Below are 72,089 nucleotides of genomic sequence, written 5' to 3' on the forward strand. Positions count from 1 at the left end.
TACAGCTGGAGTCTAAACTTGAGACAGAGTGTTCTCAGAATCAGGGTCGTAACATAATATTCCAACCTCACTTTAAAAAAAAAAAAAAAAAAAAAAAAAAGGAAACATTCAAGATGGATCCAGCTGAACTTGCAAATCATTTAGTTACACTCTCCCAAAGAGTGGATAACCTGACTGCTAACATGAATGAATTGCGTGTTCAGAATGATACCTTACGCAATCTCAATCATGCACAAGCTAGAGACAGACCTGAAGCTAAGGTCTGCCCACCAGAACTTTTTTCTGGTGAAAGGAAGAATTATAAACAATTCATTAGTTCATGTCGTTTGATGTACGAATTACGTCCGCGCACTTATTACTCTGATAGAATAAAGATCCTCACTTTAGTTACCTATCTCAGAGGTGAACCCAGAGTGTGGGCTGATACATACATAGAAGAACATGGAGATCTTTTGGGAGCTTTTGATACTTTCATTAATGAGATGTCTCTCTTATATGAAGAGCCTAACAAACAGCTAACAGCTGAAAATTCAATCAGAACCCTCAAACAGGGTAAGAGGCCTGTGGAGGACTTTATTTCAGAATTTAAATGCTGGAGCAGGGAGACCCAATGGTCAGAGATTGCTCTTAGAAATCAATTTCGTTTGGGTTTATCAGAGGCTATGAAGGATGAGCTTGCTCGCGTTGTGCTCCCTGATACTCTAGAAGACCTCATGCACCTATCAGTGACTATCGATCGCCGTCTGCGTGAGAGAAAGGCAGAACGTGCAAATACATACCCAGTCACTTCCTTCAGGAGATTCAGATCGCCTTCAAAAGAGTCTCCAATGGAACTTGGAACTATAAGAGGACCTTTGACTCCAGCAGAAAAGCAACGCCGTAGAGCCAATAATCTATGTCTTTATTGTTCAGCTCCAGACCACATTGTGTCTACCTGTCCTCTACTTAAGAAAAACTCTGAAGGTAAATTTTCCCACATTAATAAATTAGACTCATCCCTTTCCACGTCTAATCGATATATCTTTATCCTTCTTACTCTACAGTGGGATCAAGAAGAGATTTCCATTGAAGCAATGGTCGACAGCGGAGCCTGCGGCAACTTTATAGATTCAAGTATTGTAGAATCAAATAAAATTCCCTGTGTGTTTAAGCAAAATCCAGTGTCACTCACTTTTATTGATGGGTCCAGTTCAACTCATGGTCCTGTTATATCTCAGACATCTCCCCTAAAGGTTACATGTGCCACTGGTCATTCTGAGACCCTCAAATTTGATATTATTTCCTCACCTGTCTTTCCCATTGTTCTAGGCCTCCCATGGTTGCTTCTTCATCAGCCTATTTTCTTATGGTCCACCAAATCAATTTCTTTACAGTCTGATTATTGTAAACAGTTCTGTTATTCCCCATGCATCATCTCTTTCTCTGACGCCATTCCACATGACCTACCTGAATATTTACATGATTTCCTTGATGTATTCAGTAAGACTAATGCAGATAAACTTCCTCCACATAGAATTTACGACTGTCCCATAGACCTTATTCCCGACAGTCCTATTCCTACTGCCCGAATCTACCCCCTCTCTCAACCAGAGCTTGTACATTTAAAAGAGTACCTCGATGAGAATCTAAAAAAGGGGTTTATTAGGAACTCCACCTCTTCAGCAAGTGCAGCTCTCTTTTTTGTAAAAAATAAAGATGGTTCACTCCGACCAATCATTGATTATCGTTCCCTCAATAATATCACTGTAAAAAATAGATACCCATTACCACTCATTCCGGAACTCATAGAGCGTCTACAGAACGCCAAGATCTATACAAAACTGGACCTCAGAGGTGCATATAATCTGATCAGAATCCGTTCGGGTGACGAATGGAAAACTGCCTTCAAAACCCGATATGGCCTTTTTGAGTATTGTGTAATGCCTTTTGGTTTATGTAACGCTCCAGCAACTTTTCAGTGGTTCATTAATGATATTTTTCATGATCTACTTGATATTTGCGTTGTAATTTATTTGGACGACATCTTAATTTATTCTGAGAATCAGGATGAACATCACAAACATGTGCGCTGGGTTCTGGCTAGGCTTAGGACACACTCTTTGTATGCAAAACTTGAAAAGTGTGTATTCAATCAAACTACTATTTCCTTCTTGGGTTACCAAATTACTCCTAGTGGAGTTCAGATGGATCGATCTAAGGTAGATTGTATTCTGTCCTGGCCTTCACCACAAACTAGGAAAGCTCTTCAGAGATTTCTCGGTTTTTCAAATTACTACAGAAAGTTCATAAAGAACTTTTCAGCTATTGTGAGACCATTAACCAGCTTAACCAGTTCAAAGATACCTTTTGTTTGGAATGATGATGCACAGAAATCTTTTGACACACTCAAGAATAGTTACACTTCTGCTCCTATTCTTCAATTGCCAAATCCATCATACCATTTTACATTAGAAGTAGATGCTTCGCATTTTGCTCTTGGCGCTGTACTCTCCCAACAACCTACATTATCGGAACCACTACATCCAGTTGCCTTTTTTTCCAGGACACTCTCCGCAGCGGAAAAAAATTATCCTATTGGCGAGAAAGAATTACTAGCAATAAGAGATGCTCTCTCTAACTGGAGACATTTGCTGGAGGGTTCAACACATACTATCACCATCCTCACTGATCATCGAAATTTACAACACTTAAAATCTTGCAAAACTCTCTCTGCCCGTCAAGTCAGATGGAGTCTATTTTTCGATAGATTCAATTTTGTTATTTCCTACCTTCCTGGTACCCAAAATACTAAAGCAGACTCTTTGTCTCGTATGCATGAAGAACAAACATTGGAGATTCCACCATTTTCAATTATTCCATCCAATAGGATTCTGGGTACTACTATGACCTTCAATAAGTTGCTTATTCAAACCCTCACTAAAGAGAGATCTCATTTACCTATGGGTTTACAACAAGAGTCTAACGGACTATTAACTTTTAACAACAAGATATATGTTCCACCAAAATTGCAACTTATGTTACTAAAACAACTTCATGATGCTCCACTTGCAGGACATCCTGGCATTACTAAGACCCTTCATCTAGTCAAGAGAAATTATTGGTGGCCAAATCTCACAAAGACAGTTCAGGACTATGTTAATTCTTGTCAGACCTGTGCCACCAACAAACATTCTAGAAAACCTCCCTATGGTCTATTAACTTCTATCCCAGTACCAAATAGACCTTGGGACGTTATTTCTATGGATTTCATAGTTGACCTCCCAAGGTCAAATGGAACAAACACCATCATGGTCACAGTTGATGTTTTAACAAAGATGGCCCATTTTGTACCTTTGAAGAGGTTACCAACCTCTCAAGAGACGGCAAAGGCTTTCATATCCAATATTCTTAAACTTCATGGCTTACCATCTCAGATCATTTCAGATAGAGGCTCACAATTTATTTCTAGATTCTGGAAAGCTCTCTGTCAAACGCTACAAATAGATCATCGCATGTCTACCGCCTATCACCCCCAAACTAATGGGCAAACAGAACGGGTAAATCAAACACTGGAACAATATCTGCGCTGTTACTGCACCCACCTCCAAGACGACTGGTTTCATTTACTTCCACATGCAGAATTTGCTTACAACAACGCCTCCAGTTCATCCTCCCAGTTTTCACCTTTTTACGCAAATTATGGTTTTCATCCTAATAATTTACCGTCTACTTTTCCTTCAACCAATGTCCCTGCTGTTCAGAATCTTTTATCAACCATAAAGGATACTCTAGATACTCTCCGTTCTAATCTTGAAGATGCGCAGATTAGACAAAAGAAGTACTACGATTCTCATAGAACAAAACCCCCATCTTATAAGATTGGAGATTTGGTATGGTTATCTACTAGGAATTTACGACTCAAGATTCCTTCTAAGAAACTTGGCCGTCAGTACACGGGACCTTTTCCAATTTCCCACATCATTAACAATAATGCTGTCAGATTAATTCTACCCTCCGATTGGAAGATTCATCCATCCTTCCATGTTTCATTAATTAAACCTTTCAAACCAAACCCTTTTCCAAACAGAGATCCACAACCTCCTCCACCAGTTCAAGTTTTTGGTGAGACTGAATATCAAGTAGAGAAAATTTTGGATTCTAGGAGGAGAGGTTCTTCCATTCAATACTTGATTCGTTGGAAAGGCTATTCTCCCACAGATGATTCCTGGGAATGCTCATCAGATATTCATGCCCCTAGACTTATTAAGCAGTTCCATCACAAATATCCTGATAAACCATCTCCTATTAGGCGCCCCGGATGGGCCCCCTTGAGGAGGGGAGTATGTAACGCTATTAGCGTTAATTTATGTACTAGGAGCGCAGCTTTACCTAATATGACAGCTGCGCTCCATTCACAAAGACATCCGCGTCACTTCCGGTACGCGGACGTCTGCGCTCCACGCTGGAACGCGGAAGTGCGTTCCAGTGTGCGGCGCTCGGCGTGCATGGGAGACCGGGCTATTTAAACCTCCAGCACTGGCGACAGGTTGTTGGAATAGTCCTGTTGGACCCTGTCGCCACCTGGAGACCCTCCACCAACTCACACCAACCTTGAACTTCACTTGTGGGATACTTGGATCCAGATCTTAGTTGCTATACTAGATAGAAGGACCACCAGCGTTACACCTGTGCTTATTTTCCCAGTCTGGACTACCTCCTAACCGCAAGTATATAGAGTATATTACTGCATATTGGGATTACCATCTACTCCTGTGCAAACAGACCTGGTCCACACTACTTCTTAAACTGCATAAGGATATATAGCATATTACTGCATAAAGGGATTACCATCTACTCCTGTGCAAACAGACCTGGTCCACACTACTTCTTAAACTGCATAAGGATATATAGCATATTACTGCATAAAGGGATTACCATCTACTCCTGTGCAAACAGACCTGGTTCACACTACTTCTTAAACTGCATAATTATATAGAGCATATTATTGCACATTGGGATTACCATCTACTACTATGCAAACTGACCTGGTCCACACTACCTCTTTAACTGCTTGTGTTTAAAGACTATTTTGCCATATAGTTAGTGTTGTTGGCCATAGTCTGGACTACCTCCTTCTCTCTCTTTCAGAAATACATATTAACTATTGAGATACTTGCTCTAAATATATTGAGGTTTTGCTTCTATATGTTATATCAGGAGTGCTAATTTCCTACATGACTCAAGTTCAGTACCTATATATTCAAAAAGCACTTACTAAAGACTTATCCTTGTCATTGCTCTAGACAAATGTTACTATATAGTTTAACAAGTATTAAACTATTACTACATGTTTTGCTCCAATCAGAGGATATGATGATATAGACCCCATACTCTTATAGTTCAGTGAGAGTGAGCTGGTGGTTAATTCTGATAGGCCTCTACAGCTGGAGTCTAAACTTGAGACAGAGTGTTCTCAGAATCAGGGTCGTAACAGATTGCTGTTGCAGGCAGACCCAGAATCTCCCTGAATACATCCTCCAGCGTAGGGACAATATCTTTGGGGGCAGTGGCCTCTGGCAGGCCGCGTATACAAATATTTGCCCTCTTGCTGCAATTCTCAAAATCATCTAGCTGGCAGAGTAATGCTTCTATTTTCTGGTCTTGGGCACTGCACCTGTCCTGTAGCATGGAGATGGCTGGCAAGGCCTCATCCAGCCTCTGTTCCACTGACTCCATTCTGGCCCCCAGGTGATTGGTATCTGCCTTGAGCTGTGCTATGTCCGCAGTAAAGACCTTCTCCACCCTGGCAGTAAATTTTTCAAGATCAGCACGTGTGGGGAGAGACCAAATACGGCGCTTCAAATCCCCATCGCTCAAAATGTCTGCCATGTCAGGGCCCTGTTCATGGGAGGTGGAGGATCCCGGGGAGGGAGGGGGAGCAGTATCACTCACCAACTGTGGAGAGGGGATCTGGGAGTCCGCAAACTGCTGCTGCTGGGACACAGCCTTCTGTGCTGCCTTGGATGCCTTAGTAGCCTTAGGCGTTGGCGCCATCTTGGAGGCTTCAGGGCCCGGTCCGCGGGATCCGCCGAAGAAGGCCTCCAGCTGCTCCTGCCAGGTCCCATCTGTCCTCGCCTGCTGGGAGAGTGCCCGTCATCCCTGGGACATCCTGCCTGCTGTTTTGGGAGCGATTCACCCCTCCGTGCTGGAGATTACCGCGGCGTTGTACGAGGAGCTGAGGCAATGCACGTCCTCACTCCTCCATAGCCAAGCCACGCCCCCTTTGGATCTTCTTTTGATTTTCCTTTTTTCCTTTTAAATGTACTCGAAAGCAGGCATATCAGTTTTGCAGGATATGGTGACATATTATTTTGGAAATTAATATTCCAAGTATAGCGCTGTTAATATTTTATGATAGCAATCTTTGAATTGTTGAATGAAATATATTATTTGTTTCTAATGCCAGAAGTCTGCCAAGCAAAATAGGTGAGTTGGAAGCTCTGGTGCATCAGGAAAGCTATGATTTAATCAGTATTGCTGAAACTGGGCTTCATTCCTCACATGACTGGGCTATTAATATTCCTGGTTATGCACTCTTTCGGAAAGACAGGGTAAAAAGAAAAGGTAGAGGGGCCTGTCTCTATGTGAAAAGTGATCTTAAAGCGAGTGTGAAAGAGGACATGGTGGATGGAGAGTGTGATGAGTCTGAAGCTTTATGGGTGGAACTGCATACAGATGTGCGTAGTTCACACAAGTTAATCATTGGAGTTTGTTATAGACCACCCAATGTTAATGAGGAGGTGGAGACTCGGCTCCTTGCACAGATGGAAAGGGCTGCAAGGGCTGGGATGGTGATAATAATGGGGGATTTTAACTACACAGAAATTAACTGGAGTAATGGCACTGCTGGGCCAGTTAAAGGGCAACAATTTATAAACCTATTACAGGACAATTTTATGGTCCAGTTTATTGAGGCCCCCACTAGGAATGATGCTCTGTTGGACCTGGTCATTTCAAACCATGCAGAGCGTATTACTAATGTTCAGATAAAAGAACACCTGGGTAGCAGTGACCATAACGTGATTTCATTTGATGTTCGCTGTAAGCAAAAACCATATACAGGAAAGATAAAAACACAATTTCAAGAGAGCAAATTTTCCAAGGATGAGGGCTGCTCTCCAGGACTTATGCCCTGTACACACGATCGGTTTGTCTGATGAAAAAGAACTGATGGATTTTTTAATCAGATATCCGATGAAGCTGACTTTCATCAGTCATGCCTACACACCATCGGTTAAAAATCCGATCTTGTCTAACGCGGTGACGTAAAACACAATGATGTGCTGAGAAAAATGAAGTTCAATGCTTCCGAGAATGCGTCGATTTAATTCTGAGCATGCATAGATTTTTGACCAATGGATTTCCCCACAGACGATCGTTTTTCTATGGTTTTTTTAACCATACGAAAATTTTAAAACAGGTTCTATTTTTTTCACCGATGGGAAAAAAATGTATGGGGCCCACACACGATCGGTTCATCCAATGAAAACGGTCCATCAGTCCGTTTTCATCAGATGAACCGATCGTGTGTACAGGGCATCAGACTGGGAGAGAATATTGGCATCAATGGGCACAGAACAGAAATGGGAATTCCTGAAAAAGACTGTTTGTGAACTCACTGTAAAGTATATTCCCATGGACAATAAGTTTAAAAGGCTAAAAATAAAACCTATGTGGTTCACAGCCAAAGAAAAAAAAAAGCTATAAAGTATAAGAAAAGAGCCTTTAAAAAATATAAAAATGAAGGAACACTAGTGTCGTTTAAATGTTACAAAAAATATAACAGGATATGTAAAAAAGAAATTAAGGATGCAAAAACTCGAAATGAACGACAGATTGCAAAAGATAGTAGGACAAACCCAAGAAATTCTTCAAATATATTAATAGTAAAAAGGTCAAGTCTGAGCATGTAGGCCCTTTACTAAATAATCTAGAGTGGGTGACTGGGGACAAAGAGAAGGCACATTTATTAAATACTTTCTTCAGCTCTGTGTATACAAAGAGCATGGGGGAGCTCATGTCCAGGGCTTGAGTCCTGCGGGAACGCGTGGGAAATACGTCCCTGCACTTATTTTACAGCAGGAACGTCGTTCCCTTTGCAGGACTCGAGCAGCCTCTGCAGCGGCGTACTAACTAGGGGGTGGGGGCGATTCACCCTGGGTGTCACACGCTGGGGGGTGTCGGGCGGCGGCGGCACCCCCCTCCTCCAAGTCCCCTGTATGCAGCAGTGAGAGCGCGGCGTGTCTGTCGGGCGGTCTGGGCATGTAAAAAACTGACAGTGCAGGGAGAGAGCTGTGACAGGGTATGCGGGTGCCCGAGTCAGGTGTGGACATACGGACCGGCGCCGCGAGCAGGAGTAAAAAAACACTGTCTCTCGCTCTCTTGTACAGCAGGGAGAGCGAGAGATGGTAAGGCAGCGTTAAACAGAGGACAGGAAATGCCGGAGCTGTAGCAGGTGGTCCTAGCAACCAATCAAATCTTGTGGTTCAGAATAGGAAAATGCATAGGAACTAACACAGAGCACATGGGGGGGTACAGAGGTGGACATGGGGGGTTACAGAGGATGACATGGAGGGGGTACAGAGTTGGACATGGGGGTACAGAGATGGACATGGGGGTACAGAGGTTGACATGGGGGGGACAGAAGTGGACATGGGGGGTACAGAGGTGGACATGGGGGGTACAAAGGTGAACACAGGTGGACGGGGGGGAACAGAGGTGGTGGGGGTACAGAGGTGGACATGGGGGGGTACAGAGGTGAACACAGAGGTGGACGGGGGTTGAGGTGGACATGAGGGGGTACAGAGGTGGACATGTGTGGGAACAGGGCTGGAGGGGGTACAGAGGTGGACATGGGGGGAAACAGGGGTGGAGGGGGTACAGAGGTGGACATGGGGGGGTACAGAGGTGAACACAGAGGTGGACGGGGGTAGAGGTGGACATGAGGGGGTACAGAGGTAGACATGGGGGGGTACAGAGGGGAACACAGAGGTGGACGGGGGTACAGAGGTGAACACAGGTGGACGGGAGAAACAGAGGTGGAGGGGGTACAGAGGTGGACATGGGAGGAGGGGTACAGAGGTGGACGGGGGTAGAGGTGGACATGAGGGGGTACAGAGGTGGACGGGGGTAGAGGTGGACATGATGGGGTACAGAGGTGGACATGAGGGGGGACAGGGGTGGAGGGGGTACAGAGGTGGACATGGGGGGGTACAGAGGTGAACACAGAGGTGGATGGGGGTAGAGGTGGACATGAAGGGGTACAGAGGTGGATATGGGGTGTACAGAGGTGGACATGGGGGGTACAGAGGTGAACACAGAGGTGGACGGGGTAGAGGTGGACATGGGGGGGAACAGGGGTGGAGGGGGTACAGAGCTGAACACAGAGGTGGACATGGGGGGGTACATAGGTTTACATGGGGGGTACAAAGGTGGACAATGGGGCGTACAGAAGTGAACACAGAGGTGGACATGGGGGGTACAGAGGTGGACATGGGGGGTACAGGGATGAACCCAGAGGTGGACATGGGGATGTACAGAGGTGGACATGGGGGGATACAGCACCCTAAGACCAGCCAGGCCAGTACCGAGTACCCCGAGGTATGTGTGATTATTCTGTTAGTTTGACAAGTTAACTTGTTTTGTTTTTGTAAACTGGCACTTTAAATAAATGTTGCACTGTATTTTCTGTGAAATATATATGCATATGAGCGTATACCTTTTATTTATTTTTGGTGGGGGAGTGGATCTTGGGTGGGAGTTCCCACATTTTTTTTCCCCAGGACTTGACCCTGCTCATGTCCATAATGGGGGTGGTAGTGACAAAGCCCCAAATGATACACAATGGCTCAAAAGTGATATGGTCCAGAAATATTTAGACAGAACAAAGGTGGATAAAGCACCTGGGCCTGATGGCATCCACCCACGGATCCTAAAAGAATTGAGCTCTGTCATTTCAAAGCCACTGTATCTAATTTTTAGGGACTCATTAATGACAGGAATAGTACCACTGGATTGGCACAGGGCCAATGTGGTGCCCATATTTAAAAAGGGAACAAAGGGCCTAATCCACAAAAGGGACACGCCGGCGTATCTACTGATACGCTGTCGTATCCTTGTTTCTATCTATGGAACTGATCCACAGAATCAGTTTCACATAGATAGGCAGAAGATCCGACATGTGTAAGGGACTTACACTGTCGGATCTTAGGACGCACTGGGGGCATTTCTCGTCAAAATTCCGCTTCGGGTATGCAAATTAGCACTTACGGAGATCCACAAAGCTTTTACGCTTCGTTTTTTCTCCGTAAGTATTAGTTTGCCGTCGCAAAATTAGGGCTGCTTTTACAAAGTGTAAAGTTAGTACACCATGTAAAAGTCTTTCCCGCGACGCTGTCAAATTTCTTTTTAAAACATTTTTTTTCCCGCTTCATCTTTTTTTTTCCCGATTCAACTTTTTTTACCCGGCGCGATTCACAAAACTCGGCGTAACGTAAAACCGCGCAAAGCACGTCGGGAAAATCGCGTCGGGAGCATGCGCAGTACGTCCGGCGCGGGAGCGCGCCTCATTTAAATGGGACTCACCCCATTAGATTAGGAACGCCTTGCGCCGGACGGATTTAAGATACACCGCTCAAAATTTCTAGGTAAGTGCTTTGTGGATCGGGCACTTAGGTAGAGATTTTGCGGCGGTGTAACTTAAATGGGAAAAATTACGTTGCGCCGGGTTTTTGTGGATTAGGCCCAAAGTCTTTACCAAGTAACTATAGACCTGTTAGTTTAACTTCTATAGCTGGGAAGATACTGGGGAGATTAATAAAAGACCACATAGAGGAGTTCTTGCTGGAAAAAACTATTTAAGTAACAGACAGCATGGATTCATGAAAGACAAAAGTTGTCAGACAAACCTGATTTCTTTTTTTGAAAAGGTAAGTAAAACCTTGGGCAGAGGGGTGGCGGTGGAGGTCATATACTTGGATTTTGCAAAAAGGTTCGATACAGTTCCGCTCATGTGTAAGGTAAAGTCTACAGGATTGGAAATATCAGTTTGTAAATAGATAGAAAACTGGCTAAAAGACAGAATTCAGAGAGTCGTGGTTAATGATTCTTACTCTGAATGGTCTAAGGTTATCAGTGGTGTACCCCAAGGTTCAGTATTGGGACCCTTACTTTTTAATATCTTTATAAATGATATTGGGTCTGAGATCAAAAGTAACATTTCTGTCTTTGCAGATGACACCAAGCTATGCAGTGTAATAACGTTTTTAAAAGAATGTCGCCAATTTACAAGCCGACCTCAATGCTCTGTCTAATTGGGCGACTAATTGGCAAATGCGGTTTAATGTTGATAAATGTAAAGTTTTGCACTTGGGGACTAAGACTATGCATGCATCATACATACTAGGGGGAGTACAACTGGAAGGATCTGGGGGTTTTGGTATATCATAAGCTCAGAGGCGGCTCTCTAATTAGGCAAATTAGGCGGCTGCCTTAGGCCCCGCAAAGTCAGGGGCCTCGCAAAGTCAGGGGCCCCGTGCGGCTGCCTAATTTGCCCATGCCTCACCCGTCCCTTTCCCGGCTATTGTCGTTCCCGCACGCGGCCGCAAACTCCACTTTGTATGGCAGAGAGACAGCCGAGTCAGCCGACATCTCTCCCTGCAGTCCACAGCTGCCTGGCCCTGACACACACAGTGCAGAGTGAGACGGAGTGAACTGAGCCCGCCCCCTCCTCCTTTTCCTGCTGTGTGATGTTTCCTGTGTACACAGAGGAGGAGGGGGAGGAGAGGGAGGCTCACCACGCTGCTGCCGAGAAAAGCTGCTCGTCTGACAAGATTACACACGTCCTGATGCAAAGTAAGTGAGCCTTCCAGAGGGGGAGGGAGGGGGTCATGCCTACGGGTTACAGTTTACTGTGAGTAATTTTGGGGGAAAGTTAGGCCCGGAGCAACTGGAAGTCAGTGTAGGGCCGGCCATTACAGGGTTAACAGAAACCCTAGTAGCTGTGGGGGGAGGAGCAGAGGAGGGGAGGAGAGATCACAGATATCTCTTACCCTCAGTTTCCCGGGCAGAGGCAGCGTGGGGGAGCGAAGTTGCTGCTGTGTCTGCTCAGCCTGCAGGGAATTCGCTTGTCCCAAATTGTCACGGCGATGGCTGCGATCGAGGATTTATTCGGGAGATTGAGGGCGGAGGCGGCTATCCGGGGTGAGGACTGGCTGCAGAGGCAGTTGGGGGCGCTTTTATCGCAGGATGGAGGGGACATGGGGCGCATGGCATCGGGGCCTAGCCGTGTCCAGACCGGACAAGCAGCATCGGGGCCGGAGCACACAGGTGTGGTGCGGGCGGAGTCGGGGCCTGAACGGTCGGTCCGGGGAGCAGTGCGGGCACACGGGGTCACAATTCAGGCCGCATCGGGGCCTGATCACACAGGCGTGGGAGCAGCGTCGTCGGGGCCTAGTCACACAGGCCGGGGGGCCTCGCGGACGTGCTCGTCCCACCCCCCCGCCGGTATTCGCCCAGTATATCCCCGGGACGGCAGAGGGGGGATAGTGGACATAGCAGGGCCCCTTCGGGCCCCCCCGCGAAGCGGGCGGCGGGTATTGTGTCAGAAGGCCCAGCCGGGGGCAACAGGAGTAGCGTGGGTGCAAGGGGGGGACGGCCAGGGGGCTCAGATGCGGCGGCCTTGCCCGCCCGGCGTGTGGATCAGGCAGTGACGGGCCCGGTGGTGGGGTCTCGGCGAGTGGGATCGCAGGCCACGGTGGCTAGCCCCCCAGCTTCCTCGGCTAGCCACTTGCAGGAGGTGGAGCGCGTCGGCAGCAACAGGGTTACGCCAAGCAGGAAAGCTTCGGCAAAATCGCCGCACGGGTCCAGGGCCCGCAGGGGGAGTGAATCCGGCCCTGGGCCTTCGGCCTCCGGGACCGAGCCGCCCGGTGGGTCATCATCGGAGGAGGAGGATCGGTCGGAGGGAGAGCGGTCGGGATCTGAGGACGAGGTCTTGCCCAGGACGGTACCAGCAACGAGGGATTCGAGACGGTCGGCTGATGGGATTGCTTCCACGCAGCCCGGTAAGTCATTTTACACTGATGTTTCTAATAGGCAATGTGTTGATGTGGTTGAGAGGAATGTGGTTGTTGCACCGGCGTCCCAGGTTACGGATGCACAGGTGGGTATTGCTGGAGGGGATGTGGGTTTGCAAAGGTTTTTGTCGGGGTTAGAGGCTCTGGTCAGTCAGCTAAAAGGGGGGGACAGACCTCCCGCAAGCCCGGCGGCGGCTTGGGGGCCGGTCGGGGGAGCTACGGGGGTGGCCGCGGCGGCGGTGGCGGCTGCCACTACGCCGTTGGTGGTAGCTGGAAAGGAGGCAAGTGGGGGCGGCTTGGGGGCCGGGGCATCGGTGCAGCCGGAGGTTACCGCCGAGTCGGCGGGGGCCGCTTCTAAAAAATGGGATTTAGTACGGTTAGCGGATGAGGCTAGGGGACAGGTTTACACCTGTTACGATGCGCCGCTGGGGTCGCATCTGAAACAGGAGGTACGGGAAAAGATCTGGAAGAGCGAGTACGTGGAGATATTCGCGCTGTTACCGCTGGAAAAATTCAATTTGGACAGGGTAAAACCAGAGGATTCTAAGAAGGAAGATGAGGAGAAGAGGAGGTACAGGCTAATACCTCGCACGTTTGCAAACTGGTCGCAGGCGTATTCCATTTTGGCCAGTGTGATTGGCGAGAAGAACCCCGAGCACTGCTCGGCGCTCTTCAGTTACCAGGAGGCGATCAGTGAGGCCTACAGGTGCTATGGGGGCACAGGTTGGCTTAGATATGACGAACAGTTCAGGCAACGTCGGGCGATCAGGCCGGAAATTCGTTGGGACGCCAAGGACATTAGCCTTTGGATGCGGCTTATGACGGCTCCTAGGACGTCGGCGCCGTTTTTTCAGGGGGGGGCCGGCGGAGCCTCTTCCCTGGGACAGTCGGCCGGAAAGAAAAAAGGGGTTTGTTGGCAGTTCAACGAGGGTAGCTGCAAGTTTGGGGGGTCGTGCCGATACAAGCATGAGTGCTCCGGGTGTGGGGGTAATCACCCCTCTTCCCGCTGCTTCAAGCAGGGCAAGGGACGTCCCGGGGATTCTTCGGGTAAGAGGGAGCACCCCGGTGATGGTGAGAAGGATGCTGCCGTTTCTCGGTAGGTATCCGGACAGAGCGGCGGCTCAGCTCCTGGAGGAAGGTTTTACTGTGGGGTTCCGTATTCCTTGTAGCTTGACGGTGGTTCTGCCGCTGTCCAAGAATTTGAGTTCGGCTCTACAACACCCCGAAGTGGTTTCTGAGAAATTACGGAAGGAAGTGGGGCTAGGCCGCATGGGGGGCCCGTTTGAATCCCCCCCTTTGGAGGGTCTGGTGGTATCACCGTTGGGGGTGGTACCGAAGAAGGAACCAAACAAGTTCAGACTCATTCACCACCTCTCATTTCCGAAAGGGGGGTCGGTAAATGATGCGATTGAGGCGGGCGATTGTTCGGTGTGCTACACATCGTTTGACGCGGCGGTGGGATGGGTCAAGACATACGGTAGGGGGGCGTTGATGGCCAAGTCGGACATCGAGGCGGCCTTCCGGCTGTTGCCGGTGCACCCGGACAGCTTCAGACTGTTGGGGTGTCACTGGGGAGGGGAGTTCTATGTGGACAAATGTCTGCCCATGGGCTGCTCGGTATCCTGTGCGTTGTTCGAACAATTCAGTTCCTTTTTGGAATGGGTGGTGCGAGACGTGGCGGGAGTGAATTCAGTCATCCACTATCTAGATGACTTTCTCTGCATTGGACCGGGGGGGTCACGGATTTGTGCGGTTTTGTTATCTACGCTAGAACACATAGCGGAACGTTTTGGGGTGCCTTTGGCGCCCGAAAAGACGGAAGGTCTGTCATTCAATTCCTGGGCATAGTCATAGACGCCGAGAAGATGGAATGTCGTTTGCCGCAGGATAAGCTAGAAGGCCTCAAGGCGGAGGTCAGGGGTATGATTGGAGTGCATAAGGTGCAGCTGCGGGCTTTGCAGTCGTTGTTGGGTAAGCTGAATTTTGCCTGCAGGATTATCCCGATGGGGAGGGTTTTTTGTCGTCGGCTGTCGGCTAGCACTGCGGGTGTTAGGTTGCCCAATCACTATGTGCGGCTCGTGAAGGAGCATAGGGAGGACCTGCGGGTATGGCACTCTTTTCTAGAGGGTTTTAACGGCAGGGCCTTGTGGATGTCCGGCCCGGTCAGCAATTTGACCTGGAGCTGTATACAGATGCGGCCGGGGGTGCGGGCTTTGGGGCCTTCTTTCAGGGTCAGTGGAGCGCTGGCTCTTGGCCGCAGTCTTGGGTGACTGCGGGCTTTACAAAGAATTTGGTGCTGCTGGAGCTGTTTCCAGTGGTGCTGGCGGTTGAGTTATGGGGCACGTCTTTCCGGGATCGGAAGGTGCGCTTCCATGGGGATAACTTGGGGGTCGTGCAGGTGATCAATCGAGTTACCGCGTCTTCTCCCCCAGTGATTCGTCTCCTGAGACACTTGGTGCTGCGCTGTATGCAGCTGAATGTGTTTGTGTATGCGGTGCACTTACCGGGTGTGGACAATGTCGTGGCTGACGCTTTGTCTCGGTTTCAGTGGGACAGGTTCCGGGAGCTGGTGCCGGAGGCAGAGGAACGGGGGGTCCCTTGTCCGGAGTGGCTGTGGCAGATTCCATTGGAACAATCTCCACCTGGATTAGGAAATCGTTGAGTGCGGGTACTTGGGCGGCCTATGAGAAGGTATGGTCGGAGTGGAGCGATTTGGTGAGGGAATCGGAGGTTCACCTTTCGGGACCGGAGGTGAGGACACTGGTTCTGTATTTTTTGTCTAGAAACATGGAAGCGGGAGTGTCGCCGTTGGCGTTGGATAGGAAATTGGCCGGGTTGGCATTTCTGTTCAAATGGCAAGGGTGGCCGGGATCTTACAAAGGACCTTCTGGTGCGACAAGCTCTGAAGGGTACAGGGAAACAGGGGCGGCGACTGACGCTCGCCGCCCGGTGTCTTTCGAAGTTTTGAAAGGAATCCTGGCTAAAGTGGGGGCGATATGTTCATCCAGGTTTGAAAGTTACATTGTTCCGCGCGGCATTCGCGCTGGCATTTTTTTGGGGCCTTAGGGTGGGCGAGCTGGTGAGCCCGTCGAAATTGGTCCAGGGGGGCATGGGAGTTGCGGATGTCGGTTGGACCCCGGAGGGGGTCACGTTGTGGCTCAGAAGGTCCAAAACGGATCAGAGTGGCAAGGGAAGGGCGGTTCATGTGTTCCCAATTGAAGGGTCGGAGTTGTGCCCGGTCGGGCTGGTAAGGGACTACCTGGACATTTGTCCGGGGGTGGGGGGCGCCTTTTTGGTACACGAAAATGGGTCCCCGATGTCACGATATCAGTTTGTGGCAGTGTTTAGGAAGTGTCTGGGGGCATTGGGCCTGGTGGCAAAGGAGTTCTCGGCTCATTCCTATAGGATCGGGGCAGCTACGGAAGCGGCAAGGAATGGACTGGGTGAAGAGGCAATAAAGAGGATAGGGCGTTGGGAATCCAGGCGGTTTCAATTATATGTTAGGCCGCAGCTGGTGGCTAGCTTGGGTTGAAGGTCTGGGGAGTGGGGTTTTGAGTTACGGGGCAAAGGGGGTGACAGTGATTACTCAAAAGCGGGTTATCTCTATGTGGGTATGTTGGTGACGTGTTTTTGTTTACTGTTTTTCAGGTACTGGACCGCTTTTGGTCTGGATAATGGGCCACTCCTATGTGGTTCGGGGGGCCAGACGGGCGGATGATCGCCCGACCGGTCGCCAGCTGGGAATATCGAGACAGGAGGCGAGTGTAAGGTGGTTGGGGGTCCCCGGGATGTTATGGAGCAAGGTGGTGCCGGAGGTGCACAAATTTGCACGGCTGGACAGGCCACCGGAGGTTCTGGTTATTCACGCCGGGGGGAATGATCTTGGAGTGAGATCGATGATGGAGATAGCACGGGACATTAAATTTGACTTTCAGCGGATCCGGATGTCCTTTCCGGATACGATAGTGGTGTGGTCAGACATGGTGGCCAGGTCAACATGGAGGATGGCCAGGTCGGTAGAGGGGGTGAATCGGGGCGCGCAGGAAGATAAACAGAAATGTGGGGCGGTTTGTGCTCAGGAACGGGGGGGCTAGTGGTTCGGCACCCCGAATTGGAAGTGGACACATGGAGATACCTCAGGAGTGATGGTGTTCACCTCACGGACGTGGGGATTGATATGTGGGTGTTGCGTTTAGAGGAGGGGGTACAGCAAGCGATGAGGGTGTGGAGGTGCTCCCATAGGTAAGGGGTTACCTTTGGGTGCTGGTGGCGGGTGTTTTTGGACTTTGCAGGAGAAGATATTACCCCAAAGATGGACGCCAGTACCCAGCGGTGGGAGGGGTCCTGAAGGGGTTTCTAGTTCCCAGTCTACTAATGTAGCTGGAAGGTTGGTGAATGGGGGCACTGCGGTCAATGGTCGTCTTTGAGCCAGCTTCGGCTTGAGGCCTATGACCAGAGGTTAGGACACAGCAGTGCCAAAAAAGTGTTACATAGTTACAAAGTTTAAAGGTTAACGAGTTAAGGGTTAATGGGTCCTGCAAAGTCCAGCACCATGTTAGAGAGGTTATTATCTCAGGAAATAAGTGTTTTTTCTCTATGTGTTATTGGTTTTTGTTATTGGTTATTTATGATTATTTAAAGAGTATTTAAAATAAAGGAGGCTGCTACGGCCAGTTTTTACTCCAACACTAAGTAGTGGTCTCATTATTTATTAAAGTTTAAGTGGGGGGTATTAACTGTAAAGGGGCTTTAGCGGTCAGGGTGAATTCTGGTATACCATAGTCAAGGATATGTTCTAGGGGGCACTTTATGACGTATGTTGCAAGGGGGCTTGGATATGAAATCCACCCCCTTAGCACATATCCCCCCCCCAAATTAAAGATGCTGTCTACCACAGAGGGGGTGGCCCTTGGCAATCCACAAGAGATGAGGCAAATTGCTCCAGGTGCCCATACTAATGCCCCCTTTCCAGGCAAGTTAGCAAAGTGTGGGTTCCAGGTCACTTACCTGAAGCTTCCATGTCCTCCCTCGATATCTTCTGCCGCGGTGGTGAAGCTTCAGCCAATCAGGTTCCTGATAACCAGAATCCGGGAACCTGATTGGCTGAAACGGCCGTCAGTCTTATGCAAGGACCGCAGATTGCCTGCGTTTCGAGTATAGACATCCGAGAGCCGAAGGGCGGTACTGGAAAAGCCTATCAGAGCCGCTGGCTTTGATAGGCAGTTCCCCTCAGCCAACCAGCTGCCGCTATTCGGGTAACCGGCGTCCCACGTCCGGTTATATGAATAGACCAGGCAGTTGGCAACCAACAATAACATACATTCATGCATTTATGCACGAATGTGAGTTATTTGCGAGAGGGGGTGGCGCTGCAGCACCCTCTATAGACGGCCGCCAGAACTGCGGTTAAAATGTCAAAATGACATTTTAGCCGAATAAAAGTTCTTAAAGGGCCCTTTTTTGTGTGTGTGACTCTGGGAGGGGGGGCGGCGCCCGTGCGTCCCTATGGACGGGCCGCCACTGGCTGTGCGTTCTGTGCAATTTCAGCCCAATTATGTCCGCACACTCTCTGACCATCTCCTGTACCATGTCTGAAGTCTCTGACTAAGGATGAGTTCCAGCATTTTCACACAGTCCATGTGCAGAGCCCACCAGGAAGTCAGCACTGCGCTCATCACAGGCAGTGAGACATTGTCCCATTGCACAGCTGCAGAGATCGGGAAATGTCTCGCTGCCTGTGATTAGCACAACACGGTGCCGACTTCCTGGGGGGCTCTGCACGTGGGTTGTGCAAACACGCCGGAGCTCATCCTTCTATCTGACCATCTCCAGTAGTATGTCTGCAGTCTCTGACCATCCCCTGTAGTATATCTGCAGTCTCTGACCATCTCTTATATCAAGTATGCAGTCTCTGACAATCTCCTGTAGTATGTATGCAGTCTCTGACCATCTCTTGTACCATGTCTGCAGTCTCTGACCATCTCCTGTACCATGTCTGCAGTCTCTGACCATCTCTTGTACCATGTCTGCAGTCTCTGACCATCTCTTGTACCATGTCTGCAGTCTCTGACCATCTCTGCAGTTTCTGACCATCTCTTGTACCATGTCTGCAGTCTCTGACCATCTCTTGTATCATGTATGCAGTCTCTGACCATCTCTTGTATCATGTATGCAGTCTCTGACCATCTCTTGTATTGTGTATGCAGTGTCTGACCATCTCTTGTATCATGTATGCAGTCTCTGACCATCTCTTGTATCAAGTATGCAGTCTCTGACTATCTCCTGTGGTATGTCTGCAGTCGCTGACCATCTCTTGTACCATGTCTGCAGTCTCTGACCATCTATTGTACCATGTCTGCAGTCTCTGACAATCTCTTGTATCAAGTATGCAGTCTCTGACCATCTCCTGTACCATGTATGCAGTCTCTGACCATCTCTTGTATCAAGTATGCAGTCTCTGACCATCTCTTGTGGTATGTATGCAGTCTCTGACCATCTACTGTAGTATGTATGCAGTCTCTGACCATCTCTTGTACCATGTCTGCAGTCTCTGACCATCTCTTGTACCATGTCTGCAGTCTCTGACCATCTCTTGTACCATGTCTGCAGTCTCCGACAATCTCTTGTATCAAGTATGCAGTTTCTGACCATCTCCTGTACCATGTATGCAGTCTCTGACCATCTCCTGTATCATATATGCAGTCTCTGACCATCTCCTGTAGTATATCTGCAGTCTCTGACCATCTCATGTATCATGTATGCAGTCTCTGACCATCTCTTGTATCATGTATGCAGTCTCAGACCATCTCTTGTATTAAGTATGCAGTCTCTGACCATCTCCTGTGGTAAGTATGCAGTCTCTGACCATCTCCTGTGGTATGTATGCAGTCTCTGACCATCTCTTGTACCATGTCTGCAGTCTCTGACCATCTCTTGTACCATGTCTGCAGTATCTGACCATCTCTTGTACCATGTCTGCAGTCTCTGACCATCTCCTGTATCATGTCTGCACACTCTGTGACCATCTCTTTTATCATATATGCAGTCTCTGACCATCTCCTGTAGTATATCTGCAGTCTCTGACCATCTCCTGTATCATGTCTGCAGTCTCTGACCATCTCCTGTATCATGTATGCAGTCTCTGACCATCCCTTGTACCATGTCTGCAGTCTCTGACCATCTCTTGTACCATGTCTGCAGTCTCTCACCATCTCTTGTACCATGTCTGCAGTCTCTCACCATCTCTTGTACCATGTCTGCAGTCTCTCACCATCTCTTGTACCATGTCTGCAGCCTCTGATCATCTCTTGTATCAAGTATGCAGTCTCTGACAATCTCCTGTAGTACGTATGCAGTCTCTGACCATCTTTTGTATAATGTATGCAGTCTCTGACCATCTCTTGTATCATGTATGCAGTCTCTGACAATCTCTATCCCCCCTTACCTTAGTGCGTTCACTCTGGGGAAGGTGCTCTATGGTGACCAGACTCCCCCACCCCCCGCATTAGAGTTTCCATCTTAAATGCAAGTTGGAATGCTGATGTAAAGGGGAATGCAGTGATCTAATATAGATATAATGTGATCTCATCACCAGAGCCCCCCTTACATTAGAGTTCCCCCTTACAACAAAGTCTGCAACATTCCCGCTTACATCAAATTTCCCCTTGCACTGTAAGGAGGAATCCTGCACACTCTAGTGTAAGGGGAAACTCTGTTGACCTTCATGTAAATGGAGAAATATGATTTTGACTCTAGTGTTGAGCGGAATACGCCATATTCGATTTCGCGATATATCACGAATATATAGACGAATATTCGTGAAATATTCGCTAAAATCGAATATTCGTGATATTTTATAAAAAAAAAATGTTTGCGAAATTTCGCTAATGCGAATGCGAATGCGAAATTGATTGCGAAATTTTGACAACTGTGGTAGGAGAACTCTGATTGGCTCTGATGCAAAAGAAGGGCGGAGAAAGTATTCGCGAATATTCGGAAATCGAATATTCGTGATATTTTATCGAAATTTCGCTAATGCGAATGCGAAATTGATTGCGAAATTTTGACAACTGTGGTAGGAGAACTCTGATTGGCTCTGATGCAAAAGAAGGGCGGAGAAAGTATTCGCGAATATTCGGAAATCGAATATTCGCGATTGCGAATATTCGGCACCATAATAGGATCGCCTCAGCTTAGCTACTCGGCCCAGGGTCTCTAATCATACCAGCAATGCTTTTAGATGTCGATAGGATGTGATCTGTTTTAAAAATAAATTTGAAAAAATACGAATATTCGGAATAGCGAATTTTGGCCGTGAAATTCGAGTTATTCGCGAATATTCGAATATGCCATATTCGTAACGAATATTCGTAATGCGAATATTCGTGAGCAACACTATTTGACTCTTGTTATACTGTAGCAGCTGCACAAATGTTATCGATTTTTGTATGTGTGTAATATATATATATATATTTATTTGATTAAAGAAGAATTGGTTAGAGCGAGTTCTAGAAACTGTAAATTCATAGTTCATAGGATTTAAGGCTCTTTATATATGCAAATGTTATCGTTAATTTTTAACGCTTAAATTATTTTTCCCATTATGGGAGTTGGTGGGGCCTCATATCTAAGGTTTGCCTAAGGCCTCACAAAGCCTAGAGCCGCCTCTGCATAAGCTCAATAATGACATGCAATGCCAAGCTGCGGTTTCCAAAGCGTGCAATGTCCTTTCTTGTATTAAGAGAGGTATGGAATCCAGAGAGAGAAATATAATTTAGCCCCTGTACAAATCATTAGTAAGACCTCACCAGTGAGGCCTGGAGTGGAAAAGGCAGCAAAGCAGAATAGCGTAGGGCCGGGCATGACTGGGTGGAGGTAGGACAAGCAAGGGTTAAGAGAAGGAAGGGAGCTGGTTGGTGGAAGGAAAAAGGGAATGGTGTGCAGAGAGGGGAGGGGTATTATAAAAGGGGGAGGCGTGGACTCAGGAGGAAAGTGCGGGAAGGAACGACCAAGGAGGCAGGTTTTTTGTCTCTCTGCTCCTGGTCTGTTAGAACTATGGCTGACATTGACTTGATTTTTGCCAGGCTACGGGCAGCGGCCGCGTCTCGGGACCCCGGATGGCTAGAGGAACAGGTCGGTGGACTGCTGCGGGACGAGGCTGGGGGGGTCGCACGAGTCGGAAATGCGGTCGCCACGCGATCGGAGGTCCAGGGCCCCGGAGCGTTACTCTCCATGCCCATCTGCCAGAGCCCAGCGCCCAGTTAGGAGCCCCCATGTGGACCCGGCGCCCCCCCCCCCCTGGCTAAGCGTGCCAATGCTTCTGCTGGGGGTGAGGCGGACCGGAATCCTCATCGTCGGCGGGGCTCGGTGGGCGGGGCTACGGGTCACGAAGGCGCCCGTACCTCGCCTGCCCGCCGTGGACACAGGGATCGCTCGGTCCCCCCCTCTAGTCCGGGGATCGCGAGGGGGGGGACTCGCCGCGGGAGAAGCCGCGACACGGCCGGCGGGCTGGACTCGGCTGCGGCCGCCGGTTCCAGGACGGGTGGGGGGCCGGAATCCCCAAGCCAAGAAGGGGGATCGGCGGGGCCTAGTCGGGGCCCTGGGAGAGCAGAAGGGCGTTCCGCCCCGACGACAGCCGGGTCACATTCCAGAGGTCGCCCGGCAGTTAGGTCAGGGTCTGCGACCTCCAGGCCGGGTCCGCCTGGGGGGTTGACATTGCCAGGGACGCCGGCTTCGGAAGACAGGTCGGAAGGTGATGCCTCAGAGTCGGACGGGGAGGATCCTGCGGTGGTGTAGCCGGCGGTGGACGGGCCTACGAGGGCTGTGGGAGACGCATCCAGCCGACACGGTAAGCACACACAATCTATGGAGGGGGATGTAGCTGCTGTTCTGTGTAGATTGTTGGGGGTTGGGGGTGGGGGCTGATGTTTCTGTGGGGGGGGGAGTGCGGGCCCCTATTTCTTCCCCTGCTGCTGGCCCGGGGGTGGCGGGCATCACGCCTGCTGCGCCGGGGGCACCGGCGGGGCTTGGGGATTTTTTCAGGGGTTTACGGGACCTTGTACAACGATTTTCTGGGGGGTTGCAGCCTCATGCGCAGGTGTCACCATGGGTGGGGGGAGGGGTGGGGGCTGCGTTTGCGGCACCCCCTGCGGTGGTGGTGGACATCCGGGTCGGGTCCGGTCCCGGATAGCACCACGTCGGGGGACAAAGCGGGGGGGGGGACAAGCCAGCAGTTGTCAGATCTGATGTGGTGCGCATAGCTGACGCTGCAAAATGCGAAGTTTACGTTTGTTACGAGGGCCCGCTAGGGGCTCATTTAAAGCAGGAGGTGAGGGACAAGATAGTGAAAGGGGAGTACATAGAAATCTTCTTTCTCCCTCCTCCCTTTGGAGAAGTTCAATCTGGACAGGGTGAAGCCAGATGACTCCAAGAAGGAGGATGAGGAGAAGAGGAGGTACAGGCTTATCCCGTGTACTTTCTTGAATTGGTTACAGGCCTTTGCCATCATGGCTAGCGTCATAGGGAAGAAGAACCGGGAGCATTGTTCCGCGTTGTTCTGCTATATGGACGCAATTGGGGAAGCTCATCGGGTGTATGGGGGGACAGGTTGGTTGCGTTATGACGAGCAATTTCGTCAGCGCAGGGCGGTTCGCCCCTCTCTTAGATGGGACCATAAGGACATCAGCCTGTGGATACGCATGATGTCGGCGCCACGGACGCCAAACCAGTTTTTTTCGGGGGGGGGGGCCGGAGGTACATCCACCTCGGGACCGCCGGCCGGAAAAAAGTGGGGGGTGTGCTGGAAATTCAACGAAGGTTCCTGCACGTATGGAGGAACCTGTCGTTTTAGACACGAATGTTCGGGATGTGGCGGCAGTCATCCCTTGTCTTGATGTTTTAAGAAGGGGAAGCGAGCAGGGGATGCTGGGAACAAAAGGGATGACGCCGGTGAGGGGGGAAAGGATGCTTCCTTTCCTAAATAGGTATCCGTACAGTGCGGTGGCTGCTCTGCTTGCCTCCGGTTTCTCGGTAGGATTTGCCATTCCGTGTTCTTTGTTGGAGGTGCCACCCTTGGCGAAGAACTTGCGGTCTGCTCTGGAGATTTTTTTATTTAAACTTCTCCCTCAAGAACAGCAAGAGCCAGTCCTTGCATGAACATTCCCACCAGGAAGGCGCATCCACAAAGATGGACTGCAAATTGTACTTTACAAAAATGATGGTGAAGAACACCACCGGGTTGACCATGGTTCAGTCTGTTTCCCCACAACAGCAGGAAGAACAGACCATAGACCCGAGCATAGAGAGATGCTGGCAAAAGACACATGTAGCTCACAAAGAGAAACTCAGGCAATAAGTACGTCTTGACCAAGCATACCCTTTGACTCAGGGAAAGTTTCCAACCTCTCCAGGCCTTCACCTTCCGAGTGGCACTCACCAGCCTGCGCTCCCAATTTAGCTTGGGATAATCACCCGGGCCGAAATGAATGCCAAGTACTCGAATCTCTGGTACGGGCGTGGGGAACACGTCCGGAAGGGGGAACTGCTCCCCCTCCTTTCCCATCCAGAAAACGTCACTCTTGTCCCAATTGACCAGCGAACCTGACGCCTCAGAGTAGCACCCGATCTGGGATTCCACATAATGGGCCTCCTCACGACCAGATACCACCACCGAGACGTCATCCGCGTAGGCCACGACCCTCACTGCCGAAACCGGACCCCCGACAGGTCCCACCGGAACCCCCCCCAGACGCTCGCAGTCTAGCCTCCTTACAAAGGGGTCAACCGCAAAGACGTACAGGAGGGGGCTCAACGGGCAGCCCTGCCGGACGCCAGAGTCTACAGCAAAGGCCCGACCCACCCAACCGTTGACAAGAGGGAAGCTCTCAACACCCCTATACAATACCTGTAGCCAATCAACAAATTGATCAGGCAGACCGTATATCCTCAGAAGCAGCCAAAGGTACTCATGGTTCACCCGATCAAACGCCTTAGCCTGATCCAGTGCAAGCAGATACCGCTTGCTGCCATTAGCCCTGCACCTTTCCACAGCCTCCCGGACGTTTAGGACGGCACCAAAAGTGCCCCGGCCAGGAATTGTGCAGTGCTGAGAGGGAGACAGCATCCTGCCCGCCAAAGCAGACAGACGTGTAAACAAGATCTTTGCCAGTATCTTCCTATCTGTGGTAAGAAGGGTGATCGGATGCCAATTCTCCACCACAGACGGATCTTTCCCCTTTGACAGAAGGATCAGAGCTGACCTTCTCATTGAGGGAGGCAGCAGGCCATAGGCCAAACATTCACTAAACACGTCCCTCAGATGAGGAGCCAAGAGGCTCTTAAAGGTTTTGTAGAGCTCGGCCGTGAGTCCATCGGGCCCAAGCGACTTTTTAGAAGCTAGAGAGCTGATAGCCTGCTCAACTTCAGCTACCGAGATCTCTTCTGTCAGAGAGTCAGGGAGGTCAGACCCCACTTCCATCGGGGTCTCATCAAGGAATACCCTGACTTTCTCCATGTCTAGAGGCCGCTTCTTCAGGAGTCCGAAAAGTGGTCTCTGACGACACCCAGGATCCCCGATCTGGACCGGACCAGAGATCCCGAGGCATCCTTCAAGCCGTGTACGACCTTCGAACTCGCCGCCTCACCACAGCTCTTGTAGGGATCAGGAGAGATACATTTCCCATAATCCCTCTCAAAAGCCAGGGAGGCGAGACGGTCGTACTGACACTCCTTCATCTGTGCCTTCAGACCGGATATCTGTTCCCGAGAGCCCCCAGAGGACACCAGGCGGTCAAGCTGCCTGCTTATTCTCTGGTAGGCCTGGTACTTGGAAGCTGCCCTGTACCCAGAGATTTCCCGGAAAAAGTCGCCAGACCTCTTTTTAACTACTTCCCACCACTCAAGGCGGGAGCAGTTGCCCTCAAGGAGCGAGGTCTGGTCCAGGAAGAAAACCTCATAGGCTTCCCTAACCTCAGGATCCTCCAGTAGCGACCCATTCAGGCGCCACAAACCCCTCCCTTTCTGAGGAGTGTCGGCGACATTCAGGGCCACAGATACCATACAGTGATCGGAGAACTCCACCGACTGCAGCTCTGGAGCCGAGCAAGAGGAGTCCTCCTTTAAAAAAAACCTATCTAATCTACTCTTAGAACGGGTTCCCCAGGGACACCCCACTTCGTGCCCCTGGTGGAACCCCACCCTTCACAGGGAGCCTCCCGCCCCCAGATTTATTAGCCTGCCCCTTCTTCCTCCTATGTCTCACTTGCTCCCACTCCTGCCATTTCTCCGAGGTGACAACACCACCCCCCTCCTCAGACCCGCTGCTCGAGACCTCCTTAGCCCTCTTATGCGAGGCCCGAGCAGCATCCGTCTCCATGGCCATGGGTCCAGAAGGGGGGGATAGGAGAGGCAGGAGGGGGGCCAGAGACAGGGGAGGGGACAGGGGGGAACCAGATATTACTGTATGGGAGGAAGAAGGGGGAGGGGGGGACGAGGGGGGGGGCGAGGAGGGGGGGTACGAGGAGGAGAAGATAAGGGGGAGGGTTAGGAGGTGGGGGAAGGGTGATGGGGATCGGCCCTGCAACAAAAGGAGGGGAAAGCCGGGGGCCCGGACCCTCAGGCCCGGGACCCCCAGGCCTCCCCGACTCCTCCCCACCGGCTTTGCCTTCCGGAGGATCGGGAGCCTCCTGGCCAACTGAGCCTGTGTCTCCCGGGGGGGAGCCCCTCGCCCACGCCTGCTCCGCCTTCTTTGAGACTGTGGGCCTGTTGGTCCCTCCGGAGGGGCATTAGGGGCCCCAGGATCCCCACCCCCCCGGCCATCACTCGCCGGGGGAGCTTTGGCCGCTCCCGGCCCGGGAGGTCCCCCCCCTGAGAAAGGACCCCGATATGCTTTGGGGCACCTACTGAATGGGTGCTCCATCTCACCACAAAGGTTACAACAGATCTTCCGGTTCGCGGGCGGTCACTTCCGGGTCCCGAGCACTGGATGGGAGCTGGCCACATCCCCCTTCCCTGAAAGGGGTTAGTTCTCCCTAGGGAATGTGGCCTCAGCTGCTCCTCCCCCAGCAGCCGGCGCCATCTTGGCCACACTACACACATGCACCTGCCCCTCTCCCGGTGACATTACAGCCGCAAGAGCAGTCCCTGGCGCTTTCTCTGCCAGATCCTCCCGCTCCTCTGCAAGCTGAGGGGTCATGGGGGCTGCCACATGGTGGGCCTCAGCTGTGGCAGCGTGGCCTCCCTGTGAGAGCCTGGGTATGCTGACCTTGAGACACCGGGGGTGTACCTCCGGCGGCACTTGGGCCCTGCGACCTCCTGGATCACTGGGCTCCCCTGTCCTAGCCAACCCCCCAGCCCCCTTTTTCACGGACCGAGGGATCGGCTCCCGGGAGCCCTCCCCAGGTTTTATGGCCTTACTGGGCCCTGCACCACCAGAGCTTCCACCCCCCCCCACTACACCCAGGCTCTCCTGACTTCCCCGGCTGCTTGGAGGTTTGGGACCCCGACCGCCCGCTGCTCCTCCTTGCTGTCTGACTTCCTTCCTGGTTGGCCTGCTGGAGGGTCTTCCGGAGCTCCTTAAGAAAGCTCACCTCTCCGGCCCCACGTTCGAAAAAGCCCCCCAGGTAACCCCAAATTTCGTTGACCTCAAGCCTGAGGGTATTGATGGCCCCCCTATACTCCGACCTCTTACTGCCAGAGCACCTGTCCCTCTTGTCCCTTAGGCCTGCGAGAGCTGTCATTTTTTCCACGCAGGCCTGGGCTATCCTAACCAGCAGGGACTTGATCTTATCACACCTCTTCCTGGCTTTGGCCTCAGTCTCACCTGGCAGTATGGTGGTCCAGTCCGAGATGATGCCCAGGAAGAGGCGGTCATCCCTGCTGATCTTTGTCTGGCTGGAGGAGGGCAGGTGCTGCTGGTTACTCCGGAGGCCGGATGCTGGTCCTTCACCTGGGCTGAGGGAGGCCATCCCTCCCCTCTTCTGGGGCCAGAGGCTGGGGCTGGAGGCTGGTACAGGTGGCTGGATCCTCTGGAACACAGGAGCTCTGGAAGACAGGTCTTCTCACTGCTCCAGCAGGAAGTGGAATGATCTCAAAACCGGTTTGGTCTGGAGAACCCGGGGGTGGTGTCAGACAAGTTGGCCAAGGAGGTGGAATTGGGTAGGATGGGGGGCCGTTTGACGAGGTGCCTTTGCCCAGGCTGGTGGTTTCGCCCCTGGGAGTGGAACCGAATAAGTTCCGCCTCATTCACCACTTGTCCTTCCCAAAGGGGGGATTGGTGAATGACGCGATTGACCCGGAGGCATGCACAGTGTCGTACACTTCGTTCGATGCGGCGGTGCAGTGGGTCAGGCGGTATGGGCAGGGGACGCTCATGGCAAAGTCGGACATTGAGGCCGCATTTCGTTTGCTGCTGGTACACCCGGACAGTTTTTGGCTGTTGGGTTGCCGGTGGCAGGGGAAGTTTTATGTGGACCAGTGTTTGCCCATGGGTTGCTCCATCTCATGCGCCTTGTTCGAGAAGTTCAGTTATTTTCTGGAGTGGGTGGTTAGGGCCGTGGCAGGCGTGAATTCGGTCATCCACTACCTGGATGATTTTCTGTGCGTGGGCCCCCCATCTTCCAGGGCTTGCGCGACATTGCTAGCAACACTGCAGCATGTGGCAGAAAGGTTTGGAGTACCGTTGGCGGCGGACAAGACGGAGGGCCCGACTACAGAATTGAGTTTTCTGGGGATTGTGTTAGACTCGGTGGCCATGGAATGTAGGTTACCGGTGGAGAAAGTGGAAATCTTCGGCTGGAGATTAGAGGTATGTTGGGGCGCCATAAAGTGCAGTTGAGGGCGCTGCAATCTCTGCTGGGCAAATAGAATTTTGCCTGCCGCATCATCCCTATGGGAAGGGTGTTCAGCCGACGGCTGTCGGCGGCTACCGCAGGGGTTAAAGTACCGACGCACTTTGTACGGTTGACAAAGAAGCTACATGCGGACTTGCAGGTGTGGCATTAGTTTCTGGAGGAGTACAATGGCCGGTCCTTGTGGATGGAAGGCCCGGTGAGTAACTTTGATTTGGATCTGGTCACGGACGCGGCTGGGTCTACGGGTTACGGGGCCTTCTTTAAGGGAAAATGGAGTGCGGAAGGGTGGCCAGAGGAGTGGGTCACGGCAGGGTTGGTAAAGAACTTGGTATTGCTGGAATTGTTCCCTGTGGTGGTGGCGATGGAGTTGTGGGGAGAGTCTTGCAGGAATTTGAAGATCAGGCTGAACTGTGATAACATGGGGGTGGTTCAAGTCATCAACCGGATCACCGCCTCTTCCTTGCCGGTGGTTAGGTTGCTGCGCCATCTGGTTTTGAGATGCCTGCAATGGAACATATTTATGTATGCTGTGCATATTCCGGGTGTGGACAACATGCTTGCTGATGCTCTGTCTCGCTTTCAGTGGGACAAGTTCAGGGAGTTGGCCCCGCACGCGGACAGAGAAAGGGTGCCTTGCCTGGGGTGGATGTGGGGGATTGTTTCAGAATCGCCGCAACATGGATCAGGCATTCGGTGAGTGGGCCTACGTGGGCGGCTTATGCCAAGGTCTGGAAGGAATGGTCCAGTTACATGAGTTTCACGGAGGACAAGCCAGGTGATGCGGAGATGGGTTGGTTAGTGCTGTACTTTGCGGCTAGGCATATGGAGGGAGGGGGGTCAGTTTCTGCGCTGGATAAAAAGTTGGCGGCCCTGGCGTTCTTATTTAAGCTACAAGGCAGGGAGGATTTTACAAAATCCTTTTGGGTTAAGCAAGCGGTGAAGGGGTACAGGAAGGGTAATAAGAGCAGGGATACGAGGAGACCGGTTTCCTTTGGAATTTTGCAGGCGATCTGTGGTGTGCTGACAGAGGTATGTTCTTCTGAGGATGAGAACATACCTCTGTCAGCACACCACAGATCTTCTGAGGATGAGGTTTGTTCAGGGCGGTTTTCACTATCGTGTTTTTCGGTGCATTCCGGGTGGGAGAACTGGTTAGCCCCTCTAAGACGGTTGGGGGGGGTTGTTATTAACGGACGTGCACGTTGCGGAAGGTAGAGTGGTGTTCAGGTTGCGCAGGTCAAAAACGGATCAGGCAGGAAAAGGGGTGGACGTGTTTCTATATGCTTTACAGGGGTCGGGAGTTTGCCCGGTGAAGGTGGTGGGGGAGTTTTTGGCCATACGCCCAGGGTTGGAAGGGCCCCTGCTAATGCATGAGGATGGTTCGTTTGTGTCCAAATTCCAGTTCGTAGCAGTGCTCCGAAAATGCTTGCGGGCGGCTGGGTTCGCTGAAAAACAATTCACCTCGCATTCCTTCCGCATCGGGGCGGCTACTGAGGCGGCTCGGTGTGGGTTGGATGAGGCGGCAGTAAAGCGTATTGGCAGGTGGGAATCTAAGAGATTCAGGTCGTACGTTAGACCACATATGTTGATGGAGTGAAATGTAGGAGTGGGGAAGCTCGGGAGTGGAAGGTTGATCATTTGGGAATGTTGGTGCATGATACTGGTCACTCAATTTTGTTATTTGTTTTTCAGATGGTGGTCAGGAGCGCCTCGTTTGGATTTTGGGGCACTCATACGTGTACTGGGGGGCCAGAAGGGCGGAAGCTAGGCCGGATGGCAGGCAGCTGGGTATCCCTAGGGGGGTGGCTAGGATCCGGTGGTTTGGGATTAGGGGAATGGAGTGGGGCAGGGTGCTGCCGGAGGTGCAGCATTATGCCCGACTGGACCGTTCTCCGGATGTGCTGGTTCTCCATGTAGGGGGGAATGACCTAGGAATTAGGCCTATTGGGGATTTGATCACGGTCGTTAAGGCGGATGTCTTAACCTTCCGCGCGGCTTATCCTGGAATGCTGCTGGTTTGGTCGGACATAATTGCTCGGACCACCTGGCGCATGGCGAGATCTGTGGTGAGGCTAAATAAAGGGCGGATTAAGGTTAACAAGGTGATCGGGAGGTTTGTGGCAAGACATGGGGGGTTAGTGGTGAGGCACATGGAGTTAGAGGATAACGTGGGCCTATATCTACGCAGAGATGGTACTCACCTATCTGACGTGGGTATGGAGTTATGGTTCCTAGATTTGCAGGAGGGGATCCAGAGGGCCCTGCGGGTGTGGAGGGGCCCGAAAGGGTAAGGTGTTACCCTTTCGGGCTGTGGCGGTGTTCGTTGGTCTTTGATGGTGGCAGTTACAGATGTGATGGAAATGGTGGTGGGCTCATCGGTGGGATAGGACTCTTATGGGGGATTATTCCAGTGGAACGGTGTCCGCTGGAATACGGTTATGGTTGCACTGCGGTGGAAAAAGGTTCGTCTCCGAGCTGGGTCGGCTGGGGGCCGGTTATGGTTAATGGTTCCGCAGTGTAAGGAAAAGAAAGTAAGGTTAAGCCGGGTTACCGTCAAAGACCAATAAGCTGGGTTATTATTAAAAGTTGTTTATTAAATTGTTAAGAAAAAAGTTGGTGTGATTTAATTATTTTATTTAAAAATTATTTATGTTTAAAATAAAAATTGGCTGTCGTGGCCATTTTTTACTCCAACAATTTGTGTCTCTCTTTCCCTCAACAAAGATGGCGGGGTCTGTTCCCATGGATCGCCGTTTACATTGAGTGGCTGCTATATTAAGGTGTCTCACTGCTGCTAGCCCTACCCCCATTGAAAACGTCCATTAGTGACGAAACGCGTCTGGGAGGCTGCGTCAGTGACGTCACCACGCCAAGGAGGAGGGCTCCTCAAGCCGGCCGGCTTTATTTCTTATTGTCACACGCTGTTTTAACTCGTACCTATGTAAGTACATTACCTTTTAATAAACAATTTATCCTGCGGTATTACGCTATTGTGCCCCTTCTTTATCTTCCGGTATATGTGCTCGGACCGCTTGATTGCTGCTTTCTTCTGAGGGGGTAAATGAGAGTGAACCGCAATCCTTTTCCATCTTATTGCTGAGCCTTGGATCTTGCTGCTTATTACAAGTGTTCCAACCTGAGTATCCAGAGGATTGAAAGGCCGTGGCTGGGCTATAGCCAATTGTAATAAAGGCTTGCCGTTTGGTAAGCTGCTTATTCTTACGGTGGAGGATTTGCACTAAATGCATGCATGTCACCTGGTGGTTCGAGGTTTGACTTATCCTAGCAATCCTAGTGTCATTTATCAAGCAACACCAAAGGCTCCATCTGATCTTATTGCTTTTATGGGGATTCCAGCAAATTTCCATTCGTTGACTGACATTGACTTTTAAATATCATTTAGTTTGGCGCGGCTTTTTTTACCATAATTTGTGTCTCTCGTTAATCTAGAAGGGGGGTAAGGTAATGGTAACAAATGGGGGTTTGATGGTTTGGGGGGTAATTGGGCTATCCGAATTACACTGGTCATGGAATATGCAGTTCAATTTTGGGCCCCAGTTCTCAAAAAGGATATTGGGGAACTGGAGAAAGTGCAGAGAAGGGCAACCAAACTGATAAGAGGCATGGAGGAGCTCAGCTATGAGGAAAGATTAGAGGAACTGAATTTATTCACTCTTGAGAAGAGGAGAATAAGGGGGATATAATCAACATGTACAAATATATAAGGGGTCCATATAGTGAACTTGGTGTTGAGTTATTCACTTTACGGTCAACACTGAGGACAAGGGGGCACTCTTTTTGTCTAGAGGAAAAGAGATTTCACCTCCAAATACGGAAAGGTTTCTTCACAGTAAGAGCTGTGAAAATGTGGAATAGACTCCCTGCAGAGGTGGTGCTGGCCAGCTCAGTAGATTGCTTTAGAAAAGGCCTGGATAATTTCCTAGATGTACCAAATATAACTGGGTACTAACATTTATAGGTAAAGTTGATCCAGGGAAAATCCGATTGCCTCTTGGGGGATCATGAAGGAATTTTTTCCCCTGCTGTAGCAAATTGGATCATGCTTTGCTGGTTTTTTTTTTGCCTTCCTCTGGATCAACTGTGGGTATAGAATTGGGTATATGTGATTGTATGATATTATTATTATTTTATTTCTTATGGTTAAACTTGATGGACTTGTGTCTTTTTTGTAATACACTCTCGGCCTCCACTCTAACGCTGTCGGTATCCTGCGATGGGTGATCTCCTCTCCGGGGTCCAGCGATGAGAAGATCTCCTCTTCATCCAGGTTCAGGATCCAGCGATGAGATGTCCATCCAGAGCACGCATCACCTGTCTCCACCGGAGACAGCCCGGGAATGACGCGGCTTCAGCAGTGACAGCCTTTATGTAAGTGAGGGCGGGGCCACCCGTCACCTGACCCCATCCCCCTCTCTCGTCCTCCCCTCTTTTCCTGCGGCCTGCCAGGTTGCGTGCTTGGATAAAAGGTCTGGTGTGGATTTTTGGGAAGAACTCCACGCCATTTTTTTTTTATTTGGGGTGGAGTTCCCCTTAAAATCCATACCAGACCTGAAGGGCCTGGTAATTGAATTTTGGGGGACCACCACACATTTATTTTTATTTTTTTATTTATGACTGTTCTCTGTATTGCCGGAAGCCGACAATTCATTATAGCTGCAAGTGATTTTAAATGACTTTTTTCCCTTCAGAAATGACATTTTGTGCAGGGACAGTTCTAAGCACGGGAAACAACTGCTACTTCACAGGCATACTATACCCCCCCCCCCCCAGGTACAAAATTTAAAGGAATATTTCACTTTTATTGTTTCACTTGAAGCATTATTAAAATCTTTCCTTTAGAAAAAACTGGTGTTTTTAAAACTTTTTTTTTGCATTGATACATGTCCCCTGGGGCAGGACCCAGGTCCCAAAACACTTTTTCGGACAATAACTTGCATATTAGCCTTTAAAATGAGCACTTTAGATTTCAAACGTCCGAGTCCCATAGACTTTAACAGGGTTCTAAAGTTCACACAAACTTTTGGTCTGTTCGCAGGTTCTGGTGCGAACTGAACCCCCCGGCTCATCCCTAACCATTACCAGTAAAAACAAAAATAAATAAAAGTCCCTAAATCTATCCCGTAGTAGACGTGATAGCTTTTGTACAAACAAATCAATATACTGTATGCCTATTGCGATTTTTTATTTTTTTTACCAAAAATATGTAGAAGAATATATATCGACCTAAACTGATGATTCATTTTTTTTGTTTTTTTTGGATATGTATTAAAGCAGAAATTTTCTTTTTTGTTTAACCACTTCAGCCCCGGAGGCTTTGGCTGCCCAATGACCACTTTGTGATTTCACCACGTCACTTAAACTGACAATTGCGCGGCCGTGCGACGTTGCACCCAAACAAAATTTATATCCTTTTTTTCCCCACAAATAGAGCTTTCTTTTGGTGGTATTTGATCACCTCTGCGGTTTTTATTTTTTGCGCAATAGACAAAAAAATTACAACAATTCTGACAAAAAATAATATTTTTTACTTTTTGCTATAATAAATATCCCCCCAAAATATATGTAGCGGGGTCATCCTATCAGTGACTATTGATAGCCTGAATCCCCATCGGAGCTCCAGCCACATCTGTATATAAAAGTTGATTGATCTTTAAAAGTTATGCATTGTAGGATCAGGAGTACCGGGAGATATGGACTCCATTGACACTTAGTAGGAACAGACTACACTTCCCACAATGCCCAGCATTATTGGAGCACATGACACCTCTGCACAGACTTATGGGGGAGGTTATTTAAAGACAGGGAGGGGCTGACTTTGCTCTCTTGAGACCTGCATCTTCTCCTCTGCGGAGCTGTGGAGAGCAACACAGCCGAGCTGCTAGGCCTGAAGCCTGGGCCTGGATCCACCAGGAGACCCACCATCCGGAGGGAAGAAGGACCAAAGGTGCTCAGCTCGTGTTCCAGGAGACCGGAGAAACTCACCAGCTGACGATCGAAACAGTGGAGAGTCTGATACCGGAGACCGTGTGTTGCGGAGCAGTGACTGATCGGCGCGTCTTGGTGAAGGACTCAGGCGGATCGGCCTGTTCGGGTGAGAAGGCACATGCCTAAACTTCAAACCTCACTTCAGCTGATAGTTTAGTGTCACTCCATAAACCAGAGCCTCATGTTTGATGTCTGACTGAATCGGAGAGGCCTAACAAGTTGGTAGTTATACCCGCAGAGTTAACTAACGCTGACTAGAAATCCGTTCCTCCTCATTGGTGTTCGTCACACCCAGTTTGACTGAGTTTATTCCTTCTTACACCCCTTTGGATTACAGTTTAAAAGTGCACCAATGGCTGCAACGTAAACTTTGTTCTTAGGAGACATTTGGGAGCTGTTAGAGCCAGGCCTGGCAAAGAGTTCTACATTAACTGTTCTGCCGGACTGCCCGCTAGGGGGAGCTCACGAGCAAAGACTGCCTATAGCTAAGTAAACTTAATGACATTACCCTTTTAGTTTAGATTGTTTTTCTTTAATTGCTGATTCTCGCAAGGGCCCTTGCTCACGAGTAAAGACTGCCTATAGCTAAGTAAACTTAATGACATTACCCTTTTAGTTTAGATTGTTTTTCTTTAATTGCTGATTCTCGCAAGGGCCCTTGCAGAGTCATTGTGTGTTAATACCTGTCTATCATTAAGGTGTCATTCAAACCTATTTTATCCTCTTTACCATACGCAGAGTAAAGTTACTCTTTGGTTTGAATATAACAACTGTGTGGCGTGTGTGTACTTTCGAGAGGCGCCAACAGGAAAAGGTAACAATATTGTTGTATTACCATTGCATGTTTATGTGTGCTATTGTGGCCTCAGCCAAGTAGGGGTCACAATACTTTTGTATTCATATTTTGTATAGCGCTACACGTGGGGGCTGGTCCGGGATTCTACTTCTCAAAAGTATAAATTCCCCTCATCTTGAACTTAAACCCTCGCAAAGAGCAGCCATGGATGCTGCTGCCGCATCCAAGTGGTGTGAAGAAGAGAATGTTCCTTTGAAAACGGACCTAGTGGTTGAGATCAAGGGAGAAGCTTGGACTGAAGAGAAACTACTCCCAGTTCTGAAAACTTTGTACAAAGACAAGAAGCTATGGGTGATAGACATGAGGATAGATAACGCAAATCCACACACATATGCCCTTTGTGAATGGAGACAGGAACTTCCAGACTGCTTTAAAAGCCCTAGTGTAAAGACCCTAGATAGCATAGAACTTATTATGATACATCCAACAGGAGAGCAAGATAGTCCTACTTCATCTAGTGCACCGGCACCCAAAGGGGCTACAGAACAAAAGACAAAGGGGTCTGACACCACACCTCTAAAGAGCATTAGCCCGGAGTTATGTGCTGTTCTAGGGGAAATTGTAGCTCAGTGCAAGAAGGATTCTCCGGATTACCTGATGACAGGGTATAGGAAGCTTAGGACCTTCTCAGGGAGACATCCAGTGCCATCCTCGGAAGATGGCTTTGAAGAATGGATGGATCATGCCACCCAGGCTCTAGAAGAGTGGAGAGTCCCTGAGCCGCATAAGAAACAAAGGATTATGGAAAGTCTCAGAGGACCGGCGCTAGAGGCCATACGTAATCTTAAGCTCAGTAAAGATGATTGCACTGCCCAGGATTATTTAGATGTTCTGCAGAATGTGTTCGGGAGGACTGAGAACACCAGTGAGCTCCACTACCAAATAGAACACTGTTTTCAGAAAAAAGGGGAGAAGTTATCCGAGTTTGTCGGCCGCCTAGACAAGATCCTACACCAGATCTTATTGAAGAAGGGAATAGATCCAAGAGCAGTGGATGAAGCCAGGGTTCAACAAGTTATAAGGGGAGCCCAGCCTATGGATCCCATTGCTTTCCAGCTACGAACCCAACAAGGGAGTTGAGTGTTGAAATACCCTGACCTGATTCGGATCATCCGACAGGAGGAGGTCCTACTGGATCAAAAGAATAGGCACCAACCCCCAGAGACCCCAGTACGAGTTTGTGTAGTGGCCACAAAGGACCCTGATGCTCAAGTCGAGCTCTTGAGGATGCAAGTGTCTCAACTGACGGAAATGGTAGCTGCCTTAACCAGTAAAGTGGGGTTTTCTCCTTACCACACCAGAAGGGAGGTGCCAGAGAAACCCACCTATGAGCCATATGACCAGCAAAGGAAACAGAGAAAGCTTACATTCTGCTTCAATTGTGAAGGGGTAGGGCATACAAGGGAAGTTTTCCCCAGCCCGACTAAGGGTAACCATCAAATGTACAATCCGGCGGTAAAACTCCAGAGGGCCCCGGTGAAGGAGTCAACCGGCAGCCCGCCTACTGTAGAAAACTCCAAGATGAAGCAGAAAGCAGAAGGGCAGAAGCAGAAAGGGAAACTTCCAACAAGGCCGCTTTTTACCCCCCACTCAGGTGGATGGGCGGAAGCAAGAAAAGATTCCCACAAGGGGGAAGTAAGGGTACAGGTTATAGAAAAAAAAAGAAAAACGACATCTCGAAAGTTCCCTGAAAATTTAGTGAGGCCTTCCCCGTTAGTACCCATTCAAGTGGAAGGAATCTACACCAAAGCTCTCCTGGATACCGGAGCCCAAGTGACCCTTCTGTATAGAGACTTCTATGATAAGTATCTTTCCCACTTGCCCTTGCAGAAACTGAAAGAGTTGGAAATATGGGGCATTGGGACTTAGAGTTTCCCTTATGATGGGTATCTACCAATACGTTTGACCTTTGATCCTTCGGTAGCCGGAGCAGCAGAGACTTTTGACACATTGGCGATAGTCTGCCCTCGGCCACCAGGGGCCCACAAGAGCTCCCTTATCATAGGGACGAACACGGCTTTAGTCAGAAGACTTTTGACGCCTTTAACTGAGGCACTAGAGGTTTCGGCACAAAGAGTCCATCCCATGTTAAGAAGGGTCTACCACCAGTTAGTGATGGAGAAGAAGGCCCCTGAAGAGGGGGTGGGGAAGATCTGGCGGCTGGGAAGGACCCTGAAGATTTTACAACCAGGAGAAGTGACCTGCCTGAGGACCTCGGTAAAGCTTACCTGGTCTCAGCCAGGCCCATTTCTTGTCCTTGAACCTGACCCGGCTGGAGACTCAGAAGGGGTGAAAGTGATACCTGAGGTGATCCCATTGAAGGTGTTAGAGAGAAATGGTGGAAGGGTGTTCGTCAACATCAGGAATACCACTACCGGGCCTGTGGAAGTGCCAACCAGAGTGCTACTGGGCCAGGTGCATCAAGCCACCCCAGTCGGCCCCTCTGATCTAGAAGAGGCCAAGAAGATAGAAGACTTGAAGGAGGGCCATCAACCTGACGGTGCTGAACTCCCACCAGAATGGGGGGAGAGGGTGAAGGCTCAACTTGACAGGTGACAAAAGATATTTTCGAAAACTGAGTTTGATGTCGGATGTGCGAAGAGTGCCACCCACAGGATTCAATTAAAGGAGGAAAAACCTTTCAGGGAGCGAGTCCGAAGAGTCCCTCTGACGGATTTGGAAGACCTCAGGGAGCAGCTAGCAGAATTGAAGAGGACCGGGACCATCCGAGAGTCCAGGAGTCCTTATGCTTCTCCTATAGTAGTGGTGAGAAAGAAAAATGGCTCATTGAGGTTATGCATTGACTACAGAACCCTCAACAAGCGGACCATACCTGATCAATATACTACACCTCGGATTGAGGATGCACTACAGAGTCTGTCAGGAGCTAAATGGTTCAGTGTAATGGACCTAAAGAGTGGTTATGGTCCTCTCAACAACCAGAGCCTAATACTTCGTTCCTGCCCTCATCTGAAGTGACAAATAGTGGGACACTTCGGCCAGAAGCTCCTAAATGTGTACCTCAAAATGTGCTTGCTGAAGAGTTGAAGGAGGATATTGACTTATATTCCACAGAAGGTTTTATAGAGGCCTCAAGCCTGCCTGATAGAGACTTAAATGATTCAGGAGATGTAGAATCTATTGTGTCAGATACAGAGGACAATGCTGATCCTACCTTCACCCACCAAAGAGACTAACTTATGACCAATTGGGGGAATGCTCTAAAAAAGCCGTCATTACCTCTAAACGGTCCAATACTTTACCTAGTCCTCCCACCAAAAATCTGGTGGAGGACAGCCCCAGCTCACCCCCTGGCACATCTGAACAAACCACCTCAGTGTTAGTAAGCAGTGGACAGAGTAGCTTGCCCTTACCTAACAATTGGTGGATCCCCTGTCTACTTTATGTCAGAAGATGAGTTGTCTAGCTTTGATTAATGTCAGGAATAATGCACAGTGTTTGTTGCCTTGCATAATCTAACAATTTTTCTACGCTTGTGTTTGCAAAGCATGTATCAGGATACATACTGTTGTCCTCTTTGGGGACCAAAGACTTTGAGTGGGGGGAGTGTGTAGCGGGGTCATCCTATCATGGACTATTGATAGCCTGAATCCCCATCGGCGCTCCAGCCACGTCTGTATATAAAAGTTGATATGTCTTTAACTTAATTTCTCTTTATTATTTTCCGTTTTCTTTTTATAAAAAAAAGGGATCAAGTTACATGCAGATAATACAAGTTATCTAATACAGTTTATACGTGTATATAACAATCTTATAATTTATGAATCAGCTAGTTTCGTATATCTATAGGGGGATTTTCAGACCCCCTATAGAAGTTATCTATCCAAGGGGAATCCCATTTCTCTTAGCCAAGGTCCCCACACTCTTCTAAATCTATTATAATTTCCTTGTTTAATAAAGGCCACCCTCTCGCACCATACCAGAGCATTGATAGTTTCAACCCAGTTCTCCACAGATGGAGGTGCATGCGCTTGCCATCTCTGAGCTATTAACTTCCGAGCTTGGAATAAGCACCTGAGTACACTTTCCATAGCTCCTGGATAATCAGTCAGTGTCAGTTCAGTGAGGGAGTTGGACGCTTCCCGACGAGTCTGCTCTCTCCAGGGACCAGACAGATAGCCAGCTGACACCGCAGACAGGCAGGCAGGCTCTTACAATCTTTGCTGCATGAATATACTTGCAGCCCATAGGACCGGCTCCTTTCCTTCCCTTCGTGGGCCCCTCTCTTCAGGTAAGACCCTGTCTTTCAGGGCCATCTTTCCACCCCCAGGAATCGCTAGTGACCGTCCTTTTCAGGACAGCCACTCCAGCGATCCAAATTGCGGCTGTTTACCTTCTCTTAGAGCCGCATGCACCCCAATCAGTCACCCATAATCACCCCGGCCACCCGCCGCGCATAGCAGCGCTTTTTTCTGGCGATCTGCGGCTCTTTCCCGCATCCGCACCAGACCAGGCCTTATTCGCGGCCGCCGCAATTAGGAAAGACTGCGGCTTCAGCCGCGGCCTAGCGGTGCGCCGCAAAAAGGAGCACTGACAGCCTGGAAATTTTCCTGGAATTGTCAGGGATCATCCCCCTATCCCTGGAGGATCCCATCCTCCCCTGGATTAACAACCAGCTCATACCCACCAAGTCAAACAGCCCCCAAACCTGAGGCCTGTGGCCCGGTCGGCGGCCATCTTGGTACTCCTCAGCTACAGTGACACCCTTCTTCCCCCCCTTCCCCCCATTCCAAACAGTACTTGATCCAGGGTTTCGTCCGATCGCCTTTCAGGGATCAGGAAGGAATTTTTTTCCCTGCGGCAGCAAATTGGCTTAGCACTGCCAGGGTTTTTTTGCCTTCCTCTGGACCAAGGCCAAGCGAGAGGATTCAGCGAATCTTCCCTCTATTGCAATTAATCCCCCCCCCCCCCCGGTGACTGGCAACAATGGTTAAACTGCGATACTCTGCAGAAACGATTTGGGGTCTGAGACAATTCGCAACAGTATTACCAGCCGTCACCAAAAAGGCCTTAAAAATAGACCAACTTTTGAGATTCGATCAACGATCGACCATCAAAAATTTCAACCATTTAACCCAGCTCAAGCACATATCATGTGCTTTGATCAACACAAGATCGGCAGTAAAACACCGATCAGAAATCCACGATTTCTTACTACAAAACGATCTAGACTGCCTCTTTATCACAGAAAGCTGGCTTTCAGACGACTGCAACACCATTCTTGGAGAATTGGTGCCAGAAAATTATCGCATTATAACGCAAAACAGAATAGGGCAAAGAGGAGGAGGCCTGGCGGTGATCCATAAGTTTCATATTGCAATCACTAAGCCGGTCCTTCAAAATCCTCTTCCATTTATGGAAACCCTTACTCTTCAACTTCAAACTAACCCCCAGGAGACTGTTCACATTCTCCTCTGCTATAGGCCACCTGGGCCAAAATCGCAGCTTCTACCATCATTAACGGAGTTCATATCCACTTATACCCTTAACAGCAAACATCTTTTGCTGCTCGGGGACTTCAATCTGTGGGCCAACTCCTCACAGGATCCCATTGCGGATGCCTGCATCGATCACCTGGAAGGGTTAGGACTACAGCAACTTATATGCGGTCCCACGCATGCTTCAGGTCACACACTCGACCTAATTTTCAGACAAAATCTGAAAATAAACATTTTGGGAAATGAACCTTTGCCATGGACAGACCACCATGCAATTAGTTTCATAATTTCCAAAATTCCACCAGTTATAAAAGCACCCAAGCCGGTGACAATACACTGGGCTAGATCTCAGAAGAAGCTCCATTCGGAACTCTTCAAATCTACCTTGGGAAACCGAATCGAAACTATTCATCCTCAGTTAACAGCCTCAGATACACTGGATGCCATAAATGCAGCTCTGCTACAATCAGCCGACTTAGTAGCACCGAAACGCAAAGTCCGCATCCGGAAAAAAAAGTCTGGCTGGTTCAACAACCAGCTGTCCCTACTGAAGCAAGAGCGCAGAAGGGCGGAAGCCGCCCGGAAAAGAAGCCCTTCAGAAGATCACCTCATCATCTACAAGGCAATAACAACACAATATCATAAAGAAATCTTCAAAGCAAAGAAACATCATTTTTCTATGACGATTAACAGCGCCATGAACCGCCCCCGAGAACTATTCAAGATGGTCACCCAGACCATGAATCCAGGATGTCTTGAAGTCCCCAATTCAGACACCCAAGAGTTCTGTAATGAACTATCGGATTTCTTCATCGACAAAATCGAAAGAATCCGGGTAAGTATTCTGCAAAATAATACCCCCCTCAGCCCCCTCTTCAATCAACTACAAAACACCAACAGAAACTTTCTACAATCAACTAAGTTCACTCTGGAACCCATCTCCATCGATACCACCAAACATATCATTGGTGCGTTGCGGAACAGCACAGCACCCAATGACATCATTCCCACCAAGCTGCTGAAGGAATGCGCCGACATTCTGGCGCCTCCCATCACACAGCTTATAAATCAGTCATTTAAGGAAGGCATAGTGCCATCCCTGCTGAAAGAGGGCACAATCCAGCCCATCCTGAAAAAACCTAACTTGGATCCCAAGGACCCAACTCACCACCGTCCCATAACAGGCCTAAATGTTCTCTCCAAGATAATGGAGAAAGTAGTGGTACGACAGCTGCAACAGCATCTGGACACCCACAATCTACTCGATCCATTTCAATCAGGTTTCCGTCCCGGACACGGGACAGAAACGGCCTTACTCAAAATATGGGACGATGCCCTCGAGGCCGCAGACGAGGGAGAATCCTGTCTCCTGGTTCTGCTGGACCTAAGCGCAGCCTTTGACACAGTAGACCACAAAATGTTACTGATGCGACTGGCCGAGGTAGCCAGAATCGCAGAAGGTGATTTACCATGGTTTTCCTCCTTTCTTGAAAACCGATCACAAACAGTGAAACTGGGATCTTTCACGTCGGAAAAACGCACAGTGCCATGTGGAGTCCCCCAAGGATCCCCCCTGTCACCGGTACTGTTCAACATCTATCTTCGCCCTCTCTTTGATATTATCAGTAGCCAAGAACTACTTTATCACTCTTATGCAGACGATACGCAATTGTATTTTCGCATCTGCAACAAAAAGGATCATCATATCAGTTTAGAGAAATGTCTCTCTTCGATAGAAAACTGGAAGACTGAGGCCTTGTACTCACGGCAGGACATGTCCGATGAAAACGGTCTGCAGACCGTTTCCATCGGACATGTCTGGCCGGGGACTGCCCGGGGACTTCTGTTCGATGGCTATACACACCATCGAACAGAAGCCCGCGCGTAAACATTACGCGGGGCGTGTCCGCTGTGTCGCCGCGTCGATGACGCGGTGTCGCCGCGACAATGACGCGGCGACGTGGGCGGGCCGCCTTAAATATGCTTCCACGCATGCGTCGAAGTCATTCGACGCATGCGAGGGATGCGGGCGGCAGGACATGTACGGTAGGTCTGTACAGACGACCGTACATGTCCGGGCGGACAGGTTTCCAGCGGACTGTTTTAAAACAAGTCCGGGAAACAGTTGTCCGCTGGAAACCTGTCCGATCCGTCCCAAAATGGTCCGCTCGGGCCAACACACGGCCAAACATGTCTGCTGAAACTGGTCTGCGGACCAGTTTCAGCAGACATGTTTGGTCTGAGACGCTTATCTTAAACTCAACAGTTCCAAAACAGAACTTCTTATGTTTCACGCCAGCTGAAAGAGTCAACTGGCAACAACCTGGACACCGCCGCCCATTCTGGGCCAAAGCATCACCCCTAGCTCCAAAGTCAAAAGTCTAGGAGTCATTTTTGACACCTTCATGACAATGGATGCACAAATAGGGTCAGTAGTCAGCGGATCGCACCATTTGTTGCGCCTACTACGCAGACTTATTCCATTTATCCCCAAAGAAGACGTAGCAGTCGTTGTGGGAACAATCGTGAATTCCAGACTGGACTATGCAAATGCCCTTTACCTCGGGCTCCCAAAGTACCAAATCGCTCGTCTGCAAGTCGTACAGAATACGGCCGCCAGACTGGTGACTGGGAAAAGGACATGGGAATCAATCTCACCTTCGCTGAGAACCCTTCACTGGCTGCCAGTAAAAGACAGAATTGTATTTAAAGCACTCTGCCTGACACATAAGTGCATCCATGGGAAGGCGCCGCAATATCTTTGCGACAAGATAGAACCTCACAATTCTAATCGCGTTCTGCGATCCACTGACCAAAATCTGGTCAAGGTGCCAAAAACCAAATACAAGTCCATAGGAGAAAGAAGGTTTGCTTTTCAAGGTCCGAGACTATGGAACGCTTTACCAACGAGCGTTCGGTTGGAGAAAAACCACCTGACTTTCAGAAGACAGATTAAAACTCTGCTCTTCTGATGTCATGAGACACGAAACATCAAGCGCCCAGAGGCGATTCAGTTCGCATGTGCCGCGCTATATAAGTTTTTCATTCATTCATTCATTCATTCTATGGTCTTCCATACCTCCTAACAAGCAGGTTCTAACCTCCGGCTCTAGAGAAGTTTTAAAGATTTTATTAATCCTATTTATCACTTCTATCCAGTATCTAAAAAGCTTGGGGCATCTCCAGAACATATGAATAAGATCCCCCGGTGTCTTGCACCTGGGGCATTCATCACTCTGGTTCCAACCTAGAAAAAACATTTTTTTAGGGGTATGATAGACCCGGTGCAATAGAAATAAGTGGGACAATCTCTGTGCTGGAGTGATTGACACCAATGTCCCTCTATGTAGAATATCATTCCACTGCTCCGAGGTTAGCAACCCAATATCTTTTTCCCATCTTTCTCGGCTCTTAGAAGCCCCACTTTGACTTATAATTTTAGTGCCGAGTTTGTCATATAGTGCCGAGATTTGGCCTTTCGTGATATTCGTTTGGATCGTTTTAAGAAGCACGGGGATATGTGTCTTAACCATTGGATAGGCCTTAAACTGAGTCTGGAGGGCATGTCTAATCTGTAAATAATTAAAAAAAGTTTTGTTTGGTACATCAAATTCTTCTCTCAATTTCGAAAACGTTTTGATAAGGTTGCCCTCATACATATGTAGTAGCCGTGTTATTCCTTGGATCTCCCAAATTTTGGGGATTTCTAAATCTTTAAGTTCTATTAGATTCTTATTGTGCGAGAGGGGAGCAAACTCAGTTATCCCAGTATAGCCCAACAAAGCTTTCGTAGTCTGCCACACTTTGTTAATTAGCTTTATAGCCGGACATTGATGGACAAATGAGTTTGCCTCCAGGGCTTCTATTAGAATTTTGTGTGGGGCCCTTGATAGCAATAGCCTAAAGCAATTATTGCCCAGATTTAGATTACCACAGCCCGCTAACTGCTGTAGCTGAGACGCCAGGAAATATGTTCTTGGGTGTGGAACCGCCACCCCCCCTTCCTTCACCGGGAGCTGCATCGTCTGCAATCTAATTCTGGACTGGCCTCCCTTCCACATTAACTCCCTAAATAATGTTTCAATCCGTTTAAACCATATTTGGTTCAGCCAAATTGGAGAGTTGTGTAGCACATATAATATCTGGGGAAGCCAGATCATTTTTATCAGGTTGCATCTCCCAGCTACAGAGAGGGGGAGACGGTTCCAGATGTCTTTTTTTAATTTCAGTTTTAACAATAGTGGAGCTATGTTGTTACTGGTGTACTCCTTAGCCTCGCTAGTAATCCAGACCCCTAGGTACTTCAATTTTGTTGTAATTCTCAGCTGGGGTATCTCGGCTATTGTCTGTTCGCATATTGGATCTATTGGAAGTAGAGCCGATTTATCCCAATTGACAATTAGTCCCGAGAACCTTCCGAATTCCCTAACCATTTGAACCACTGGAGCCAGCGATCTATCCATGTCGCCTAAGAAAAACAAGACATCATCCGCATAAAGCGATATCTTGTCTTCCTCCGAACCCCTTCTAAACCCCAGTATGTCTTTGTTTAGTCTAGCTTTAATAGCAAGAGGTTTCATGGCCAATGCGAACAGGAGTGGGGAGAGGGGACAACCCTGTCTCGTTCCCCTCTCAAGTTTGAATGTATCTGAGGCATCACCGTTAATTTTTATTTTTGCTCTTGGTTCGTTGTATAGGAGTTTGACCCACTTGGTAAATATTGGACCAAATCCGAAGCTTTCTAATACCTTCCATAGGTATGGCCATTCTATGCTGTCAAACGCTTTAGCGGCGTCCAAAGCCAGCAGTGCTCTAGGCCTCTCGTTGTCAGTGGGGATCTGGATATTTAGGAAGGCCCTTCTGATATTTATGCTGGTTGACCTGTTCGGGATAAACCCTGATTGGTCAGAATGGATAAGACTCTCAATGCACCCTTTTAAGCGATTTGCCAAAACCTTGGCAAGGATTTTTGCATCTGTGCAAAGCAATGAGATTGGGCGATAAGAGGAAGGGTCTAATTTGTCTTTTCCCTCCTTATGGATTACCACAACCGTTGCCTCCATCATAGAGGGAGGGAGATGTCCCTCCAAAAACGCACATTTCAATGTCTGAAGCAGTTCTGGTAGCAAGATTGCACCAAACCGCTTATAGATCTCTATTGGGAGCCCGTCAGGGCCAGGTGATTTGTGGTTAGACATCCCCTCCATCACCAGCCGGAGTTCCTCCAGTGTAACAGGGGACTCCAGTTTCTCCCTATCGTTTTCTGACAGAGTTGGAACTGGAGTTCCCCGAAAAAAGGACTCCATACCTTCATTTCCTCCCTTAGACTTATAGAGAGATTTATAGAAATCATAGAATATATGTCTTATCTCCCTACCATCAGTGGAAATATCCCCTGCAGGGGCCCTAATTGCCACAATATTGGAAGAGGGAGAGTTGGCCTGTATCAGCATGGACAGCACTCGTCCAACTTTCTCCCCTTCCCCAAATTGGGTTTGTCTCTGGAATATTTGGTGATTCTCTGCTTTTCTCATAATAGCCATTCTATAAACCTCTTGTTTGTCCAGCCACTCTTTTTGGCTGTTTAGAGACGGGGCCTCGATAAATCGGTGTTCGGCTACCATCGCTTCACTCCTTAGATCCTCCTCCCATGCCCTGGACTCCCTGCGTACTCTGGCCACGCTCTGAATCAACAAGTCCCTTAAGTAGGCCTTCAGCGAGTCCCAGACCACTCCAGGCTTTGCCGAGCCTGTATTTATTCGCACATATTCATTCAGACTATTGAGGAGTTCCCGTGGTTCGCCCAGTAGCTCAAGCCAGTATGGGCTAATTTTCCATTCTCTTGGAAAAGTTCTCATGCTTGTCCTAATAACTAACTCCAAGGGTGAGTGGTCTGAGACCCCCCTTGGCCCATACTCTACCTTCTTCACTAGGTCTAGTACCAACTCATTGCCCAGGGCCATATCGATTCTTGACAAGGTAGAATAGGAGCTAGAAAAACAAGAGTACTGTCGGATACCAGGATGGCGAGTGCGCCAGATGTCCATTAGTCCTGTCTCGTCTAGGAATTGGGTCAATCGGCTCCCTTGTTCTAGATTTGGTTCGTGTGTCAGAGGAAATCTATCATAGGCTCTATCTAGAACTTCGTTATAATCGCCTACCGCAATCAGGGGGGTATCGGTTTTATCCAACATAAATTCGACCAACCTCTGCAGGATGTCAAATTTAAAGGGGGGGGGATATAAATATTGGCTAGTACAAATGGCCTGTTCCCAATAGAGCAGGCCAAGAATATGTACCGACCCTGATCGTCGATCCAGCTTTTCTCACAGGTAAATGGCACATCCTTTCCCACCATTATGCTCACCCCTCTCGAATAAGAGGAGTGAACTGAATGATAGCGAAATGGAAATTTCCGTGAACCCAACTGGGCCATTGTATCTTTAGTTAGGTGTGTCTCCTGTAGGCAAAGTATCCCTGGCCCCCTACCATCCATTGATGCTAGTACCAAGGCTTTCTTAGTGGGATCCCCCAATCCACGTACGTTCCATGATCTAATCCTCCAAGCCATAGACTATAGAGAAATGAGCAATTATAAAGAGTAGCAGTACCATACAAAAGTCAAGATAGAAAAAAGCAGCCTTTTCTGGTTCCCCTTCTCCTCTTTCTCTCCCCCTCTCCTCCCCTCCCCCCTTCCCCCCTCCTCCAGATACCCATCTAGACTAAAGCTCCTCCTTTTTCCTGTGTTAATTAAGATACCTCTCTCTCTCAGAACTCCCTCCCAACTCCCTCCCCCCCAAACCCCCCTCCCTCTCCCCTCCCCCCCTGCCCACCTGGGCTCCCCCATGGTGCTACACCTGTGGCCTCACCTCTCCCACCTACCCGCAGCCATACTCCCATTCTTACACTCATTTGCCTCTCGCCCTCTATTGAGGTGCGAAGATCTCCACCCTCCCTCCCCATCAATTAAATCAAAATCGAATTATGGCTAGGTGTAACATCTCAAGTAAAGTAGAACCTTTAACAATACAAAAAGCAAACTCGGTGAAGATATAAAAGTGTCAATAAAAACATAGTGCCCCCCCCCCGAGAGGAAAGGAAAAAAGGAAGAGAGAAAGAAAAAAAAACCTCCTTCCCCTCCCCTCCCCCCTCCTGAGAAAAAAAAAAAAACTTAAGTTAATAAAAATTGAGTGCAGTTCATCTTATAGTGCAAGTTTTCTTGTGCTAATTTTTCTTGTGAAAGCAATCTTAAAAAAAAGGGGAGGATCAGTAGGATCCAGGTTCCTGTGCAACTAGTAAGTGAAAAATAATTAAAAAGTCAATATAGTCTACTCAAAAAAAAAAAAAAAAAAAAGAGAAAAAAGGGGGGAAGAGAAAAGAGGGACCCCACAGTTGGTCAAATCGAATTGTAGCTAGATATAACTTCTCAAGGAAAGTATAACCTTGAACACTACAAAAAAATAAAAATAAACCCTGGTGAGGATACAGAAATGACAATAAATAAATGACAATAGATACATAACACCCCCCCCCCCCCCAAAAAAAAAAGAAAAGGGGAAAGCCCTCCTATCTCATTTCTTTTTTTGTCCCCCTCTTTCTCTTCACCCCCTTCCCCTCTCCTCCCTTCCCCCCTCCCCCTCTCCCCTCCTCCCCTCTTAAGGAAAAAAAGGAAAAAACAAGATAATAAGAATTAAGTGCAGTTCATCTTGTGGTGCAAATTTTCTTATGCTGATTTTTCTTGTGAGAGTAATCTATAACAAAAAAAAAAAAAAGATTCAATAAAATCCGTATGGACTTTCTGTGCACCTAGCAAGTGAGAAATAGTTAAAGTCAATATAGAGTCTCCCCCCACAAAGAAAGGGAAGGGCGGCCCTCCAAAAAAAGGGAGAGAAAAAAAAAAAAAAAGGGGGGAGAGGGGAGGGTAAACAATTATGTTAATGTCTATAGGTCCTTGGAGTTTGCTTCCAGCCATTGTGTCCCCTCTGCCGGGGAGTTGAAGAAAAAAGTCCTGCCCAAGGCTGTAACCCGTAAGCGGGCTGGGTACTGTAAGGCATATACCACCTTGTGCTGTTGTAGGGTGCGCTTTATTGGCATAAATTCGGCTCTGCGCTTTTGTAGGTCAGGAGAGAAATCGGGGTAGAATGAGATTCTGGCTCCATTGTACATGATATCACCCATTCCCCTAGCTTTTTGAAGGAGAGTGACTTTGTCGCCATAATAGAAGAGCTTGAAGAGTAATGATCTAGGACGCTCTCCTTCCTGCGGGGGTTTAAAGGGCACGCGGTGAGCCCTCTCAATAGAGAAAAAAGACGAAAAAGTGGCAGGGCCAAAAAAAATTCCATGAAGGCTATAGTATTGGGCCCCTCACTCCGTTCTGGTAGGCCGATCACACGGACATTATTCCTTCGGAGCCTATTCTCAATTTCGTCTATTTTTGCTGCTTGTTGTTTCGTTTTCTCCTGTAAACCTCTGAGTTCGTTTTCAAATGGATATAGGGTATCTTCAACTGTACTCATTCGTTCTTCAAGGGAAGTAACCCTTTCAACAGTTTTACGCATGTCTTGATGTATTGAGACAAGCTCATCCCTCAGAGTCTTTAGCTGGTTATCAAAGCCCACCATAAACTCTTTACAGTCATTGACAGCCCGCAGAACATCTTTCAATGTAGGCTCTTCTGCTAGCTCAGGGCCGGGTGGGGTAGTAGTATCAAGTACCACTTGTACAGCTAATGCAGGCGCGGTCCCGTGTGCCCCCCCAAGCCCTTTAGTAATATTCGGGGCTTTGGTTGCAGTTGAATTTGTGGAATTGGTTGGTTTAGAGACTGCCGACCCCAGACTTTTCCTAGCACCTGATGGTACTGCAGAGCCCTTGGACTGTGTAGCTGGAGGTGATGGTGATGGGCCTCTTTCAGTAGGTGATTGAGGTATAGGCTTAGAAGGGTGAAAAAAACGCTCCAGCTTAGCTGCTGCAGCCTGGCTACCCTTTTCCTTTCCCTTAGCGGACCGTGTGGTCGGGGCACCCTCTAAATGTTGCTGGTCCTCAGCCCCACGTTTACTAGTCATAGTAAACATGGTGGGGAAGAAAAAAAAGGGCAAAATATAAAATGGAATGACCCCCTAGTAATGAGAGAACAAAAAAAAAAAAAAAAAAAAAGGGGGGACAAGACTCTTAGGAGCCCCTAAGGACTGTCAATAACCCCCGTATCTCCACAGTTCGCAGCAGTACATATATGGAGACAATACCCCTTAGGGGTTAAATGGGCTGCTGATTATGACAAATGCAGTGAGGTATATGCCCCATACACCTTCTCTATCAGGCCACTCAGCCAGCAAACCAATTTTTTTAAGAAATATTTAAGTCCGCTTCTTTCTCCTCTCTTTTCCCCTTTCCTTTCCTCTCCCCCCCTTCTTAACCAGCAGTTGAAGTCACTCTCATTATTCCTTTAATAATCACAGTCTATTAATACCAAAGAGAAGGGAGCCGCATCTATTAAGCAAAGTCCCAAATACCAGGAGCCCAGGCAACTGACAGGGAACCGTTAGGTGGATATACTTGCGCGCTGGAGCAGGCGTCTCCTTACCGGTACCTCCACGCGTAGTATCTCCCCTCTGCTGGCTCCTCTTTCCCCTCCAGAAATGACCCTGATGGAGCAAGTCTCTTTCCTCCAGCTCGGCGAATCGTCTCGCCAGCTCCGACCAGCACCGATCAGCGTGACAGGCGCCTTCGTGAGGTTCCGGATTCTCGCGAGATCTCGGGAGTAGCGTCCGGGAGACCCGAGTCAAACACCGCTTCCTCGTGTAGTGGGAGGCGACTCCCCCCCTGAGCAGCACTCGGGGAGCCAGCCGGGGAACAGCCGGGGAGCCTGTTCAACGTCCAGCAGCCTCCGCTCCTCCGATTCCTCCGATTGCAGCCGGCCAGTCCCAACAAGGCAGGTAATAGCAAACAAATAGGCAGCAGTCCTTTAGGATGATAATCTCCGGGGTTTAGGGATCAATGTTTAAACACCATGTTTTTCGTCCTGGAGTGGGGAGGTGTGGAGGCCTTCACACACTCATGCTCACACCAGTACTATCACTCTCACTCTCTCCCGCATCCGGCCACGCCCCCGGTGAGTCTCCGAGGGGTAAAAAAACGATATGTCTTTAAAAGTTATGCATTGTGAGATCAGGAGTACCGGGAGATATGGACTCCATTGACACTTAGTAGGAACAGACTACACTTCCCACAATGCCCAGCATTATTGGAGCACATGACACCTCCACACAGACTTATGGGGGAGGTTATTTAAAGACAGGGAGGGGCTGACTTCGCTCTCTCGGGACCTGCATCTTCTCCTCTGCGGAGCTGTGGAGAGCAACACAGCCGAGCTGCTAGGCCTGAAGCCTGGGCCTGGATCCACCAGGAGACCCACCATCCAGAGGGAAGAAGGACCAAAGGTGCTCAGCTCGTGTTCTAGGAGACCCTAGAAACTCACCAGCTGACGATCGAAACAGTGGAGAGTCTGATACCGGAGACCGTGTGTTGCGGAGCAGTGACTGATCGGCGCGTCTTGGTGAAGGACTCAGGCAGATCGGCCTGTTCGGGTGAGAAGGCACATGCCTAAACGTCAAACCTCACTTCAGCTGATAGTTTAGTGTCACTCCATAAACCAGAGCCACATGTTTGATGTCTGAATGAATCAGAGAGGCCTAACAAGTTGAGAGTTATACCCGCAGAGTTAACTGACGCTGACTAGAAATCAGTTCCTCCTCATTGGTGTTCGTCACACCCAGTTTGACTGAGTTTATTCCTTCTTACACCCCTTTGGATTACAGTTTAAAAGTGCACCAACGGCTGAAACGTAAACGTTGTTCTTAGGAGACATTTGGGAGCTGTTAGAGCCAGGCCTGGCAAAGAGTTCTACATTAATAGGTAGATTCAGGTACGAAGGCTTAAACTTGCGGCGGCCTAGCTTAGCCTGTTTAGGCTACGCCGCCGTAAGTTAGCTAGGCAAGTACATGATTCTCAATGTACTTGCCTGCTAATATACGGCGGCGTAGCCTAAAGCGGGCGGGCGTAAGGGCGCCGAATTCAAATGTCTTGGAGGGGGGCGTGTTTGATGGTAATGAGGCTTGACCTCACGTTTTTTTACGTTTTGTTTTAACTGCGCATTCGCCGGGCGCCTACATTTCCCAGTGTGCATTGTGGCTACGTACGCCGCACGGGCCTATTGATTTCGACGTGGACGTAAACGAAGTAAATCCCGATTCGCGGACGACTTACGCAAACGACGTAAAAAATTTGAATCTCGCGGCGGGAATGGCGGCCATATTTTAACATTGTTATTCCACCTAATAGGTGGAATAACTTTAGGCCTGCTAATGCCTTACGGAAGCGGCGTAAAACTACTGTGGCGGCCGGGCGTACGTTCATGAATCGGCGTATTAACTCATTTATATATTCTACGCCGACCGCAATGGAAGCGCCACCTAGCGGCCATCCAAAAAATTGCAACCTAAGATAGGACGGCGCAAGCCGTCTTATCTTAGATATGTTTAAGCGTATCTCTGTTTGAGCATACGCTTAAACATAAGTCGGCGTAGATTCTGAGTTAGGTCGACTTATCTACTGATAAGTCGGCCTAACTCTACCTGAATCTACCTATAACTGTTCTGCAGGACTGCCTGCTAGGGGGAGCTTGCGAGCAAAGACTGCCTATAGCTAAGTAAACTTAATGACATTACCCTTTTAGTTTAGATTGTTTTTCTTTAATTGCTGATTCTCGCAAGGGCCCTTGCAGAGTCACTGTGTGTTAATACCTGTCTATCATTAAGGTGTCATTCAAACCTATTTTATTCTCTTTACCATACGCAAAGTAAAGTTACTCTTTGGTTTGAATATAACAACTGTGTGGCGTGTGTTTACTTTCGAGAGGCGCCAACAGGAAAAGGTAACAATATTGTTGTAATACCATTGCATGTTTATGTGTGCTATTGTGGCCTCAGCCAAGTAGGGGTCACAATACTTTTGTATTCATCTGGTGTGCCAAGGGAGGGTTCGAGCCAGTTAAAGGGGGTGAAACAGTTAATGAGAGTAGATCCCAAATCTAACCAGCGGCTCCTTCGGGGGCAGTGCTACATATATAAAACATTTTTTTCCTCAGTTTAGGCCGATATGTATTCTTCTACATATTTTGGTTAAAAAAAATCACAATAAGTGAATATTCATTGGTTTGCACAAAAATTATAGCGTCTAAAAAATAAGGGATAGTTTTATGGCATTTGTATTTATTTTTTCTACTAGTAATGGCAGCGATCAGTGATTTTTTATCATGACTGCCACATTATGGCGGACACATCGGACACTTTTGATGCTATTTTGCGACCATTGTCAAATATACAGTGATCAGTGCTGTGTAAATAACACTGGCAGGGAAGGGGGTTAACCACTAGGGGGCGAGGAAGGGGTTAAGTGTATCTTAGGGAGTGATTCTAACTGTGTGTGGGCTGGGCTACCAATGGCAGGACACTGATCATTGCACCCGATGACAGGGAGCAGTAGATCAGTGTCCTGTCACAAGTCAGAACAGGGAAATGCCTCGTTTACACAGGCATCCCCTGTTCTGCAGCTCCGTGACACGATCAAGGGACACCGGCGGACATCGAGGCCATGAGTCTCGTGGGCACGGTCACGGAGCTCGCGGCAGGGGCGCGTGCCACCGGCGATTTGCACATGCCCGCACGGTGCGAAATTCAAAGCAATGTATATATGCGCTGCTTTGCGCAGCCGTGCCATTCTGCCGATGTATACCAGTCTGACATGGTTGGCAAGCAGTTAAAGAGTGTGGGCACTAGGAGAGCAAGCTGATGGGTGAAGTCCGTCACAATGATGACATCTTTCATGTGCCTGGGCCTTGTCAAAGTCATGCGCCTTCACGGTTTTTAATATGTAATATGTAATTGAATAAACTTATGGTTTTTATAGAAGCTGGTGTGCCATTGGGTTATGTTACACATCCTATCCAATTAAAGACCACACAATCTGGTCCTTTGTCCCAACTCCCGAATGAATGGAAGAAAGAAAACATTAATTGATGGGTCCTGGTGAGGTTGCATTTGATAAGCACTGGTGAGGCTGTATTTGATGGGTGCTGGGGGGCTGCATTTGATGGGCGCTGGTGGGGGCTGCATTTAGTGGGCACTTCATTAACCGCTTGCCGATCGCCGCACGAAAATTTACGTCAGCAGAATGGCACGGACAGGCAAATGGGCGTACATGTACGTCCCTTTAAATTTGCCACTATATGGGCACGTGCGCACCAGCAGTGGCACACACGCGACCCTGCCGTGAGCTTTGTGGACTCGATGTCCGCTGGTGTCCCGCGATTGGGTCATGAGGCTGAAGAACGGGGAGATGTTAATGTAAACACAACATCTCCCCGTTCTTCCTAGTGACAGGTCACTGATCGTCTGCTCCCTCTCATCGGGGGCAGACGATCAGTGACGTGTCACTCGTAGCCACGCCCCCTAACAGTTAGAATCACTCGCTAGGACACACTTAACCCCTTCCTAGCTCCCTAGTGGTTAACCGCTTCACTGCCAGTCACATTTACACAGTAACAATTCCTTTTTTTGGCACTGATCGCTGTAAAAATGAGAATGGTCCCAAAATAGTGCCATAAGTGTCCGATGTGTCCGCCATAATGTCGCAGTCGCGATAAAAATAGCTGATCACCACCTTACTAAAAAAAAAAACTATTCCCTATTTTGTACTCGCTATAACTTTGGAGAAAATCAATCAAACGCTTATTGTGATTCTTTTTTTTTTTTTTTACCAAAAATATGTAGAAGAATACGTATCGGCCTAAACTGAGGATTTTTTTGGGGGGATATTTATTATAGCAAAAAAGTAAAAAATACTGCTTTTTTTTCAAAATTTTGCAAAAAATAAAAACCGCAGAGGTGATCAAATACCACCAAAAGAAAGCTCTATTTGTGGTAAAAAAAGTGATGTCAATTTTGCTTGGAAGCCATATTGCACGACTGCGCAATTGTCAGTTAAAGCCACACAAATGGTCAGGGGCTGAAGTGGTTAAAAAGGTGGGGTATACATGGGCAGGGAAAAGGAGGTGGAGTCCAGGGTGGAGCCAATAGGGGGCGGCAAAATGAGACTTCATCTAGGGTGACAAAAATCCTTGCACCTGCTCTGCCTGCCAGCCACGTACTACTCCCATGATTTCTGGATTTCTGAAAACCATCTCTTAAGGTTTGACATATGTCTTTCTCTACTTCAATGCCTCCAAAACTACCAGAATCCTCCTCCTCCTCCTCCTCCTCCTCCTCCTCCTCCTCCTCCTCCTCTCTCTCTCCTCCTCCTTGTGTGTTCTGTGACATTGCTAGAATGGTGTCTGCATAAAGCAGGCCTTGAGAGGAAAGGAAGTCCTCTTCCTCCTGCTGTTCTGCCTCAAGTGCCCTGTCCATAATACCACACAGAGTCTGCTCCAGCAGGAAAACAACAGGGATTGTGTCACTGATGCATGCAATTTTAACAGCTCACCATCCTTGTCACCTCCTCAAATGGTGACAGTACAGCAGCCATTGGATTGGGGAAACAAAGCAGAGCTGCCCTGAGCCTGTTGTTGTGCCATATTCCCACTAGTACTTGTATGTGCAGCTGCTGCAGCATTGACAGAGTTCAGTTCCACCTGGTGGGCATGTCACAAATCAGGTTTACGGCAGGTGGAACTCCCCCTGAATTTCAGTCAACCAGACACTGGCTGTGTATGATTGCCTGAAATGGCTACAAACTCTTCTGGCATGCTTTACAAGAACTTGCACTTCTGGGTACGTGTTTAAGAAATCATGCACCACCAAATTGAGGACATGTGCCAGGCATGCCACATGTGTGAACTTTCACTGTCAAAGGGTGGACTGGAGGTTAGTGCCATTACCGCACACCACCATTCTGAGCTCAAGCTGCTGTGTTGTGAACCACCACTGGGCCTGCCCCTGCAGAGCTGAAAGAATCTCTGCTCCGGTGTGGCTTCTGTCCCCTAGACAGATCAGCTAAAGCACTGCATGGCATCTTTTAGTCTGACTCATTAAATAGCCCCTTGAACGCTTAGGGGTATGGTGGTTCATAGGGCAATTCAGCAGAGGAGGGCATGGAGGAGGAGGGGGTGGAGCTGACACATCTTGCATCATCACCACCATCTGTATAAAGATGTGGTGGCAAAACAAGCTCCAGCACTGAGCCCTGTCCTGCATCCTTGAACGAAATATAGCGTCCCTGTCAATGTTTGCTGAACCACGTGTCATCAGGAAGGTGGACCTTGCTGCTGATGTCATGTCCCAAGGTGTATTTGAACCAGGATCTTCCCGGTCCCACAGCTGCAGCCTTACCTGTTGTGCTACGGAGGAGATCTGGACTTTTGAAAATCTCCTTGCAGTATTAAGCATTACCTTGGACCCACTAGCCCCACCTGCTGCCAGCTGTGCACAATTTTCAATCAATGCAGCCCATAAATAGGAAGTGATGCTATCTCTCAGCGCCCGTTTATGTGGATTAGCTCCCTGGTTGTTCTGACTGCTTGTGATCTTGATCATCATCTTGAACTTCTGCCTGAATCCATGACTACTCTCTAGCCTACTGATTTTGTACTTTACCGCCAGCTCGTGTATGACCTTTGCCTGCCTGACCACTCTGGTACAGCACATTGTGCAAATTCACAGAAGGGGACATAATCCACCAGACAGAAAGGCAGGCGTTGTAAAGCCAGCAATTTATACAAGCTGAAATTTAGACGCTGGGCATGGGGGTGGCAGGGACTATATTTTTTTTCCGCTGCAGCAGCTGGGGCAGAGAAATTTGCCTGCTATACTCTACAGCTGGTGGTGTGCTACTGGCAGACATACTGCAAGGACCTATGACACCCTTCACTATACCATCATGCCTGTCAGTGGAGGCTGCTGAGAGGTAATGAGATATAGTGAGGGTAGACCTGAAAGATGAGGAGGAGAAGAATTGCATCCCTTTTGTGTGGTTTTAAGGTGCTCTTGCCAACGCGAGTGGTGGGACATTAAAAGCCTTGTCAAACATGTGGTACCCAAATGGCTGATGTTTTTGCCACACTTGCTTGAGGCAAACTTTGCAAATTGCAACAGTGCATTCAGCTGCACATGTCCTATAAAAGGCTCAGACAGCTGTGGGAAGTGGGTTAGGAGATAACGGCTCCACAATCTGATGGAATAGGGTGGCTTCTTTCTACTCTTCCATGATGGCTGCCTCTATCCAGCACCCAAGTCACATCAGTCACATGGAGTCAACTTGGCAATACACTGTGACTGGGGGAACATGACTATCAATTTGTTTTTTGTAAGAGTTCTCCCTTACAAACATGTTCCTACCTTACGCAAAGCCAACAACAGAATCAAGTAATGCCTGTGAATCGTCAAAGAGCATGTGGCTGACGCTGTATTCAAATATCTCACCTGACTCCTCATGCATGATGCTGGGGCTATGACAGGAGTAGCTGTGGACAAGGAGGCAGAATAAGCTGCTTTGGCAGCTGCAGCAGACTACACACTAGTCTTTGCTTGGGTGATAGAGGATGGGGAGGATGAGGTTGGTTTAGTAAGCCAGTCCACCACCTCCTCTGCATGCTGTAACTGGATAGCATGGGCAACATCACTAAACAGATAAATTGGAGCCCTGCCTCAGGATGGACCACATCCAAGTCCAACTTTGCCTGTAGGCAAATATGCTGCTGAACACCTCACAGTGGCATGGGAACATCTGCCTTTCATTGTTGGCCTCCCAGACATGATGGGGGGCTTTTTCATGAAATTTAATAGAGATGGGGAAATATGGATGCACTTTATTCAATGGAAAGTGGTGTACTTTAACTTGAGGACTGCCGCTGACAGAAAAGTGAAAATTATAAAAATTATAAAAAATAAAATAAAAAAGGGGAAAACTGTGGCTCACAATTTCAAAAAAAGGGGGCAGGCACGGGACAAAAGCAATCAAAAAAAGGGGGGGGGGTATACAGCACCGTATACAACAAAAAATGTTATGTAATGCAGTGTCACACTCCACTGACACACTACAATATACTGCAGTAAAACTGCACTGACGTACTACATTATACAGGTGAGAAAGCCGCCGCTCCAGGTGAGCCCCTCCAGGCAATCACTGTCTGCTCAGGAACCAAATGGGTGCTGGCAATGCACAGGACATGTAGATAAAAAAAAAGATGGACAGCCGCACTCCAAAAAATGTGCTCTTTATTGATGGAAAAAATGCACAGCATACATTCAGCAAACCGAGGGGAAAATAGATGACGCGTTTCACATTGCCTTTCAATGCTTAATCATAGCTAATTAGCTGGTTAGCTATGATTAAGCATTGAAAGGCAATGCGAAACGCGTCAGCTATTTTCCCCTCTGTTTGCTGAATGTATGCTGTGCATTTTTTCCATCAATAAAGAGCACATTTTTTGGAGTGCGGCTGTCCATCTTTTTTTTTATCTACATGACGTACTACATTATACTGCAGTAAAACTGCACTGATGCACTTCAATATACTGCAGTAAAACTGCCTTGAAACACTTCAATATACTGCAGTATAACTACCCTTATACACTACATTGACACTAAAGTAAAACTACACTACACTGATGGTCACTAAAATCACACTACACTGACACTCTAAATTCACAATAGAATCACAATTGCACACTAAGGGGCAGATCCACGCACATCGGCGCATATATAGACCGGCGTAGAGCATCTCATTTACGTTACGCCGGCTCACTTTAGAGAGGCAAGTACCGTATCCACAGAGTATTTGCGCCCAGCTATGCACCGGCGTAACGTAAATTACGAGGTGTAAGCCGGCGTAATTGAAAGTGGGAAGGAAGTGGGCGTGTTCCATTGAAATGAGCAGTGACCCCATGCAAATGAAGGGCCGGCCGGACTGCGCATGCGCATGACGCTGACTATGTTCAGCGACTCTCTGCGCATGCTCAGAACTCGGCCCGGCGTAATCAGTGAGATATGAACTAGGCCCGGCGTAATTAGTGAGATACGCCCAGGGCATAAATACGCCCAAACATACGCCCGTCCATTGCAAAAGTACATCCATTTGTTCCCCCCCTGAAGCAAGGTGCTTTTGTTCCGTTGTTTGTTGGTTTTTGTCGGTGTGTTTTTTGTCGGTGTGTTTTTTGTCGGTGTGTTTTGGAGTGATGTCAGCGAGGAAGAGGAAGCTGAACTACTCTCTGCGGGAGAAAGCCATCATTGCCAGGGCCATGACCCAGTATGATCGTTTTCTCCATGACCCTGAGAGTCTGAACACCACCAAGGCCAGGAGGAGGGAGATCCTGCAAATTATTGCAGATGATGTTAATGCATCGGGGAGTGAGACCAGGACCCCCAATGAGATCCTGAAAAAGATCAATGATCTCTGCCGCGTGGTTAGAGGTAAGCTGGCAAAGATGGCCGCTCATGCCAGGGGCACTGGAGGGGGACCATCAACCACTATCAGGCTCACTGCTGAGGAGCAGGTGGTTGCCCAGTGCCTCCACAGGCATCAAGTGGAGGGAGTGCCTGGATTTGACTCCATTGAGGAGGTCTTGAGGACAGGTAAGTGTTTTTTTTCTATCTGGTGTGTAGCATGTGTGGGGGGGAGGGAATATGTGACAAGTGTGTGGATCCTCCAACCTGTGTATGTTTTGTGTCATCCACAGATGTGCAGGAGGGTGCTGGGCCATCTGGCCAGTCCGCACCATCCCCCGGACATGAGTCTGATGCACACCCCCAGGCAAGCCAGGAGTCCTATGAGGAGGGGAGTGGCCACAGCTCTCCTCAGGAGTTGAGGAGGAGGTGATGTCTGGGAATGAGGTCCTTCTCCATTTGAAGGAGTCTAGCCCTGGTGCTGGCACCAGTCACGCCTCCATCAGGGGTAGCCCCTCCCACTCTTCCCCCAACAGGGCTTTCCCCCCAAGGGTCTCACCTTCTCGCAGGCCCCAAGCCTCATAAGGAGCCAGGAAGGCGACCCGGAAGACAAGGGGGGTGGCAGAGGTTCTGCCAGAAAATCTCTGGAGGGACCAGGCCCATAAGACCCGCCATCTGGGTCAGGTTACCCAGACTTTGGACCGGTTGGAAGACAGCATTGCCTCCATAAAGGAGTCTGTGCAGGACATGGGTTGCAACTCCCTGGCTGTGATCACATGCCTAAACGACCTGCAGACCACCACAGCAGGCGTGGGTCAGGAGGTGTGCGCCCTGACCGAGGCTGTCCAGGCCAACATGGCAGCCATCAATGTGGGCCTCACCCGCATCGCCCTGGCATTGGAGGGCAGGCCGCCAGGTGGGCAGAGACCAGGGGATGCTCCTCCTTCTCCTGTTCCCCCCCTGAGTCTCCCCTGAGGAGCAGGGCCGTGGCCGCCCCAGGGGTGGGTCACGCCAGCGCCGGTATTTTTTTTTTTTTTTTACTCAGGTCATGAGTGTTTTATGTTTCTTTGTTTCTTTACTCAGATTATGATTTTTTTTTTTTTTAGCCCAGGCAGGCTACAGTGTGAATGTGGGGGTGACATTCCTGCCGGAAAAGGGGTGTCACCCTCGGGTTGTGGTGGAGAAGGGATCCCCAGGACCAAGAGAAGTGATCCCCAGGTCTGTGTGAATGGTGTATGAATGTACAGTGACATAATTGGAGCCTTGGCATGGCGTTGCTGCTCCCAAGTCCTGCATGGTGGACTTGGGCTAATCCAATTTGATAAGGATGTGGGGTGTTTGTGCTAGGGACCACAGTGGTGTGCATGCGTGCATTCTCCTTGTGCCATGATTAATGTGTGTGTCTAATGTGCAAAGATGCCTACTATGAGGCATCTCCTGACTGCTCTTCCCTCAGAAGACGGGGTATCCTCGGTCAGGGGGGGAATGTCTGGTTCGGGGGTCAGGTCATCACATATGTCAATCTCCAGGCCCTTTCTCACGGCAAAGTTGTGCAGCATGCAACATGCACCGATGATCTGGCACACAAAGTTAGGGGAATACAACAGGGTACCCCCAGACTTATCCAGGCATCGGAAACGGGACTTCAGGAGGCCAAAGGTGCGTTCCACCACTGCACGGGGATGTGCATGTGCTTCATTGTATCTTTCCTCTCCTGGGGTTTGGGGATTCCGGAATGGAGTCATGATATGGGGTCCAAGTGCATATGCAGAGTCTCCTGGAAGGGAAAAGACAGGAGGATGTTAGTCATGCATGTGCCCCTCATGATGTGTGCATCATGGGGGGGACAGTCATGCCTGACACCCATGTCACTCACCAACCAGCCAGCTGTCCCCATACATGTTCTGTTCGAATTCCATTGGGATGGGGCTCTGACGGAATATGTAGCTGTCGTGGCTGGACCCTGGGTGTTTGGCACGGACGTGCCATATGAGGCATTGGGCATCGGCTATCACCTGTACGTTGATGGAATGCCAATGCTTTCGATTACGGTATAGGTGCTCTGTGTCACGGGGGGGCCGTAGTGCCACATGTGTGCAATCAATGGCCCCCAAGGTGCGTGGGAATTCGGCAATTCTGTAGAAATCACGCATTGCCTTCACCCGCAGGTCCTCCTGGGTGGGTCTGATGATTTGGTTGGCCATGCATTTGATTGCGGGGACAACCTGGTGCACACATCTGCTAATGGAGGATTGTGCCATCCCAGCCACCACTCCACTTGTATGCTGAAAAGAACCACTGGCAAGGAAATGGAGTGTTGCCAGTACCTTGACCAGTGGCTCCACTGCATGTGAGCGTTTTGTCTGGCTGGTGATGTCATCTTTCAGGGTTGTGGCTAATTCCAGGATGGCAGCAGGGGTGAATCTGAAGATGTGATACACCTCGAATCACCCATGCCAAAGACGTTTATGTGCGGTCGGTATATCCTCTCCCATGCCCTCCTCCTCCTCCTCCGTGCCCTCCTCCTTCTACGCGCATCTAAAGCCAGTAGTATAGCTATGAACATGGATGCCCCTGGCATGTTGGCATGCAGATTGTTGTCCTGCAAGTGTGGGTGCTCAGCTCGTCCCTAACGGTGCTGCTGAAGCTGACCTGCACACGTCTGGTGCAAAGTTAAAGCTGATTTTATGAGGGGTAACTTTAGACCGGACATACAGCGCCAGTCAAACGTACTTTAGTGGATCGCCGTATCTCCCTCATTTGCATATTTGCATAGCAAAACAATGGTGCACCTAGCGCATTTTTGCGCACACGATGCTTGTTTTGGGGATACGGCGCATAGATACGCCGGCGCATATTTACACTTACGCCGCGCATCTTAAGATACGCCGGCGTAAGTGCTTTGTGGATCTGCCCCTAACTTGCTAGAAGCAAAGAACAGAATCATGTTCTACTGTATCTATATATTGTGACATTGGGGGATGTCTAGCTCAGTGATAGATACGTTTTAAGTGAGTTCACAGCCAACAGAAACTAAGGTTTAAGGGCGTGGTAGCCCACTTTTATTGAAAGTAACAAAAAGATGAAAGTTCACACATGCATTTGGTTAATTCTCCTAAAAACAACAACTGAAAAATCACAATCCATCTGGCTTTTTTTTTTTTTTTTTTTTTTAGCATTCAAGAATCTTTTATTTAAAGTTAAAAGGAAAAGACATACAAAATGCTTATGGTCCATCGCAGATGCAACTGCTTAGGGTCCAAACAAACGTTGCTATCACTCAAATTTCACTGAAATAGAACAACTCAATCACAAGTAAACATGAAATGAAAAAAAATCAGTAAGTTCAACAAGCTGATATGAAACTAGACAGCAAATATAATAGCAGAACATCAACCACAAGTCATTAGAATCTATCACAAATCTGACTATCGTAACAACTTCCATATGTGTTCCGGGTAGAGGTAGCCTCCACTAGCTACCATCCCATTGTCAGCAGGATAAGGAAAAGGACTAAGAGAACAGTTATCGGAAAATACAAGAGGAAAGGGGGGAAGCGCAGAAGGGGAAGGGGAAGAAGTCAAGTAGAATACGCTCTCAGTGCATCCTGTATCAACTGTACACAATGTTCAGGGTCATGGTGAAAGGGAGCTAAAATATTAGGTAGGTCCTCCAGTAGGCTATTGGGATAGAGCATCCTCGTAATCTCGGGAATATTTGAAGGTAAACCACGGCTGCCAGGTCTCATGAAAACCCTCCACTGTCCCCCTGTCCTGTGCCAGAGTGTCCTCCATCTCACACAACTCAGCAACTCTGAGGAGCCAATCGGGGATGGAAGGGACCCTGGAGGATTTCCAGCACAGGGGGATCAACGACTTAGTCGCATTCAGCGAGTGCTTAGTCAGAGATTTTTTGTAACGTGCCAGTGAGAAGGAGGACATGTGTAACAGGCAGCAAGCAGCATTCAAGTACAATTTGGTTTCCGTAATCTGTTTGATTATGCATCGAACCTTCTCCCAGTAGGCAGAGATCATGGGGCAACTCCACCAAATATGGTGCAACGTGCCAGTTTCTTTTTGACACCTCCAGCATACATCTGGCTTCTGGGAGTCCCATTTGTGGAGCCTGTCAGGGGTATTGTACCAATGAGTTAGGAGTTTATAACTTGTTTATTGCAGTTTAGTACTGATGGAACATTTATGTTCCAAAATGCAAACGCACCTCAATTGTTTTTCTGATATGTCCACGTCCAAATCCTCCGACCACCTCCTCCTGTGCTCGGCCGACCCTGCACCTCCAACATGCTGCAACCAAAAATATGCCACAGAAGTGGCCCTAGCTACAGGGGCCTGGGCACTACAAACAGACTCCAGGTCAGTCGGTGGTCTTGCGAGATCTCGTGAATCTTTGAATTTGCCTAAATAACTGCGTAATTGGAAGTAAGTCCAAAGTCGCAGGCGGGGAAGATTGTTCTCAGATTTAAGGGAAGCCCAGTCTTTGAGTTTGTCCCCATCATAGCAATCGCCCACCAACAGGGGGTCAGACGAGGGGGATGTCCTGAGTGACATGTTATGCATGCCCGGGACGAAGTCGGGATTATCAGCTAGAGGCGTAAGAGGACTGGGGAGAGTGGAGATTCCCCTTTGTCCAGCTAGGTTATAAAATATCTCTAGCATAGCTCCTGTGATGGGGTGTTTACGCAAGAGCGGGGGATATGTGGACCTTGGGATCCAAGGAGAAAATTTGAGAGCTTTTGGGCATAATTCCGCCTCCAGGGTCACCCATTCCTTCATGGGTCCATGTCAATGACAGTCCACAATTCTGGCCAAATGAGCCACATAGTGATAGTGTTTAAAATCAGGTAAGCCCAGCCCGCCTTGCTCCTTAGGCTGGCTAGTTTAATTCTAGGCTTCCTACGGTTCCATAGGAATCGTAGTAAAAGTGAGTTCAGAGAAGCAAAGAATCGCCGGGGGATCTTAACCGGTAGAGTACGTATCAGGTATAGAAACTTCGATAAGATTACCATCTTGATTATTGACGCTCGCCCAAACCAAGAAAAGTTTCCCGTGTCCCATTGTTTAAGGTCTTTCTCGCAACTTTTAAGGAGAGGCGGGAAGTTTTTTTCGAAAGTGTCTTGAAGGTGAGGGGTAAGCCAGGTTCGCCTTAGATTCCCAGCGGAAGGGTGAGTTGGCCTTGGTCAATCCCAACAGCCCATCTGGGAGTGATATGTTGAGCGCCTCCGACTTTCTGTAATTGATCTTTAGGTTTGTAATGTAGCCATAATGAGAAAATTCCTTTAGCAAATTGGGGAGGGCAATGTGCGGATTCGATAAAAAAAATAGAAGGTCATCGGCATAGGCCGCAATCTTGAACTCACTGTCTCCCACCCGGAACCCAGTCACCACAGTGTTTAACTTTGCTGTCCTGATAAAGGGCTCGAGTGACAGAATGAACAATAGGGGTGACAAGGGACAACCCTGTCTCGTCCCGTTTGCAATTCTTTTTTATTTGAAAGGGTACCGTTAATCCTCAGTTGGGCCGACGGGTTTTGATATAGTGCAGCTATCCACAACAGCATATGGGGGCCTAGGCCCACCCGACCACAAACTGCCATCATAAAATCCCACGCCACCAGATCGAAGGCCTTCTCCGCGTCGGTGGAGAGGAGAAGACCTTCAATGTTCCGAGCCTTCGCCGCATGCATCAGTAAGAGCGCTTTAGTGATGTTATCTTTGGCCTCCCTTCTGTTCATAAAGCCTGCCTGTTCCAGCCCAATTAAGCCAGGAAAAAGCATCCTCAGCCTTGTGGCGAGGATTTTTGCAAACAATTTGACGTCTAAATTAAGCATTGAAATGGGGAGATTACTTGCACAATCTGTAGGGTCTTTGCCTGACTTCGGTATCACCGTGATATGTGCGGAGAGAAAGTCTGGTGTCACCTTTCTGGGAGCAGACAGTGAGTTCAGGGCGTCTTTAAGTGGCTCAATAAGATGGCTAGCAAATGTTTTATAGTATATGGCCGAGTATCCGTCCGGACCTGGACTCTTCCCTGATTTCAATTGTTTGATAGCCTGTCTCATTTCCAAGGCCGTGATCGGTTCCTCGAGTAGGGCGGTGTCAGAGTCTGAAAGAGCAGGGAGTCCGCTGTTAGTAATGTAGTCCTGTATGATTTGTGTTCTGTCACCCGTCATGTGCGGCTGTCTGTGTTGAGGTGGAAGATCATAAAGCTTGGTATAGAAGCTGTGGAAACACTTTGCAATCGCCTCCGACATCACCTCCAAACCCCCGTCCTCCCGTTTAATGCCTGCGATGTTATTAGCGGAAGAGTATTCGCAAAGCGCCCGTGCCAGGAACTTGCCCGCTTTATTGCCCGACTCGTAGTAAAGTTTTTTTTTAAAAAAATAGCATACGTTTGGCTGTGGAATCAAGCAATTGCTGTAATTCCTGTCTAGCCTCAAGCAACAGCGTAGCCGAGTCAGTGGAGAGGGATTGTTTGTGCAAAATCTCTAGCGTATTAATTTGATTTATCAATTTTTGGATCACGGCCTCCCTTTCTCTCTTCCCACTGGAGCCCAACCCAATCAAAACCCCCCATACGGAGCATGTGTGCGCTTCCCAAACAGAAAGTGGGTCTGTCCCCGGAGTAGCATTAAGTCTGAAAAACTCTGTCAGGCTGTCTGTCACAGTGGAAAGCGTCGAAGGATCAGTCAGCAGTGAGGCATTAAGCCTCCAAGAGGGTTGTCGCCACATAGATTTCACCAGCTCCATGGGGAGCGATACTGGTGCGTGATCAGAAAAAGTTTGAATGCCTATGTGGGCCCCCGTCACCCTTTCAAGGTCTCGCTGGGACAAGAAGAGATAATCTAATCTCGCGCATCTAGAGTGTGGGATGAAGAAGTGAATAAAATCACAACCATCTTGGTTGAGGAAGCACCATGTGTCAATAAGTTGAAGGAATTGCAGCATGAGTTTAATGCGTATGAATATTTTATATGTGATGCAAGTTTTCCCATTAGAGGTGTCAGAGAGGGGATTCAGGGGCACGTTAAAGTCCCCTCCTAGGATGATACATCCCGTAGCAAACCCACTGAGTTCCCTAACAACTTTCTGACAAAACAAGCTATGTGTCTTGTTAGTGAAGTACACGTTTGCCAGAGTTATGGGGGTGTTCCCATATAACCCTCTGACAAAAATGAACCTGCCCTCTGGGTCACTCAGTTGCTCCGCGACCTCGAAGGGAGCCTCCCTACTCACCAAAATCGTCACCCCCTTTGACCTGGAATCATTGGTAGTGGCATAAAACGCCCTGGCTAAGAACGCATTTCAGAGCTTAGGGACATGATGAGTCCTGAAATGGGTCTCTTGTAAAAAAACTAAATGGGGCCTACCTTCTCAGTAGAGAAGAACGGCGCTCAGGAACGTTCAGACCCCTCACATTGTGAGAGATCACCAAGGGGCGACCCCCCAGAGACGAGTAGGCCATGCCGAGAGTCCTAGGCGGAGGAGAAGGAGGTGTTCAGAGGATCAACCTGAAAAAAATAAAACAACTGCAAGAAGTAGATCAGTAACAGGACTAGTATACCTACTGGGACGGTGATACAGAAGCTGCACAGTTATGTCCTGCTAGGAAAGGACAGGGGGAAGAGCAGGGGGAAAGCGTGAAGACAAGGTTAAGAAATAAAAGGAATGGATAAGGAGCAGAGAAAAGGAGCAAAGGAGATTACTGAAGGCAGGTCTCCCCCAAGGGTAAATGTAAGACCCTGGCAGAAGTTCTCTTAATTTGTCTATAGGCATTAAAATTGATTTAGACCAATTAATAACAAAACCCGAGAAGCTTCCGAAATCCCTTATTATCCCCATTACTGCCCGCAATGAAGTGGCCGTATCACCTAGATAAATAAGTACGTCATCCACGTACAACGATATTTTATCTTCCCTCTGTCCCCTACGGAACCTCATCGTTTTTGGTATTTGAGGTATGTGAGCATTTAGGAGAGCTATTGAAAGAGACCTAGAAATTTGGCAACCAGTGACCTTGGAAATCATATAGAAGATTTTGCCCCAAAAGGGGCAGATTCTAGGATATTCCCACCAGGTATGGGTCATTGACCCTAAAAGTTGGCATCCCCTGAACAAGTTGGATCAGCTGTAGGGTATATAGATGCAAGTTTAGAGGGGGTTAAATACCACCTGGTTTTAACCTTGATATTAGCCTCCATCAGTGAGACATTTAGAATACCCTTGAAGGACTTTGAGAAGGCTCTATGCTAGGTGTCTAGGTCCCATCTATTTTGAAGCTCATTTTCCCATGCCTCCATATATGAGGATTTCACTGTAGGGTGAGTGAGGCACGAATATATTATGGATATACCTCCCCTTTGCCCCCGTCCTGGTCACACCGTATCTCATATTTTGTGAATTGGGGGGGGGAGTGTTTTTTCCTTCCAGACAATTCTAAAAAATTGTGAGATTTAATCAAAACTAAGTCTTTCGGAATCAGGGAGTCCGAATGTTTTAACACAGTGGTTTAGAGACAAAGGGCTACCAGAGTAGAAGAACTGTCCTATACGGTATAGTACCTTGTCCACCCACCACTCAAATCCAAACAAGGGGGAAATCTGGGTTCCCCAACAGATTTGCAAGTGGACGTCCAGAAACAAGGGCAGAAGGCTATCCCAGAGCGCAAAGGATTGTGATAGGGATGGGGCCAGTATGGGAGGTCTTTTTTTGGATAGACGCCATAAAATATAGTTGAGAGAAAAATGCGGTGCAGCCTGTCTTTCAATGTTGAGCCAGTCTGGTTCTTCTGATTTGGAGTAGATCATAGATAACTGTGCTAGTCTAGCTGCAAGATAATATTTAAGTAGATCAGAGAGACCTAGGCCTCCCTTATTACTTTGGAGGAAACGGGTGTTTTGGGGTATTCGATATCCAGATGAGCCCCAAGTGTACTTGAGTATTTTACTCTGAAGTTTTTCAAATGGATTTTTTGGATGGGGATAGGATAGATGGGATAGAGTAATAAAAAATTCTAGGGAGTAATGTCACTTTTATTCAGTTGATTCTACCCAGCCAGGAAACTCGTTTTTGGACCAGGATAAAAGGTCACTTTCTAATTTCTTGAACAGTGGGGGATAATTGTGTGTATATAGAGTTTCAATACGGGCTGTTAATGTAATACCTAAATATTTGATTGAGGTGTCATTCCATTCAAGTTTAAATGTCATTGAGAGAAAAAATATTCCTTAACCACTTCCATACAGGGCACTTACGCACCTTCCCGCCCAAGCCAATTTTCAGCTTTCAGCACTGTCGCACTTTGAATGGCAATTGCGCTGTCATGCTACACTGTACCCAAACAAAATTGGCGTCCTTTTTTCCCCACAAATAGAGCTTTCTTTTGGTGGTATTTGATCACCTCTGCAATTTTTTTTTTTTTGCGCAACAACTAAAAAAAGACTGAACATTTTGAAAAAAAATTACAATTTTATTTTTTTCTGTACATTTTTTCGTAAATAAGTAAGTTTTGTCTTTCAATTACGGGCACTGATATGGCGGCACTGATGGGCACAGATGAGATGGCACTGATGGACACAGATGAGGTAGTACTGACGGGCACAGATGAGGTGGCACTGATTGGCAGCGCTGGTATGCGGCACTGATGGGCACTCATAGGCAGCACTGATGGGCACACATAGGCGGCACTGATGGGCACTCATGGGCGGCACTGATGGGCACTGATGGGCGGCACTCATGGGCGGCACTCATGGGCACTGATGGGTGGCACTGGGCACTCATAGGCGGCACAGATGGGCACTCATGGGCGGTACTTATGGGTGGCACAGATGGGCACTGTGGGGTGGCACAGATGGGCACTGTGGGGTGGCACTGATGGACATTGTGGGGTGGCACTGATGGACATTGTGGGGCGGCACTGATGGACACTGTGGGGCGGCACTGATTTACTTATTTTGCCAGTCAGTGCCCATTTGTGGGCACTGATTGGCATCTTTTTTTTTCCCAGACTTTTTTTTTCAGACATTTTTTTTTTCAGACTTTTTTTTAGCCCCCTTTTTTTTCTGCCTTTCCCTGGTGGTCCAGGGTGGGCTTCCTTGGTGGTCCATGTGGCGATCCAAGGGGGGGCTGCGCTGATAAACAATCAGCGTGACCCCCCTTGTCAGGAGAGCCACCAATCGGCTCTCCTCTACTCGCGTCTGTCAGACGCGAGTGAGGAAGAGCCATCAACGGCTCTTCCTGTTTACATCGTGATCAGCCGTGGTTGGACACGGCTGATCACATGGTAAAGAGTCTCCGTGAGAGACTCTTTACCGAGATCGGTGTTGCGGGGTGTCAGACTGACACCCTGCAACAACGATCGCCGCGATGCGCGCCCCCGGGGGCGCGCAGCGGCTCAGAATCCTGAGGACGTCATATGACGTCCAGTCAGGATTCTACAACCACTTTGCCGACGTCAATTTGTCATTGGCGGGCAGCAAGTGGTTAAGTGCCTTATTTATTGTTTCAATTGAAGCCAGACTTGACAGAATGGACTCATTGAGTTTCCATTAACCCTGTTTCCTACATAGAATGTTAGAACAGATAGATATCATTACCATTGAGTGATCGGAGAGGGCGGAGTCTTTGATGTGCGCACTAGCTATAAAAGGCAGTAAGGGTGTAGGAGTAAGAATATGGGGCCAAATTCTCAAAAGAGATACGCAGACTTAACTCGATTTTTCTAATTTTACACGGCGCGTATATTTGCGCGCGATCGTCAAAACGACTTAAGCAAAGATTTCCGTATTTTCAGCCGTACTTAAATTAGTTACACCTGCGCATTCCCGGGCGCAAATTACGCTAGGCTCGCCGCTGTTTTTGATAGGCAAAGATGCAAATGAGGGAGTTAGGGCGATTCTCAGAATTAAGTGTGTGTGCCGTATTTTCCGCCCTGTGCGCACCTGTTAGTTTTTCTGACTAAATTTCCACATTATAAAACCAGCCCTAATTTTACACATGCTGTGGAAGGGATTGCTGAAGGAAGTGACTAGAGGTTATAGCTCTAGTTGTGAAGGTTTTTGTTTAAAAATGCCAGGACCAGCGATGATTTTAACGGCACTTTCTGCCTTACAGGCACAAAGGAGGAGGAGGGCACAGAGGAGGAGGATGAGGGCACAGGCGCGTGTTTATCGGCCACGCCGTGATATTTGGCAAATGCCAGCTTATGAGGTCATCGGCAACTACCGATTTGATAGGGAGGCCATCCTGGAGATCACCCAACTCCTTCATGAGGATCTAATCGCCCCAACCCTACGTTCCCATGCCCTGACACCTCTTGAAAAAGTTATGGCAACCCTCCATTTTTTATCGAGTGGCTCATTCCAGCGAGCATCTGGAGGTGTGGCTGGGATGGTGCAGTCAACCATGAGTAAATGTCTACATCAGGTGGTCCCTGCCATACTGCGGCGCATGAGCCACCAGTTTGTCATGCCCACCCAGGAGGAGCAGCGTGTGCAAGCAATGACAGACTTTTACAATATTGCTGGCTTTCCTAAGACCATTGGGGCGATTGACTGCACCCATGTGGCACTCCAGCCCCCCCATGATACTGAACACCTGTTCAGAAACAGGAAAGGCTGGCATTCGATCAATGTCCAGATGATCGTAGATGCACATGGCCTCATCTGGCACGTTTGTGCCAAGTTTCCCGGCTCGTGCCATGATAGTTTCATCCTAAGGCAGACCAAGATCTACAGAGACTTTGAGATGAACGTGTATGGAGACAGCTGGCTGATTGGTGAGTGACATTGGTGTCAGGTATGCCCCCCCCATGATGCAGACATCACAAGGGGCACATGCATGACTAATATCCTCCTGTCTTTTCCCTTACAGGTGACTCAGGATATGCCTTGGGACCGCACCTGATGACCCCCTTTAGGAACCCCCAAACACCCGGAGAACGAAAATTCAATGAGGTGCACACCCAGACCCGGGCTATAGTAGAGCGGACTTTTGGCATGCTAAAGTCAAGATTCAGATGCCTTGACAAGACTGGGGGTACACTATTGTATTCCCCAGACTTTGTATGCAAAATTATTGGGGCATGTTGCATACTGCACAAATTTGCATTAAGAAGGGGCATGCATGTGGAGATATCTCCTGACCTAACCCCCCACCCAGGCAATCCCCCCCCCCAAACCCCTCTACCCGGTCTGCTGAGGGCCAGGCAATCAGGAGACAACTGTCTGAAGGCATCTTTGCCCAGTAAATGGATCCTAATTATATTTTTGTTTTTGATTTGCCCAGAACAAATCACAGAGATTATGTGACATTTAAATCTTTATTTTGCTAAATAAATGCACATTACTTATATGCCAAAGA

At 48.7% G+C, this 72,089-nt stretch overlaps 2 protein-coding genes across 2 annotated transcripts; both read left to right on the forward strand.

The window, feature by feature from the left end:
- Positions 1-12,185: 12,185 nt before the first annotated feature.
- Positions 12,186-17,206, forward strand: LOC120920065. The gene is made up of 3 exons (XM_040331978.1): positions 12,186-12,366; positions 12,648-13,100; positions 16,761-17,206. The coding sequence occupies exons 1-3, from the start codon at positions 12,186-12,188 to the stop codon at positions 17,204-17,206; spliced, it is 1,080 nt and encodes a 359-aa protein (XP_040187912.1).
- An 18,760-nt stretch (positions 17,207-35,966) lies between these two features.
- LOC120920066 (modulator of apoptosis 1-like) lies at positions 35,967-36,902 on the forward strand. Its single transcript, XM_040331979.1, has one exon. It carries the CDS (start codon positions 35,967-35,969, stop codon positions 36,900-36,902), a length of 936 nt encoding a protein of 311 aa, XP_040187913.1.
- Positions 36,903-72,089: the final 35,187 nt, after the last annotated feature.

This window comes from Rana temporaria, chromosome 13 (genome assembly GCF_905171775.1).
Source record: "Rana temporaria chromosome 13, aRanTem1.1, whole genome shotgun sequence".
In the NCBI taxonomy this organism is placed as follows: domain Eukaryota; kingdom Metazoa; phylum Chordata; class Amphibia; order Anura; family Ranidae; genus Rana; species Rana temporaria.

What these genes read in the sequence shown, in the direction of transcription:
- LOC120920066 (XM_040331979.1), top strand. Translation starts at nt 35,967, where the DNA reads ATGGATGCTGCTGCCGCATCCAAGTGGTGTGAAGAAGAGAATGTTCCT.
- LOC120920065 (XM_040331978.1), top strand. Translation starts at nt 12,186, where the DNA reads ATGGCTGCGATCGAGGATTTATTCGGGAGATTGAGGGCGGAGGCGGCT. An exon ending in ATCGGGGCCGGAGCACACAG is followed by an intron (nt 12,367 to 12,647) that starts GTGTGGTGCGGG and finishes TTGTGTCAGAAG; the next exon opens with GCCCAGCCGGGGGCAACAGG. An exon ending in GATTGCTTCCACGCAGCCCG is followed by an intron (nt 13,101 to 16,760) that starts GTAAGTCATTTT and finishes ACTGTTTTTCAG; the next exon opens with GTACTGGACCGCTTTTGGTC.